We start from the raw sequence: 72089 nt of genomic DNA on the forward strand, positions 1-72089 counted from the left end.
GGAATTCATTTTTCATGCTTAGATTGAAATACTTTCTTGCTTCTGCCCAATATATCCAAAAGGTGGCAGCACTCAAGTCAAATTTCATCTCTGATGGGTAGACTTTAAAAACGCAGGCAAAAAATACTGTTTCAAATACAAGAAGAATATGTAGGATTTACTTAATTCTGCTTATCCAATAGTTAAGCCAGGAACCTTTGGGGAAAAAATGACTGCTTTACTTTGCAATCTCTGATCTTTAGAATCATTACTAATTACTCAGCCATTCGGTTGTGCTGGCAAAAACTTACTGACATACCTGAACATCTTACGAATATGGGATTAAAGGAATAGCTGTGCTAGATCTTGAACTAAAGCAAAATGAACTGGCTGGTCAAAATCTGGGCACAGATAGGGTGGTCATTTTACTTACTTGCTCTGCACATGGTTTGGATAGTTTAGATTATGTATGTGAAATAGCCCTGGAGGAGGTCAGTTAAAGTAATAAAGGCTCCCTTTGCCTCAGGAGCCACTCCCTCTGTGATATGACCTTTCTGTGACTTCCTAGCTCAGATTGTTATGAAGAGAGTTAAACGTTTATTTTAAATCTTTTTGAAGGGTTTTCAGGGCATTCGGTTTTATGGCAAGCTTTCTCTCTCCCAAACCAGTGTGCTGATTGCTTGGAGGAGGGGAAGAATGAAATGAAAGAGAGAAAGAAATGAAGAAAACCAACAACCTTTAACACTTTTTTAATATATATTTTTCAGTTTGGGGAAAGAAGTTGTATATCTGTGATTTTAAGATTGTGGTTATGTATTCCAGCAAAGTAATTTCTGTACAAGCACTGTAACACACATTCCTTATTTATGCCATTGTTACTTTGCCCTGGTAAGACTTAAAAATGAGTGCTGATTCTAAAGCACTACAGTCATGATTGTGCAAAGCACATGAGCACAGATTTTGCTTTAAGCATGTACTTAACTCCCAGCTTACTGGCTAAAGCGCAAAGTCTATGCTCAAATGTTTTGCTGAATCAGAGCCTTAAAGAGTAGCCTATACTAGTTTTAGAGAGATTGTAGGGTTTGGTGATGTTCCATATGCACAAAATAGAGAATACAATGAACAAGTAATATCTCCAGGACTGGAGTAACCTTTTAAAATACGCCCACTGTAGATTTGTGGGGAGTTGTGAAAGTTGTGCTTAGGCATGTTTGGTACAATCTGATACGTTTACTAATAAATCTGCAACGTTATCAGCTGGTAGAGACAACCAGTCACAAATGTTGAAATGAATAAGCGGCAGAAACTTTTATTTCTTGCTAGGTTTTTTTTAAATGAAAATTGGGTTTGGGCGCAATGAGCATGAATTCAGTTGGCTCACACTCCACTGATTGCAAGGTCAAAAGCAAAGTCAGAGGAGAAAAGATATCATTGTTTGTCATTGCTGTAAGGTTCTACAGTGTTTAAGCACATCGTTACCTAATGTAATTTCACCAACTTCTAACAGCATTGAGGGTAACAGAGCAAAGTCACAGGCAATATCTCATTAAGGCCCTGATTCTGTAGTCCATCCTCGTTCAGCAAAGCACTTAAGCACATGCCTAACTTTAAGTATATGTTAACAGGCTGGCTTAACAGCCCGTAACTGTGCCTATAATCTCTAGACCCCAAAGGCAGGGATTTCATTTCACTGCATCACCATTATATGCTTTAAACTACATATTTTGCCTTTTCAGTTTTTCATAACTTTGTCAGTCTGTTTGGCTCACTGAAGTCTTCCTTCCACCCCTTGGCTGGCCCTTGCTAGAGGGCAATACATCTAAGTGCTAAAATGTTATCTACAGTGAGAAAGATCTGTCTTAACCAAGGAAGCTGACTACAGTCACTGTGGGGGTACCAGCTCTCAATGTTGTTGTTGCTGGTATTTCATCAATCCAGTCTGAGTGGCAGGAGCATATTGTGTCGCTGGGATACTGGGCATCAATGGTGAAATTCACTAATGTGCAGATACCCACCACAAACCTCACTTAAGTCCTGATTTGAGGATTTAAGTAGGACTATAAACAGTGGTGAATTTCACCTGAGAGGAGCCTCACCAGAACAATAGCACAGAGGCAATGTTGAATGTTTTCAAGGGAGGGGAGTTATCTTATTAGAATTCCTGCTGAGCTAGCTGTGCTAAAGGTACTTCTATCTTCCCTTACTATGAACCCAGGGTACAAAAATGCATTTGGAGAAAAGGACTTTTTTCATTAAAATATACTCAGGGCTAGAGCTATACTTTACACCTGACTTGAATATAAATACTGTGGGCAAAATTAAAAATATTGGGAGAGAAATCTATTGGACCAACCTTCCTATCTGGAGGTTGCGGCTGTATCTAAAAATGCTGCTTGCTTTCTAGCCAGCAGGGGAGTTAACACCCTATCCTATGCCATCTCCCACAGGTGTACAGAGAGGTGTAACGAGACAGGGCTGGGGGTGGGGAATCATTCTCTCACAGGGTATGCAGGAAGTGCTATAATAGAGCTCTGGGGAAGCCTTTAAAAAGAAATGGAGCACCATTCACTTGTGGTGTATTACCAAGGTATGGGTTGGTCCCTGTGAAGCTGCTTTGGTTCAGTTTCTCCTGTTGTGAAGGATGCAATTTTAAAGCCTTGAGAAGGACAACTGTCTGACTTAAAGAATGGGGGATAATAGTACTGTCAACCTCCTTGATAGACTTTGCCAACTTACAGATACAAATAAGAATCAGCTAGGAAACCCAGCACAAAGCAGGTAGGCAGTTTTTACCCTGGCCCTATATATTCTTTTGGGTGAGATGATCCTTTGGAGCCACTGGCAAAGTATCTTGTCCTATTGTAGACCTAATATTGCCAACCCCAAGAGTTCAAAAATCATGAGATCCGTTTAAAAATTTAGATATATTGAGAGTTTTTTATTTGCCTTTTGGTGTTGAGCCTTTAAGGTTTGTATTTTAAAGCCTTTGTTTCTGCCACCACGAGAGCTGGAAAGTTACTTATTAAAAAGAAATAAAAGCTGAGATTCTTGCATACATCTTGGGGGAGCTGGCATTTTAAGCATCAGACTTGTGATAAAATTGCAAAAGTGGTTGATAACGCTGCAGCACACATCTCCTACCATTTTAGAGTACAAGGCAAAGTCATCTTACTTGATAACATTTAGGGATGCTAGCAGCCGAGGTATCAGGTGTCCAAGCAGAACTGACTAAATAATAAATAGTGAATAATTTATTTGACAAATATAGTCTCTTTTTGTGTCTGAGACTCTTCTCTGAACAGTTGCTTGGTTTTGTGAATTTATTTGTTATTCAGAATTATGTACCAGGTAATTTCTGTAAATATTCTTGGCCCACAGATGGTTCAGGACAGTTTGTTGTGAGTCATCAAAACTTAAGCTATATTGGCTAGTTTGGACATACAATATTCATGTGAATGTTTCTGTTCTGTGACTGGATGGGCATAACTCTTAGAACCAGGTTTTTAATGGTTGTATTGATTCTAAGGTTCACAGCTTTGAAATTTGCTCACAGGAACTATTCTTTAGTATTCACTGAAAATTCAGTGTTTGTAAAAAAAAATCACTCTTTCCAGCGCTCCTTTCCTGCATGTTTGTGGAAAGGAAACACAAAGCAGGTGCAAACACAAGTAAAGTGTAGCTTTTTTTTCCCCCTGTGAGCAAATATTCATGGATTTTTGTGTGTGTGAGGGCTTTGTCTGACCAGCATAATTTACCAGGGCACAGTTGGGGGTATTTTACCCACTCTTCTTAACATGAAGTGTAGAACTAAGTGTACCATTTCCATTTCAAAGGATCACTTAATATCTTTTCTGCCAATTTTCTAATTTGTTTAATTAAAACTTAGCACTCCATTCCACTTCATTAGATCTATTTAATTTTCATCTATCTAAGCACTTTTTCAAGTACATAATTAAAAGACTAGTTTTATAAAATCAGTTCTTATTTTACATTAACATGCTCAAGAACAGGAACTATATTTTTCCTGTTGATTAGCATTTGATGGTAAAGGGATTAGTGTAAAGTAGTTGGAAGGAAATAATCTAATGTAGTTTGAAAATCCCCACTGGAGCTGGACACCAAATGTATTTAAGAATGCATGAGAGGGCTGCTAGTGCAACTTTGTAGGAGACATGAGCCCAGCAGTAACCTTGGGGCTCCCATGCTGCAGACTGGTGGAGAACATTCCTTATAAATATAAATGATGTGTAGTGGTGTATTGTGCACTAATAACCACTATCTATATAGTGCTTTTCTTCTGTAGAGCTCAATGTTGTGCAAACATGGGTTTCACAAGGCCAGATTTTACAAAATGGGGAAACTGAGGCACGGGGAAATTGGCTTACATGTGGTCAAACAGTGAGTAGGTGGCCGAGGTGGAGTAGAACCCCGAGGTGGTTTCAATGCCATTTATGTGCAAAGAGAAGAGGGTTAGCAGTGTTGTTTCTATTCTTTATTGCCCTCAATCTATAAATGGCACTGACAAGGAAATGTGCGACAAATGGAAAAAATAAACTAGCTTACAAATAGTTACAATCATTCTTGGAAATCTGACATCATCCACCACTTTGTGAACCTAGAAAGAAATGGAAATCCCTAAAACGGTGGTTGCAGAGGTCAAGTGTCTATCTACAAATTGATCTCTTATGCGGAAAGCCTAGGATCAGGATTACTCCCTTCTGCATTCTTCTTCTGGGCCAATTATGGAGAGTCATGAGTGGAGTCCACAGTCTGTTCCACCTGCAGCTGTTGAAGAAAAGTGCTCTCTAGGCATAGGGAGAAGATGAAAAAGGAAACCGTGGCCCCTCCCACAAGGAACAATCTAGTAATAGATCAGTCCCAGATGCTTGCAGGGTTCATATGATGAAAATGACCCCCCATCCCCACCCCCAAGCTATAGACTAGTAAAGTATTGCAAGGCCTGGCCAAATGGCCAATTAGATTTTTGGGCTAGATTTTCTGTCATGTTGGGTTTCTATTCACACAGCAGAGTGGTCATGAGGACTATCAAGGAGACATTTCTGGCTCCCTAATTCTTTGTCTCAGCCTTGGGCTGGTTTAATTTATGCCAGCTGGCTGTGGTCCCCACGAGATAGAATTCAACATGCTTTAATGCTTCTAAGCCCCATGTTCTGGGGGAGGCTGTGAGGTTGGAGAATGAGGGGCACCACCTACTCCAGGTCTATTCCCATTGGGGTGTCTCCAGTATAACTTTTTCTCTGTTTCCTGGGGGGAGGTGGTATTTCTGTGTTGTTATTTTCCAGTTTTCATCAAAACAATTAGAATTATTTTTTCCCCCAAACGGTGTTTGAAACCTGAAAATATTTGGGTGGGCATGTGTGTTTGTCAAAAATTGAAGAATCTGGGAGGAAACTTTGAAGAAAAATGCACTTTTTAAAATATCCATGGAAAAAATATTTGACATTTTTTCCTGTAGCTCTAATCACAAGGTAGAGAATTACATACCCTGAGCAGAGCAAAGAGAATGGAGAGGGACAGAGAATCTCACCTTTTACCTTCAGAAACTACAGTAGAGGGGAGGGATAGCTCAGTGGTTTGAGCATTGGCCTGTTAAACCCAGAGTTGTGAGTTCAATCCTTGAGGGGACCATTTAGGGATCTGGCACAAAATCAGTACTCGGTCCTGCTAGTGAAGGCGGGGGGCTGGACTTGATGCCCCTTCCAGTTCTAGGAGGTAGGTATATTTCCATTTATTTATTTATAGATTTGTATCTAGAAGATGAGCAAACAGCTGATCAGGAAATTCCCAGGTTGTGTGGAAATATACATAACAGCTGATCATCTATCAACTGAAATTAGTTTAACAAAAATAAATAGAATTTGTACCATCATTATGATGCCACTTCTATTTCTTTGACACTTAGGGGTGATGTAGGCCTTGTCTACACTTAGGTTTTGTGTCTTTAACTATGCTGATGTTAAAGTGACAACCTTCCTCTCGTGTAGATGCAGTAATACCTTATTCTGTTTGGCAAAGCAAAAGCTACAGTGGTATAAAAGGCCTTATATCACTTAACCTGTAATTACATTATGGCTTTTATCAGCATAACTATGGCTGTAAAATTCACCCCCCCTTACTGATATTGCTATGCCAATAAATCTTTCTTACATACACCCCTTGTTCAGTTGTGGAGCCACTAGGGAACCAAGGTAGCCTTTAGGGGTTCATATGGCACTCCACAAATTTTCACATGGGGCTTCAGAATGAATCCGCCCTGGAGTCGCCCAACAGGTGCAGCTCCTGTCCCACAGGACTGGACCTACCTCCCCATTCCAGACATTATGACATGGTGCACAGGCTTGAGTGGTGCCTGTGCATCACGTTGCAACACCATTCACTCAAATTTGCCCCGGCTGCATCTTCAGACCTGAATGGTGCTGCAATCCCATGCACCACGTTGCAATGCCTGGAGTGGAGAGCCGAGCCCAGCCCTGCAGGACAGTAGACACCACTCTCTGGCCCACCCCCAATGACCCCATTTCCCTCCCACCCCATTGCAAAACCTGGCTGCACCATTTTCTTCATTGTATCCCTTTCTGTAGATATTTTGCACATTTATTGTACTTTTGTGCTTCCTACCAAAACTTATTACTTATGAGGGCAATTCTTTGGGCTTCAAGTCACATTAATCTGGGCTATGATCTTGCATGCTAACGTTAGTACAGCCTGGTTGTTACTTGGATGGGAGATTGGGGAACAGTGTTGGAAGAGATGCTAGTGTGGTACCTGTTTGAGACGGGATTGAATAATGCCCGATCTGATGCTAAGGAGCGCTTTGTCACTGAGGATGCTGGCTTCTGCTAGCCATTCATCATAGGATAATGTTTTAGATGTATTAAATGTGCCCTTCCATATAACTTATGTACTCCATAACTTAATTTAAAAAGAAAATGAAGAAAAAATTACAAAATAATGGAAGTCTGGGCCATTGTGACTTTAAAAATCCTACAGTGCCTCTTGGAAGAATATAGTCATTAGCCCTAGCATTCACTGGCCTAATTCTTTTCTGAGTAATTGCCTTTGCCCTGCCTAAGGTCTGCCTGCAGTTCTATCAGGGCAAATTGTTCCTGATCTCTTCCTGTCCTAAACTGAGGCCTAATCTAAAATCTGTTGAACTCCCATTGACTTCAGTAGCCTTTAGATCAGGCTTTGTATCGTTGCTGTCCTGTATTATCCATCTGGAATATTATATTTCAGAGGAGGTAGCTGTAACTTCTTGGGGGCTGGCATTATTCCTTTACAAATATGTAAAATGTAATGGTTGAGAAGTACTCTGGCATCCTTCAGGATGGAAGGTAATGCAAAAATCACTTGCATCCGACGAAGTGGGCATTCACCCACGAAAGCTCATGCTGCAAAACGTCTGTTAGTCTATAAGGTGCCACAGGATTCTTTGCTGCAAAAATCACTGGAATCCTTCGCAATTTTTGCAACAAAATGATAGCAATCTTCTATGCTGAAGAGTGGGATGCTTGAAGTAGCTTGGAAGTGTTAGGTGGTTCAGTGCTGGTGAACATTGTTAAGCAAAGGTTTATAGCAGATAACTAATTTTACTTGGTACTGTATTTTAAGGCCATACTAACAGCCTGAGCCTAAGCCAGTTGAAGTCAATGGTAGTCTTTGGACTTTGAATGAGGCACGATGTGACTTTTTTCTGAATGAGACAGGATTTGAGCATTATCATGACACCTAAATAAATTGAATGCTGGATCAAGTGCCTCCATGGACACTTATTAACAGAAGTTCACATTTCCCTAATACCAGCCCTAAGAAGACTGGCATCACCCCTGTTGCAGTTACAGGGCTTGCTGCACCTTTATTCCCTTTCTGGTCTCTCTGAGTGCACCCCATCAGATGTCAGGGCTCATGTCTTTACTTATCCTAAGGTGGAATTCTGCAATTTACCCCCTTGTAAACCTGAGGCCCTGTGCTGCAGTATATCTAACTGTGCTTTCCAAGTCAGTCCAGCTGTGTGTGGGAACCTCAGGTTCTTCTCTTCAGGAGCCTGTGACCAGTGGTATAAGTGATCAGATGCCTTCTGATGACAAAAATATTGTTTTGGGTTTTTTTATAGTAGGAACAAATCATAAAAGAAAAAATAGATTTTAAAACAACCGTCTACATGCAGGTGAATCTTGCCTAAAGGCTCATCATCCCCTGATGGTAACCTAGGCAGCCCTCACTACTGAGGTCACCCTAGTGGGTACCTGCCTCTCAGTCCCACTCACCTCCATACACACTTCACCTCACTTAAAAAAGTGTTCTATTTGAAACCTGATATAATTCTTTTGGTCTCTAGGGTACGTGTGCCTTTTCCTGTCCTGGTATGGCTCCTTCAGAACCCACAGGTAATTGTAGCGAAGTGGCTTATCTTGAACCATTCTTGTTCCTTCCTGCTTGTTTTTCTGAATAGCCCCTGCCTCTCAGTCCCACTCACCTCCATACACACTTCACCTCACTTAAAAAAGTGTTCTATTTGAAACCTGATATAATTATTTTGGTTTCTAAGGTACGTGTGCCTTTTCCTGTCCTGGTATGGCTCCTTCAGAACCCACAGGTGTTTGTAGCGAAGTGGCTTATCTTGAACCATTCTTGTTCCTTCCTGCTTGTTTTTCTGAATAGTCCCCTATTAAACTAAACCAATATCTTCATGCAGTAAACACCCCAATAACCAGGACAACATACAATATTCCTAAATTACTGCAGAGGAGCTCCAAATTCATCATAGTTCCATTTTAGAGGCCCACTTCCTAATTTCAGGCCCCTCCTTCCCCTTCCTGGCCCCCACCCACCTGAGATATAATGTGCTCCTTGAGCTACACACTGAAGAAGATCAGAGTGTTAAATATTTAAAACCTAAATAAGAGTTAGCAACACTGTTCTATTTAAAACTGATTCATCTTGAGAGCTCCACTGGAAGTCACTGTTCTAAGTCTTTGTATTTAATTTGCCATATTGCAGTCAGAATTTCCATTCTGTCTGAATGGCAGGTCATTCCAGAAACTCAGTGTAGGGGAATTATGAAAGAATTCAATTAGCCAGGTAGCCTCTGAAGATTTACTACTGTATGTGTAGAAGAGAAATCTGCTCTTCAAACTCTTTCCTCTTTTTGACACACGCATTCATTTCAAGTCTAAATAACATTTATGTAACAAGTTCATTTTCAATGGAGTTACCACATGGATCAGTTTGGCTCCTTTACTTGTTATATAGGAAGTACACTATTACTGGTCAGAGATTTGTTCCAACAAAATGTTTGGCATTATTCTTCACTGGAGGCTCTAAAAGAGGGGAAGTGAAATTGGGTATGTAAAGCGACATTTACATTTACAACCAATTTTTGGTGGCAGGTAAAGATCATATTTTGATTCTAAGGTGGGTAAGTGATGCCTATCCTGAGGACTTTCCTCTGTTGTTTTCTCTTGTTATGAGATTTAAATATATATATTGGCGGTTTTTCCATAGATACAGAGAAAAATATGCTTTCAGTCTGGATGACTTCCATTTTAGATTAAAAGAATTAACAATAATAAAAGAACAAAATTAAATCTCCAGGAGAGAGCACAGTGTGTGTGACTCCTTCAGCAGCAGTAGCCATCTTGAACCAACTCACAAGCAAGTTAAGATGGGGGGCCCATTTTATACTTAAAGTTGCAATACATAGAAAATAGTTTTCTAGTTACATAGCTACATATGCCACAGCTTCTGAGTTCTGTTATCATTTGTCTCCGCAAAGTCTCCATCAGACTACTACATCAGGGCAGTTTCACCAAATACAATTTTCTGTCCTTCACTAAATAGCATTTGTGTCCTGCCATGCAATTAAAGTTACATTACAGTTCATCTCTTCCTTGTCTACTGTGAACTGTCGAGAAAAGGTTAGCTGCAGAATCTAAATTTGTTGTGGCAGACCTTAGTTTCTGCCACTGAATGCTTTTGAGCTCAAACCTCATAACATTAGACCTATTGATGGAAAAATGTTGTGAAGTGCAACTTTAATTTGAAAAAGAAACAACTTATTTATAATTAATTCATACAACATATAACAAGCAAATTAGAACAAATCCCTCACCAGAGCTGACCTTAATGCATTGCCAAATGTGTAAAGCATTCTGAGCAAAGTTATAATATGATGTAAAAGTAGAAATGCCAGATGCTGTGCATCACATTTAATTATTGGTTTGCTGAGAAGTTTGAGAATCTACAGGAGTTGGTTGACTTGCTTCCAATGACCTTGTTGCTATGTAAGTACAGAAAGAGGGAATATTTCACAAGTAAATGTGAGGTAGTAGGATAGACATTGGCGAGTTCTGAAGACAGTAAACATGAAAGCAATTGTATGTGAAATATAAGAGATAAAACCCAAAGTAGACTATGGTCTTTTAACTATTTTTTTCAATTATATAAAGGGTAGTGGGCAACTCTGGATAAGCAGAATGAAACTTGTTGGGAATTTTCTTAGGTGTTTATTTTTAATATTTTTGTAGTGTCTTTTTACGGCCACTCCCTTCCTTGATTGGTGCTATTTAAATGAAGTCCCAGTGGTATCATTGTCTTTTTAAAATAATAGAGGCAGATACATAGACAAAACTCAGCAAAGTAACAGCTAGGAAGCCTGTGAGTAGTAATTTGCTAGGGCTGTGGGAGCCTTTCATTGCTTGATTCTCAATGGATTCTTGAACTGAATGGTGCACGTTCCTTTTGCAGGAGATGGAAGCCTATAATTTCACTTGGAGGTTCCAGTTTTGGGAAATTATCAAACTCCAGCTTCCTCACTTCCTTTCTCTGCGTTTCAAGGGATTTGTACAATGCCCATTGAAGCCATGGCAGGAAACTGACTCTGGCCACAGGTCAAGGACTTCCTACCTCCACTTGGGGTTGACTTCTGGTGCTGGTGCTTTGAGCTGAAACTGGTTCATCTACCTCCATGAGGACTAGTATCTTGTTGTATTACAGTCATCACACCTGGGAGATACATGAGAGCTGATACATTTCCTAGGGAGTTGAGGAAATTTCCCCAGTACTTGTGCTCAGCTCTATACCATGCAGTCCCCAAACCCTGTCTGAAAACTGAAAATCCAGCATTTCACAAAGCTCAATGTCATGAGGTTTGAGGAGCTTTCAGGTCTTCTCAACCTGAACCCAACCCCCCTCCCACTTTTTCAGGAATCCTTGTAGCAACAACTTAAAAATGAGTCTTGGCTCTTTATCTTATGATTGCTACTGAGGAGGAGAAATTTGGAATAACAAGGGAAACCTTGAAGGGTGCATTTCCCATTGTCCTTTCAGCAAGTACCTGTATGAAGAACTGATAGAAGCCTTTGGTGAATAAGAAAGAGAAGGAGAGAGTCCACTTGTCTCCAGTGTAAAGCCCGAGTGACAGCACTGAGTTTGTTACACCAGTGCTGAGAACAGAAGTTGACCAATTTTTTTTTCTTTTACAATCTTATTTAATCTCAACCAGGGGTTGGTTTGCTAGTGTGCAGTGTTTAAGGCAGTCAGTGTTTTAAAAATAGCCTTATTTAAGCTTTGAAGAAAACATACTTCACTTGGTGTTGAGTGTATAATGGGTGGGTGGGATAGCAGTCAATATCAGTAGGCACTGCATGTACATCTAGGGAGAAACATAGACCCCTCCAAATTATCCATGCTCCATCATGTAGTGGTCTTTTCAAGGAAACATGCAGAGAATGAGTTTTCTGTAGAAAGCAACCACGTAGGCTAAATTGTGCCTTAAAGTACATTAGCCACGCTTGGGGATGGTGAGCAATGTAGCAGTCGAGCGGAGGTGGCTTGAGGCATTCTGATTATGAGCGCAGATGGAGGCAGAATGCCTCTGGGTGGCTATGGGCTGTGTAATCTCCGGCACTTACTACACCTCCGATACAAAGGGGTTGCACATGTTCCTTGCAGACCTGCTGCCAGAATCTAGTCCTGGCTGCATCCCCAGTTTAGCTGAGCAGATCTCCTTTAGATACAGAACAGACTGGCTGAAGAGGCTCAAAGAACAACATTCTCTCTGGGCCCCAAGTTGGTGAGGGCAGATAGTGGAAAAGACCCTCTGGGCCCTCTTCAGATCTCCTCTCTCCCATCTTGCACCAGTGCAAGAACCACCAGCAGTTTGACCTCAAGCATGTAAGACAATCTTTGTTTTTAAGAAAAGAGATTTACAGTTCAGCATTTTTCTGGAGATTATAGTAATCAATCCAAATTATGCAGAAACCAGAAAAGAGTATCAATTTATGTTGGAAGGAATGTTTCTTTCCTAACAAGTAGTTTTGTTTAGTACTTTATGCCTTGGATATAACCACTTTAGCCACCTACAAACCACTTTTTTTTTTCTTGATTATTCCTTGGCAAAACTATCTAGGACAAATGTCAGAATCGGGGGCTACTGCAGAAGGAATTTCCCATCCTAGCTCAGAAATTCTGTGTTCCTGAAGATAGACCTCATGTGGATTTGAGAGATCCAGTGTCTACTTTAACATCGTAAGAAACTTTGTGCTTTATAAAAACGGAGACACCTCAAGTTTTAGGGTTGTGGGGGTGGGTCAGTTTTGATTTGCACTAAAAGGAGTAGATGCTTAGGTAAGTCTGTAAAGTTTGCCAGTAGGATTAAGATATGACATGCAGCCTGTAGGGGGAACTGCCATACCCAAGTACCATCTTCCAAAAGGCTCCTATTGCTTCTATCAATGGAATGGTCTTCCAGCAGGAACCAGGGAACCGGTTTATATCTGCTCCAGCATGTGGGGTCTTCTCTTCCAGCCTGCTCCCACTATCTGCATGGGAAGCATCATTTTGGTGTGATAGTCTTCTGTTCTAGTATATTGGGAGCTATTAATTCACCAGCTGGGCTCTACTAAAGGCATTCCTGGTATTGTGAAGTCTCTCCCTCCATTCCCTTCGGAATGGCTAACAGTAATCCCTTGATCCTTCCCTGCCTATGTTCCTCCATCATTAGCCATTCTCACTGGAAAGATCATTACCAGAAGTCTCTACGTTAATTTCCTCAAATCTCAAAAACTCTTCAGAATCAGTGTGGGGCGCTAGGGTTTGGAGAATGTGTATAATAATAACTCATTCACCCATGCATAAAGTCAATATGAATTGAAATCCTCCCATTGTAGTGATGTATGATGCTGTTCTTGAAAGTATATGAATTCAATTCTGCATACTTCATGGTGGAAGCTCAAAGCCAGATATTAAAAAAAGTGGTCTTTGACGTGAGAATTGTAAAATTGAATGGATGACCCCACCCACTTCAGTTTGCTGTACAGATCTGAAAGCTGTATATTTTCTTTTACATGTGAGCAACAGTGCTTTATTGTAGGCATAATTTCAGAGGCTGCTTTTAAGAATTTGGTCCTCGTTCCCCAAAGGTTCAATTCTGCTCACTTTACTTACAAAAAACCCTCCCGTTAAAATCTATAAAATAAAGAAAACGCTGTCCAAGTTCTTTTTCTTGCATCCCTCTGTGGAATGAGAATTGCTCATGTTTCCCACACTTGGAAGTTAAAAGTTCTGAGTTAATTCTTGTAAAATATCTACCTTTTAAGGTAGATGTTTGTAAAGCGCATTGAGATTCTCGAAAGAGAGGTTCTGTATAAGTACAAAGTAGTGTTCTGATTGCTAATTTGAGTGTAATGTCTGTTGCATTTAATGCTGGTCAAATTATGTTTTGCACACAATTTATATGGTGAATTGAGCTTTTTTTCCCCATGTTCATGAATCATTCATGAACCACTCCTCATTCCTACAATTATATTCATGATTGTGTAAGTATTTGCTGAATAATTTGAGTACAAATTTCAGCCTGTGGGTTATTAGTGAATGTCAGCAAATATCATTCCATGGATGGTTCACTTTAACTATTTGCTGTTCAGAGTATGTGGTTGGCCACCTAAATCACATGATGTTGTTTCTGCTCCCTGTTTAAATGAAAACATTTTTAACAGGAGACTAAAATAGTTATATTGAGCATTAAATAAACATTAATAATGAACATTTTCACAGATACCTGGCAGTCATCTGAATTCTCACGAACATGACTTCACAAAGGACACCTTACAAAATGTTTACTGGCAAAATGACTGTTAATTGGTGGTAGTATTTTTGACCAGCTTTGCTTGTATGACAGGCTTACTCTATAACTGGGGAATCTAGAAAGATAGAAAGACAGACTCAGGAAGGCCAGACACCCTATAAATAGAGCAGCTTATTTACTCATCAGTATTGCAAAGTGAAGGAATTCCTTCTAACATTTCTCAGAGCTGAATTTGTTGGTGTGCTTTTTAAGTCATTGTGGGATGTTGGCATGATGAGCCACTGTAGGATTGTAAAATTCCAATTATCTCAGCCTGTTTTTTGGCAATGTTATTTTGATTTATTTTGAAGATTTTAATGAACAGCAATGGGAAAGAGATTACATGATTTATGTAACATGTATTTGCTTATATTCTTTGTGATCTGCCTTGTTATACTTTACGAATTGTTTAAGTGCTTTTTTTGCTTTGAACTAGGAGCAGAGTGGCAGCAACTTGTTCGGTTGGTTTTTGTTTTTCCTAAATGAAATTAAAGCCCAGGGCAGGCATAGGATTAACAGACCTGAAGACTGAAGTTCTTCAGCCACAAATGGGGAATGAAATCAGTGCCACTTTTTTTCTAGACTGTAAAAGAGGGAAGAGAAATATGTCACTTTTTTTCTAATTAAAAGCTAGCAACTTTGTAGATATTGCTTAAGAGTGCCAAAAGATTATTTTGTGCCAGTTCAGAGAAGCCTGGACATATGGAGATGTGAAGCCTCATAGAAAAACTTTCTTTTCTTAAAAAACAAACAAACAAAACCACGCACACACACATTTTGGAAACTGTGGCTAATTTAACAAAATAAGTAAAGGTGCCATTGGAATATGGTTCCAAAGATTTAGTGATGTTCCAAGTCTGGAAAATATCTAGTGTTTTAGAGCAGCCTTTCAAAGTGGAGAAAATGCTTAGCATGGCATATTATCAAAGGCTTTTCAAGGAAACCTAGAGGAAATTCATTTTTACACTCACTTCTTTGTTTTTAAGTGTTTACTACTAAAGCTTTACAGTGGTTCCACCCATTAAAAAAAACCTCCTTTCATTTTTCACCATCCCATTGCAACAAATCCTGAATACATAAACAACTTCTCGATGTGACGGGCTGCGAACCTGCATGCTAGTCAGAATACTTGCCACCACGTCCCAGGAAAAATCAGATGAATGTGCCCAACCCAAGTGAGCCAAAGTGCAAGAGAGAGAACTAGGAAGAAAATCCTACGCCACTTGTATTTCATATTTAGTTTTAGTTGGCAAATAAAGAAGAAAAACTTCACAATGAAGCACTTAATACATCAGCTGACAGATTTAAATTGCCAAAAACAGGGAAGAAGCCAAACGAAAGAATAAGCAGATCTCAGGCATAGCCCTGTTCTGAAGGCAAATTTAGTCAATGAATTCTATATTCATGTACTGATATTTCACATAGACAAAACTATCTCTTTGCTGTGATACCAGGACGTGGATTTTCTGCTTGTTGACCTAGGGGGTTAGAAAGTAGAACACCCAGTAACCCTGAGCAGGAGTCACAAGAATCCAGGCAATAATACTTCTGTCCTATTCCCCCTAGGTGCCTTCTTTCTTTGGAGCCTCACAGCCCTAAGGTTTTTATTTGTTTCATCTGTATTAGGCTGGATCTTCTTCCATTGAAGTCAATGGCAAAACGTTTGTTGATTCCAATGGGAGCAGAAACAGAATCTTGGACTCTAATGTCATTGTGGCAGGGAATGTGTCTTATTCTTTACTCTGTAAAAGGCCTTGAAGATGCATGGTCTGTATACCATGTATGACTTAATAATAATAATATAGTCCCTTTCTCCCCTGCCACTCTGAGGACTGAATCTCAAAACGTTCTGCTGTGGAAACTCTGTTGCATGAATCATTAAAAACTAGACTAGACAAAGATTTTGCAGAATCATTAAAAACTATTATGTAAGCATGCTTTTGTCTCAAAGTGCTTTAAAAAGGTAGGTAAGTAGAATCACCCCCATTTTACAGACGGGGAAACAAAAGTATAGAAGGACAAATGGGTTCTGCACTTATAGCTCTTTCTGTTGACCAAACAGTGCTCTTAATGAGCATGCAGATAACACTGTATCATGCACTCAGTTCAACGTACTTATAACAGAAGCATTTTCAAATGTTTGTGACATTAGTCGTTTCAGTGGAAAGATGAAATCCTAACTTGCCATTTGGCAGATCATTTATTTTTGATGTATTTTATATTTTATTTCAGTGTTGTAAAACAAATATACATCAAAGGCGTATGTATGGGTAAAGTGTTAATTTATATTATTTTAGATATAGAATGTTCTATACCTGTAGGTGTAATTTATATTTATATTTGGGTACACATAAATTGTTAATTAACTTTAATATTTAAGTCCACAGAAACATTGTTACTAATTTAGCATTTGGTTAAGATTCCAGCTGTGCTGCCTTCTCCTTCCCAATTTCACAGAGAAAACACACGCACTCTATCTTCTGCTTATAGCTTGCGTTTGAACAAACTTTGAATTTAATTAAGCAGGAGAATGTGATTGTGTTTGGGTTTTCTTTCTCTCTCTCCAAAATCAAGAACAGGAGAGTGGTTCCAATTTTAATGGAGGGATTTGTTCACGTAAAGAGCAAATATGAGAGGATACTGCTTAAAAATAATGATTTTTCTTACCAAAACAATTCTGTGCAATTCACATTAAATGATGTGTTTTGGTACCTCAAAGAGTTCAGGAAGCCAAAATGTTTTTAGTACAACATTGAGACACCCTATTATAATACCAGCTGTTATACTTCTTTCAGAATGAGTTTGTAGTGTGCCCCTGTAAGTTCTTCCTTACTCCTTGTATTTCTTAGGGCTAATTATATAAGGCACTGAGCTCTTGCCTCCTACTGAGGTAAATCAAGAGCACCCCATGAGTGTTCAATGCCTTATAGGATCAAACTTCTAGTGCATACGTTTAAAATACATGCATGTGACAAAAAACTAGAAGTGCTAAGGAGGGCTATCAAAATTATTCCGATTGTTTAGTTTGTAACAATAACTGGTACTATTAATAATGCTTTGCATTTTGGCAGTCCTTGCCGAAGGCTGCTGTGCAAGTGCTTGGCAGCTAAGGCTTGCAAGATCCCTTTGAGGTGCTCCAGTGTCCACTTTCTAGAGGAGTCGAGAGGATATACCTGGAGACCCAGGGTTATGTTTTAAGCCAGAGCAGTGCTAGTGGAGTTTAGGGTGACTGTTGTTGGAGGTTGCTGACAAGGGTAGGAAGAATGCTTCACTGTGTACTGAGGATGTGTACTTTGAAGTAATGCTGTCTATAAAAGGGTGTAACCTCCTCTTGTACCGGTCTATGGCTGATAGTGGGCAGAGAAGGGAATAGAAGCACATCGCTGGCTCCTCCATGGCCAGGTCACCTCTGGTCTGGCTAGCACTGCTGGAGCAGCTAACAGTACTCTGTAGGCTGCAGAAATACCTTCCTAGTTTCCACTTTCCCTGACCTCTTCTGCAAAATCAGGCCCCAAACAATGTAATTTACCCAAGGTCTCAGTGTTATAGTGGCAGAGCTGGGAGTAGAATCCAGACATCCGAATGTGCAGTCCATTGTTCTGACCACTCGACTAAACTCCCTTAAACCACTAAAGCAAACGTGGTTGGCTGGAATAGCATGACTACCAAAAATCCTGCTGAGCTTCAGAGTATATAAAAAACACAAGTCTGATGATGAAATTTAATTGCAACTCAGCATAATACCCATTTTCAGATCAAGGGAAATAAAGTACCTTTCCTCAGACAGTCAGTTGCGTTTGAAAAGCTGATGCTTCACTTGTGTCAGGCCATCTCAAAAAATGTGGTACCATTTTGGGGGAAAAAACCTTGATCTAACCTTTATCTAATGTAACATATTGTGCTTCATCATAAATTTAGCATGATCCTGGATTTTTATTTTATTTCTGTTTTTGTTTACAGAGAGAACAACTCTGGTGCCAACTCTCTGTAATCTGTATCAGAAGGTAAGCACTGCTTTGCTCAGAGGTACCTGAATGATATTTGTCAGTTCAATGTAAGTCTGGTTGTAAAAAGGGTAACAATGATACATAAAAACAAACTGTAATGAAAAGAACTCACATCATGGGTGAATCTCATGAATCATGTAAAGGTATGCATAAAAAATGGAATATGTACACTTTAGATCTCAGATACGATAAATATTTCATTAGATTAAGAAATGCACTCTTGAAGCTTACCTGTGTAGAAGGACCATTATGGAGGTAACTAAGGTACTCTGTCAATTAACACACTTTGTGTATATGTGTGTGTGTCACTAACAAAATTTTTTGAAATTATTAGAGTTAAGGTGGCTATATCTGTACACTTTAAAAATTTAAGTCTTTGAAAGGGCTTTAATGTGTTATAGTTGGGTTCTTTTGAATGGAGAGGGCTTGATTCTGCCGCCATTAAAGTCAGTGGAGTTTTTCCATTACCTTTTATAGGAGTAGGCTGGTCCTTGAGATTGAGACTAGGCAGTGGGCTAGTTCTGCTTCCATTAAGTTGACGGTAAAACTTCTATTGAGTTAACCCAACATTGAAATACTTTTGAAAATTCCACCTTTATATATAATGGCTGGATAATGTCTTTAAGGCACAACCTTTCCCAAGGCGCTGGGGTGAAAAATTTGAGGAAGGCTTGTGTCTCGGGAATTAATTAATCATGCTTATAATGGTCTAAAGAGCAACCAATAATGGGGTCTTCATTGTGCTAAGCGCTGTGCAAACACAGAGTAGAAGTGCCTCGAAGAGCTTGCGGTCTAAACAGACAAGACGTACACGCAAGGTGGGAGAAGGGGAACAACACACCAAGTTCCTCTTGAGCTACCTAATGAATGCATGTGTAGACTCCACCCTGCGGTAAGGTGTCCCTTTACCGGTAACGGGGAATTCACACTCTGATGTTGGCTTTCATTTGAATGGGACTCTTGGGGTAAGATTTGGTCCACTTGTTTCCATTTAGTCTTACCCCTTTCATCCCAGTGCACAGAAGGATGCTTTGCTGGGAAGGATCAATAACATATTGGACTGTTTCTATGCCTTGATTTGAAAAGATGAACATAAGTTTTCATAGCTTCAGAGTTTGACAGTGGATTAGTTGATGGACTTTTCTCTTGTAATATCAAAGTGTGTGAAAATGTTGGAAATGCAACAATTGCGGGGCTAACTGACTTTTCACAAAAGGAAAAGAAAGCAAACCCTAGCAAACCGAGTCGCGTACCTCTGGAATTAAGAATTCTGTAATAACTAATTATTTAAAGGTGATGAGAAATATTAGAGAACTGAAATGTGACTCCACCGCCACCCCAGCAAAGGACAGTTCAGTTTATTTTAATTTGTCTTTTCTTCCATCACCATCACATGCTTCTAATCTGTCTGTATAGACCTTTAATGACATTTTCATCCCGTTGGTATCAGAGCACCCTTGTGACCCTAGGCAGTGCTACAAATGGAGGTTAAGTGGTGTGTCAAGAATCCTTTACAACTTTTGCAACCATGCATGCATGTAGACATGTACCTTTACTCCAGATTTGCACCCGTGTAACTGTGATCAGAATCTGGCCTGTCGATCCTGTGCAAACGTTGTGACCATTACACTGTACAGGAATGTTGATGGAGTTACTTTGGATTTTCATGGGTAATTGAGATTGGAATCTAACCCAACGGGTTTAAAACAAGTGTTGCACTCTGAAAGTAAGACTCAATACATTTAGCCAGCATCTTACACACTCCCTGTGTCAGGGCAAGCTTGTCCTGACTGTTTGCTTTCCACAAGAGTTTAAAATGCCCTTGCAGGTCATCATGTTGTTACAACTGCATACCATGAGCTGAGATAGAACCTGGGATCTTCAGCACAAGAGCATGGACCATTGACACTTGATCTGAAGGAGTGACTTAAGTGGTTTGCTTTAATGCTCTGTATGGATTAGAGGGAGCCAATGTGTTACATCAGTGGTTTTCAGCCTGTGTCCGCAGGCCCCTGGGGGGTGGTCCACAGACTATATGGAAGACTTCCAAAGGGGTCTGCATCTCCATTTGAATTTTTCTAGACGTCCACAAATGAAAAAATGTTGAAAATGACTGTTACATAAATCCTATGTTTTTCTTTTGCTACTGTACAATATTTTTCCCAGTTCCACCTCCCCCACCCCCAAAAAAATCCCATCACCACCACTACAATACTGAGCCAAATTGGCCATAGCTATATTAAGTATAAGAAAAGTTAAATCCATTTCCTTACACACATTAGATGTTACAATGTTGTGTGTTTTGAAGACTAAACAAATGGGCCATAAATGATGGGGTTGGGGGACACTATAAACAAATCACCTTTGCTATTATACTTGCCATTTTCTGATTATTAAACTGAATTCATGTTTAACATCCAGATAATTTTCCTGGCAACTTTTTCACTCTGCTACATTAAATGTTCAGATCAAAAATGGTCAATGCAGGCTCAGTTAAGTTGGATCATAAGATAGCAAACTTAAAATCAATAACATGTGGCAATATTTGATTCAACCAGGAATTTTCCCCCCTTCTTTTCTTGACTATGGTTTTAAAGTATAAAGATACACATGCTGCAATCCAATGCCAGACACGCTGACTGCTTTTGATTTCCTTCCTTAGATATTAATGTCTCCCCTACTCTTCAATCCCTTCTTGGCATCTTAAGGGTTTTCATGCCAATAAATAGGCAGAGAGCTGCAGGCTTCGCTTATGTTTCTTAAACTTGTTTCTGGAATGTTGAGTGATCTATGGACCATGAAGGTCAATTTTAATCCACCCTACTCCGTAGGCAGTGGTTAACATTTAGGGCCAAATTTTCAAAGGGGGCCTCCAGCTGGATTCTGGTTAGTGAGAGCATGCACAATCATGATGGCTTCTCAGATGATCACAGCTCACAAACACTGTACACAGTTGAACTCTTCAAAATGAAACCCTGAATGTCTACATGACTGATACATAAATACAAATCCCGACTTAGCAAATCAGACGGTTGCACATCTACTTGTACCACCATGGATCATGCCTGAATAATGGCACCTGTAACTTACTGTGGATGCAGGCACAAAACTGGAATCCATTTTTGGAAATGTGGTCCTATTAACTTGTAACTTTAATTTAGTTTTTCATCGACTCCGGCTTTGTCATTCCTGTAGTCTGATGTTCTGATAAAAACAACACATAATTTTTTTAAATTTAGGATACCCTAGTGTTAGGTGCAAACTGGCATTGTTGTCAATATTTTAACTAGACTTTTTTAGCTTTTGGGGAAGTTTACATCATACATCGGCTTACCTAGCAATTCAGAAGTGAATCAGTCTATTTACAGTATTCAGCAAAATTTGAGGACTATTTCTATAGGCAATATTTATTTTTAATGCTCAAAATTCTTCACAGTGTCTTCTTTAAAGAGCAGTAGTGATGATTTCTTACCATTCAAATGCCAACAGGAATGCCAAGCTCAAGTGAAGAAGTGTCTTTTGCCAGCCATGAACGTTGGACTAATGTGAAGAAGTGTGTCCAAAGTGGTAATCACTTGCATAACAGTTTCAGACTGGTAATACCCAATAATAGAATGATACCACGGATACATTTCTGGTCACTCAGATCATGTTGCAAACATTCATCACTAATTATTATGTATTTGCATATTTGTATCATGATAGTGGCTATATGCACCAATCAGGCTCAGGGCCCCATTGTGCTTGTATACAATTTTAGCATACAAGAAGACTTGGTCCCTGCCCCCAAGGAATTTCCAATCTAACAAATGGGCAAAGGGGAATATGTGGTCTGCATTGTACAAATATGAAGCCCAGAATTAAGGGTAGGATCCTCAAAAGAGCTCAGCATTGTCCTATCTCTGGTAAAACTCCCTCTGATTCCCACAAGAGCAAAGTTCATCTGACATGGAATTCTTGAGGTGATCCCACTCAGCCTCTAAGCAGAATATGCTTGTCTCTCTCACACAGAAGTTGGTGTAGTAAAAGATATTACTTCACCCACCTTGTGTCTCCAGTATACAGGGGCGGCTCTAGACACCAGCGCGCCAAGCAGGCGCTTGGGGCGGCCGTTTCCCGGGGGGGCGGCATTTGGCTCCGGTGGAGCTCCCGCCGGCATGCCTGCGGCAGGTCCACCGGAGCCCGGGAGGAGCGGACCTGCCGCAGGCATGACTGCGGCGGGTCCCGTCTTCCCGCGGCTCCGGTTGAGCTCCCGCAGGCATGACTGCGGCAGGTCCGCTCGTCCCGGGCTCCGGTGGACCTGCCGCAGGCATGCCGGCAGGAGCTCAACCGGAGCCGCGGGAAGAGGGGACCCGGGAAGGGCGGCGCAGCGCTCCGCGCTGCTTGGGGCAGCCCGATTTCTAGAGCCGCCCCTGCCAGTATACACAATGAATTTCCAAACAACCAAGCAAACAAATCAGTAAAAATGCCTGGAATCCCTGTTAGAATCTGAAAATATATTGGCAAGAACTCCAATGGGAACAAGCAAGATGGCCTCATTTGTGTAGCCTTCCACTCTGTACGTATTCAGTCAGCTCCCATAACCGTTGGTTGGAGTGGGAACAGAAACAGGCCCATGATTACTTTAAAAATTGGCATGTTGGAAGGAGCAATCCACTAATAAAAGTCCATAACCATGCAATTATGACTGCAAATACAGACTGTACAAGGTGAAATTCATTGGCCATTTGAGGCTTCCTGAGATGCATACCAGTCTCCTAACTTGTTTATATTTATTTTGAATTCATTTCACTCTCCCTGAAGGTTCAGCTATTGTGTCATGCCCAGCTGTAGCATGGAGCTCTGAAGTGCACAAAGCCTTGGTGACCAGGCTTCCTACAACTTGAACATGTTCCACGGGACTTCCTGTGAGTTTGTGCACATGCTCAGGTTCATCTCAAGACTCTTAGCACTGAAAAGCTTTTAGAGTTCATTCATGGCAAACAAATTAAAAAAAATATAGTGATTTGGCATGTGTGCATATGAGTACATGTTCCATGATGAGAAAAATTCGCATTGGCATGAATGCGCACACTGTAAATTGATCTTCTACTATGTATCCCAGAGTTATTCTGCAAATGTAACTGACTACTAGTTACTGAGAAGAAAGTCAATATGTGGCTGGGTTACTCATGTCAGGAAAGCATGTAAAAAGGATGCCAAGTCATAGTGTGCAGTAAAAGCACTGAATGAGGTTTTCATTCTGTCACAGTTGGAGATTTTGTTCCATGGGTTGCATTAAAAAAGCTAATAGGAAGTGTGGGTGGGGGGGGGGAGCGGGAGAGGGGAAATTAACCTGATGATCTCATAACTCAGATTAGCGCGTGTGGTGTTGATGTCCCATTGACCAAGATTGCTTAAAAAACCCTCACATTTTAGTCTGTTTCAGCATAGACTCATAACCACCACAGGGTGCATGAGATTTCTTTAAGCTTTTTGAAACTATCCAGGGATTCTGAATTTTCTTTTAGATGCTGGGATACCACTGAGATTTTGGCAGGCCATTTTTTTTAAGTTTAAAATATTGCATTTACCTTTATTGGGATAATAAATTATTGTTCTTTAACAGCGTTTATTCACTGTACCACAGTGCCTAGTGTTTTACAAGTAACAGGAGAAACAAAGGAAATAGCTAATAGGTGTTGGCTTGTGCCACTTGAGCTGGGCACCATGCTGTTCAAACTGCACCTGACTGACTTACTGCCACTATACGTGGAAGTAACTATCATCTAGATTTACAGTTCCATTCGCATTTGTAGCGCAAGACTAGAAAGGCTGAAACATTTCTGTCATGTTGTTGAAGTTCAGTTCCAAAGTACTGGAATTGGCCACATCAAAAGTATACTGGTTAGAAATAATACCTAGTGTACAACAGAAGGAAATTGTGCTCATTTTATAGGCCTTAAAGTTGTTCTTCTGACCTGCATGAAATGTGCCATAGTTGTCAGTACATTTTTTCAGTGCATTTGTGCTGACTCTTGAGTTCTGACTTTGGAAGTTAGGAAACCAGGCATCAGTCTTTCTCCCAGATGTTTAGAATACGTTCTGTAGGAAACAGTTCTTCTGATATTGATGGAACAAAAAGCCTAGCAATGCTGAAAACAAATACAAAAATATGCTACTAGAAACACCAATGTCTTGTCAGACTGAACGGGGCGGGGGTAAGTTTCACAAGGTTGGAAGAAAGAGTGCAAAGTGAATTGAGGGGGAAAAAAAAGATATTCATTGACTAGCTTGACTTTGGAAGAAATGTATGATTTTGGTTTTGCTGCTCCATATGACATCATATTAGGTTCAGATGACTATGGATTTTGTGGGATGCTGAAACAATATAAATTACCAACTGAAAGATGACTATAGTACAGTAAACACTCCGATGAGCAGGGTGTGAGTTTGGCAGAAAAACCAAGCTTCCAAGCCCTGCATAATCAAGGAAATATTTTGTCATTTGATTGTGAATATTGGCTTGGATAACATGGAGAGATTGATAGAAAATTCTAGCTTTCCATTGTTTTATCACCACCACAGGATCTGGTTCTGCATCCATTGGAATCAATGGATGTTTTGTAATTGAATTTTATGGGACCAGGACTGTTCCCATAAAGCCCTTTATACCTTGAATATAGAGACTGCTTTTTACAAAGAGGCCTCTTGTTAAGCAGGACAACTTCAAAACTGCTCTTTGTTCACAGACAGGGTAAACCTTAAGGATAAGCAAAGCAAGTATCTGCCTTAGGGACCCACAATCCTGTGTAAGTTCTGAAACTCATAGGCTTTCAAGCAGCATATGTCTGTAGGAATTAAAAATAACTCTCCATCAGAAACCATCCCTCTGCCTCCAGCAACTTGGGGCCCTTCTCTTGCTTGGGACCCCTCTTATCCTAAAAAGTGGGTCTACTAATGTGTAATCCTCTCTGGAAATGAAACATCAGGATGACCATTTGCTAAGATGACTGTTGATTTCTTAGAACAAATTGCAAGATTTAACATGGAAAACTTGTATTGCTGGTATTTTTTTTAAATATTCTTTTCTGGGAAAAAGAGAGAGATTCAGACAGAACAGTGAACATTATTATGAATATCGAATGCTTTCAGTTATTGTATTAATCTACATCTGTAGCCATTTGCACATTCTTATCTCAAGAATAGTGTTTCTCATTTTAGTCCCAAAATGGGATTGGGGAGTTATTTCTAAAAGTATATTTGGATTCCATGGAATTGAAATACTTCCTGTTCACACTATTGAACTTACTTTTCTGGGTGAATGTTCTTGAGGTACAGATCAAATGTGCTGTACATTCTTTGGTTCTCAATATTTGGCATTACCAAAGTGCAATCAGGTTTCTTACCTTTGTTCCAGTTTACAAAACATTGCCTCGGTGCTTTGTGCAACAGATCTAATTTGGAAAAAAATCGCATAATTTCCATGTTCTAACTAGTACATTGAATACTCAGGCTGATATGGCCCAGCAGTTTTTGCTCCTTAAACTACAAAGCCTTCCTGTCCTTTCCTATGATGAGCCTATAATGGTTGGAAAAGCATTTCTTCCCAATTTGCCAGAGGAAACTAATATTTCAAGCTGCCAAAATCCAGAATTATTGTATGTCTTTCCATAAACCCCAGATACCAGAGAAGGCTAATAATTAACACAGAGATGATTGCTCTGCAGGTTTTGAAATAACCAATCTTCTTGCTTCCTTTACGATATTTTGCTAGCCCAATCCTAAATAACCTTGTCCAGCCTACCTTTAGACTTGTGCAAAAAACAGTATGCAAAGTAAATACAGCCCATCTTCCCTTTTCTAACAATCTTCTTGTTAAATTGAAATGTCTTGTTTTCTCTCCAAAAAGTATCTATTGTTTTGCCAGATTAATATCTTAACATTAGGACTGGACTCATTATAATTAACGAGGAATGGGAAAAGATTTCATGGCACTAGTTTCTAATCTTGAAATTTTTACTCCCGGCCTAACCCTATCCTGTACCCTCAAGCCAAATATGAGTTCTGCAACAAGTGGTCCGTTAATCCCAAATGTATGGCAAATTTGGACGTCTTGCAAGCCGAGCTCATGAGCTGTCATCGCACACAAACCAGTTGTTCTGTAAGTCACATTCTGTAATGTATAGTTCATTGAATGACATGTTAATGTTCTGCTTTCTAAATGTTGTTTTGACATTTAAATGTTCAAAACCATCTTGAGTTAATTAAATATAGAGACTTCTAAGTGAACTGGGTGTGGTACAACTCATCATCCAATTACCCATAATTAAGAATTTAAAAAAATCAATGAATAGTAATAATAAATAATGTTTATGATAGGAAGAAAATTCAAATGTGCTGTCCAGCCGCATGGTAATGTTTCTCTCAAGCTGAGTTCATACATGAAAGCCTTTGACGTTGTTTTATTTAGTGATATATTGTATATTTATTGGCATTCATTCACCGTAGGTTTCAGGTTAATAAGCACTGGCTAAAGAACAGAAAATTCTGCACGATGTTATATGTTGACTAATGCCAAATAATCGTGGGATTGTGGGATCAAAACAGTAAAACCAAAAATAAATAAATAAGTGTGAGAGAGAAACAGAGGGTAAGAGAGACAAAGAACAAGCTATTTTCTGTAACTTGTTATTAAGCTTGTCAACAACGCTAAAGGAGAAATAAATCAAATGAACTGAGAGAAGTCAGCTTGGTTTGATGTTAATTGATGTTCCATGCCAGTTGCCAGAGATGACTGTGTTTTAAACATGCAGAAATCAAGGATGGGCAAGCTGGATAATTCACTTATCTCTAACACAGTTAAGGAAACATTGTTTTAAACTATTTTGCCTGAATGTTTATCACCCACGGCAGTTTTATTTACTCCTGGAAATATTAAATGAAAAACGTCTGCTCCTTGATGGTTAAGTAAACGATGCTTTCTTTGCAGTCTGAATGCAGTTTTTGTGTGTGCCAAACTAAAAAGAATGGCAAGATTTACATTTTCTCTTCAAACCTGTAGTTAGGAAAAGTTGTGTTGTAGCTTGTGAAAGTAAAGACTCAGTACAGGAAAGGAGTAACGTTAAATTCACCACTGCCATTGTTGGTACTTAATACTGATCTCTTTGTGCAGAGTTTCAGGGTTTTTTTTAGCAACCAAGTTATCCACCCTGTTGTGAAAAACTTCTGTGTGTGTATATATATAAAATAATCAAACATTATAGTAGTCAGGTATTGTAAAAATAAAATATCTGCCAATGTACCTTAGGTATTTTTCAATTAGAAATAGACTAAATGATGGGTTTTCAAACAAGTAAAGCACAAAAAAGTTGTGTGCAGAAAATCTGTTCATACCTAATGTGCATCCAGTTACCACGAGCTGGGTAATTATGCATGCAAATACACTTGGCAAGCAATTATTTGAATTGTGGTTGCATGCCTAGTTTGTTTGAAAATAGAAATAGGGACATGTACAGGTGAAATAATTAAGGTTTGGTGGGGATAGTTTTCTAATCAGAGAAGAGGCAGAAGGTTAGGAGTACTGATGTGACGGATGGGGAACTCGTAATATATGGTTAATATCATTCATGTGAATTTGAGGATGGTGGTATTTGGGACTGCAAGATGGGTTTTGGTACCATATAGCTTATCCATAATCTGGAGGTGCACTGATAAGTAGATGATTACCTTTAGGTAAGGAAACTAGAGGCCCAACTCCATATCTGTCTATTCAGTAGCAGGGGCTGTGTAACCCTGCCATAGATCCACTATGCTCAGATTCCAGAAACAATTGTCTGTCATGGAGGAAAGCCGAGTCCATGTTCATATCAGGGCTATTCACCCTCTCATGCATCCCTTCTACATTATATATAACTGACTTACACAAATGTGGGCAGGCCAGAGGGGTCTTGGGTAGGTTGAGCCTATACTTTATATATCGTATCTAAAAGTTGCTGTGTATGTTGTCTGGGGCAACAAATTAATGCGTCAAGTTCTACAAAACTTATTAATAATAATAATAATAATAAAACCACACACTCCTGAATTCATGGAACCTGGAATGTATGATCAAATCTCAGGGGGTGGTGTGCATGACACATGTTAAATGTCTGAGAAAAAATCATTATTTATAGTGTTCACATTTTTCTAGCTGCTTGACAAACACAAGTCCCTGCCCTGAAGGGTTTTCTCTCTCTTCCCCAACCACTACCACCTTTTCCTTGCATGCTATGCAGAATTATTCACCCACCATCCTCCATTTTTCTCTCCCACCATCATCCTTCATCCTGCACTTCTCATTGCAGCAACTACATTTGATTTTAAAACTCGTTCAAAAATGACAAGTTTTTACTGATGAGTTTTTGATGGAAAACTGGAAAATTTCATTTGAAGTGGAGCATTTTCTGTGAACATTTTGACTGAAAAGCAATTTTGGGGGTCAAATATTTTGATAACAAACACTTCGATCATTTCTAACAAATACTATTTATGCCCTGATTCAGTGCTATGACTAATGGGACTTACCACGTACCTAAAGTTAGGCACATGGTTAAATACCTTACTGAATTGGGACACAGAAAGACCATGATTGTCTGGAACCCAAGGATAGATTGCAGTTAAGGAGACAAAAAGGAAAGCAAGGAAACCATTTTTAAGACTAGGAATTAGTCTACATTTGGAGAACATCCTCTTGTTTTCAAAATCATTTCAATATTATCTTAAAAACTGTCAGTAATGGTATATAAAATATTCCAGTTCAAGGAACAGAAGAGAATCTTTCATAATTAAGTTTCTTTCTTTTACAATTTCTCATTTTTCCAAGATCAATACTTCAAAAAGCGATCCACAGATATTACCATGAATATTTACATGTAGTGAATGAAGGGAGAGCATTTGTAAATCCTTAGCTTTTTTTAATTAATGCCAGTCTTCAAGGTTTTATTTCCTAGTGATTGATAATAAAAAGGTTTCTGTGTGACATGGTGTCCTTTGCAGCATGAATCGTACATGACCATAAAATTGTAAGCTACATCATTATGGCTGAGTGTATTGTACTAAATGAGCAGGTACCAGAAAACAAAATGAATGTTTTATGTGTTCACTCAGCTAGATTCAGATAGCACACAAAATCTGCCTCTCAGAAACAATCATACACTCGAATGTGTTTTTTAAAAGTTGTACAGTTAACCTGACTCCATTCTCTATTAGTAGCAGAATGATGAACACAAAAGAATGAACTTAATGTGAATGTAGTTATGTAATAGACCTATGGTCCTGATTCCGCAATCGGATCCATACAAGCAGAAACTTGCACCTGTGGAGCCCCATTGATTTCGGTGGGGTTCTGTGCAGCCATAAGGATCTACTGGCTGAAAATTTTCCATCACAACTGTTTGTTTTGAGGTTTTTTTTAACAGTTTTTGACTAATTGAAAGATTTTTTTTTTAAAGTGCCGGCATTCCACAGAAATCAAGAATGCAGAGGCAAATTAGAAAATATGTTGTGTTATTACAAGTTAACCTCACATGCACAAATTAGATGGAGAAAAGTTCTGGCTTAGTCTAGAACTCAGAGCTGGATTTGCTGACAGTACAGTGGCCAGACAGCTGCACTCCTGGGTCTGTCCTCCTCCTTCCAGCTCCCATTCGTCATGATCTCCTCTATGTTCATTTATCTAGTTCACCCTTTCCCCTGCCTTGATCCCATGCTCTCATATATAAAATGAAGGTATTTCTGATCAACAACACAGACTAATCTATATTTTCTGTTTTTTGTGTTATTGAAAGAAAAATATGTTTAAAAATTCTCTATCCTTTTGCATCTCTGTATTTAGGAACATTGCCACACTTTGCAAGTAAATGGAGTAAAAGCTGCAAAATTCTGAATGGGGAGTCACGTTTACAGCAAAACAGAAAACCACAGGCTCCCTAATCTATCCTGTATGGCATGTAGTCAATCTGGGTGCTATGTAGAATATAGCTATTAATATTCCCTCTGAGTGCATAGAAACAGATGCAACAATAATCCCTCAGATTACTTGCTTGACCTGTTAATTAAGTTTCACTGTTTACCTCTGGAAAATGCTGGGGTTTGCTCAGGATCAGGAGTACCCACAGTTTTTTTTCAAATTACCATGACTTAAAACCTCCCTAATCCTGAAAGGATTGATGAATGAATAATTGAAGAATTATATTGAAGAGATTTTATTTTTGCTGTGTAATCCCATCCGCTACAGCAGAATCCTCCAGATAGGAATTGTTAACTTTTCAGTTAATGTAAGTGGGTTTTAATAACGTCATGTGTATCATCGCTCCTTATTGTCATTTGGTAGTTGGCACTTCATAATTAGTACATTCGCAACAAATTGTACAATATTAACGCCTTTGTACTTTGCCTTGAATTTTGTAGAGTAGACCAGCACAGAAAACCTCCTTAGCCCTTTAAAACAGAGAGGGGGAACAGAATTAGCATATTGTCTGTCGCCCCAAGTCGACATAATTAGCATATTTTTGTCTGTCTCCCTGAGTCTTGCTTTGCTAGGTAGGGGAGCTGAGAGGGGCTGGGATCTGTAAAGAAAAGCAGCCTGCAGATTAATATACATTGTGGTACGTATTGAAGCAGAGGTATTAGCGAGAGCAGGCTATGCCAGGGTGTTGTGAACTCCAGGCCTGGAACAATGGTAGAGGAAGTGAGATAGTTTGGCATGTCACTTGTCCTGCATAACTTAAAAAGAAAAGAGGGCAGAGAAATGCCATCTTCTGCACCTCTATGTATTTCCATAAGGCCAAATCCCAGTACCAGTACATAGCTGAAATAAATACAGGGCTCACCCAGGGAAATGAAAGGTAGGGAGTCCTTTTCCCTTCTGTAGCTTGTGGGGGTTAGCTGGTGGATCTGTGTAACTGCAGCTCCACTGGGCATGCCCCCTGTTCTGCCTCCAAAGCTGCCCTGCACAGTCTCCCTCCAAAGAGGAAATGGGAGGGAGTGATACTGTTTAGAGGGGCCACAGCCTGGAAATGTATCTGGGCAGAGGTCTGGGCAGTGTTTTGGTAGAGCTCTGGGTTGCATGAGGATAGCTGTTGGCCAGGTGATCAAGCAGAGGTCAAAGCTTTTTAGCTCAAGTCCCATTACAGAGAAGAAGGTTGTTAGCTGGAGGGCAGGACTACCCTTTGCACATACTCTCCCCAATGACCCCTCTGTATCCCAGAGCTGCTCCTTTTTGGAGAAAAATGTTCAAGATTCAGATAGGTTTTGTGGAGCAGAAGCTTAGCAGCCGTTGCAGACCGTGAGGAGGTGGAACGAAAGATGCTGCAGGGGGAAACATGGGGGAAAATAGGGACTATCAGAGCACTAGAGATGGATGCTTTTGCATCTGGCTGCCCAGTAGCACACTTGTTCTTGCCCTGGGCAAGTTAAGGTATGTATGTATACTGTAGGCATGGTGTGTGATTGCAGCTCAAGCCAACATACCGGAGCTAGCTTTGATCTTGCTATCTCAGATCCTGGAACAGTGGCAATGTGAGCTTCAGTGCAGGTTAGCCCTGTGCGTAATAACCCAGGGTTCTGAGTACATTTGCAAAGCCTGCACTGCTGCAGCTTCTCTGTTCTGGGACCAGAGCTAGCAAGATTAAAGCTAGCTCAGGTATTTCAGCTCCAGCTGCAACCACACCCAGCAATTGCAGTGTACACATACCTTTAGAGAGGAATGATGGCCCTTACAGAAGGAAACAACGGGTCTCCCTCAGGAATAGAGAAACATTCTCTTTAGGTGACTTCAAGCAGTGATTCCCTATACCCTTTTGGATAGAAATGCAGCCCAGTAAAGATGTGTGGTAGTATTGTCAATCCCAGGTGTGCAAAACACAACCTGTGTGATTGCCTGTGTGATAAAAATCATATGTTGTTTTTTTTTGAATAATAAATGTGGAGGTTCGATTTGCCTTCAGGTTTTTGAGCCTTTAGGAGTCACATTTTCAAGCTGTTCTGTCAAACAGGAGGGCTAGACACCGTTCTTTAAAGTGGAAGTTGAGATTCTACTGTAGTCCCTTGCTTCAGGGGTGGGGGCTTTAAGAAAAACACCCATAATCATGAGAGTTACTCAGATCATGAGAGTTGGCTCCCCTACGTGTCCCTCTCAGACCTGCAGTATTGCCAAGCCTGTGGGTGGTAAAGGATGAAAGTGAGAAGTGACGAGAAAAGGAAATCAAGGTATGAGCCCGCCTAAGGAGTCCACTTGTCCCAACTCCATCCCTGCCAACTCAGGCAGCTGAGACTATATTTGTGTGTTCATGTAATTCACTGATGTGGATGTGTTACAGGTGACTATAGTTTATAGACTATACGAGTTGTTACAGCCACAGGTAGGGAGCTTTAGCTCAAGATGTGGCAACCCCTACTTTTTGCTCTGGACATCCCTGGTTCAACCCCCTGGCATGCCAGTCAAGATGACAGCCATCACATTTATCATCTAAACACATTCCACTTAGTATCATGTATATTTATAGCCAAGAACATAAATTGATGCTGATTTTTTAAAATTCTCCACCACTTTCCTGAAAAGTTTATCAGATGACTTTGGCCTGATTTTTAATGAACTATGAAACCCAATGAGTTCTGACTGCTAGGAAAGTTTCTCCCAGCACTCACACTTCTGAACAGACTCTTGTCTATCTGAAGGACTGTGCTATGTGGAATGATACTACGTGAGTAAAGTAAATGTGGCATAAAAAAGATACAGAATAAATAAGTATTGTTAGCAGAGCTATGCAAGGATTTGTTTACCAAACAATCCGATTTTGATTTTCATCCTTTATTCATGTTTTCATGAAACTCACTTTTCTTTCTTCTGATGTAGTTTTGTCAATTTCACTAGGAATCAAGATCAGTTTTGGCCAAAGAAAAATTCTCTTTTGGCTGCAAGTGAAACTTGAAGATCTGATAATTTGATCAACATCTATACTACTTTTTCATACCATGTTTCTTGGATGCTTTTTTGTTTTTGTTTTACCACAAACTTTATTTTGATCCTTAAAAAGAAGAGAAGCTTTCCTCCGGCTGTCATACAGAGGTGCCTTTTACAAAGTGACTCATGTCCTGTGAGGGACACTCTCAGGAAGGCAAATTGAATTAGGAGGAAAAGAGATTCAAATTTACAGCAGATAGGATTGTAATTTGAAAATTAAGGGGTTTGTTCTCTGGTGAATACATGCACAGAACTCCCATCAACAGTAATGGAAGTTGTGTGCATGTAGATGGAAGATTAGATCTTATTATACCTTATTATAACAATTTTATTATGTATTATGTATATGTGAGTGTTTTATATACATGTTATACACGTAGTGTATATAATATATATCTATACAAAACCCCTCAGGGGTGCTTGACTTTAGATTGTTCTGGGCATTAGCTATTACAGTAGTTTGACACAAAGGTTGCACAGGCGCTGAATGTGTGAGTAAATCTAAGGGGTAGTATAATATTTGAGATGATTTATCTTGCTGTAATACTACTTTGTCTTTTCAACTTCCCTATTTCTCAAATGTATAACTGTGCAGCAACTTATTTTCTGGCTCTCTAAGTCAATGATAACCTGTACTTCATACACTAGGAACGCCCTAGTATGTATCTTACTACCTAGTTTCATGTATTTTCAGTACCGTTGCTTATTACTTTTCCAGTTATGTAAGTTTCAGAAATGCCTGCGGTTTAAATAACCTATATTATTTGTATGACAGTAGTGCCTAGAGATCAGGACCCCATTGTGCTAGGCGCTGTACAATCATATAACAAAGAGACAGTCCCTGCTGGGAAGAGCTTACAGAAAGGGCTTATTCCCTTCTGGTTCAATTGAGCTTTCTATTTGGCCCTGTAGTGAAGTTATAATGCTTGATTTCTGACATAACATAAACATTATTTTCTGATCAATTCCATGACACTAGACTGACATTAAAAACAGGATGATGATATTGCGACAGCATGAAATAGGACAGTAACACTGCAGAGGTAACGTGGGAGATGAGGGTTGTAGGCACAATCGGCAAATAGAGGAAAGGCAAAATGTAACCAGGAGCCCATGGTTGGCATTAAAAACAGGACCTGTAAAGGTTCTAAATGTAAATTGATGGGATTTTAAAAGTGAATTGCTAATAGAGTCACCACATCTTATTGAGATCCAATATCAACGTGTGAGAGCATCTTCTAGAACTTGACCTGAGGTATCACCAACACTGAGTCCTAACCTGGACTGAGCTTTGTGTGCTTGAAGACAATTGTTATAGTCCCTTGACCCCTCTTCCTTTTGGCTGAAGCTAATTAGCCGCTCCACATTTCTATGCTGTTGGTTTAGTTTGTGGCTATGCCTTGTTTTAACCATTAAAACAATTTCCACCAGCTGCTTCTGGCAAGGAGGGGGGGAAAAAGCTAGAGCAAAACCAGATTGGAGCACACAAAGGCCCTAATCCTGGAGTAAGTGCAGGGATCCAGGCATGTGGAATCCCACTGAGCTCCGGGTGGTACTGTGTGGGTGCAGGGGTCTGGACTCTAAAGGGTTGTCTGTTTCCATCTCCTCCATGATACGCTGCAGTGCTGCATTCAGAACACCAGATGGTGCTGTGTGAAGTGTGGTGTTGCCAATTTTCACAATTTTTGTGTGAGTCTTGCAATATTCAGTGATATTTCCTAACACCCAGGGTCCTGCAGTGGCATGAATATGTGAGAATATCAACGTACTTTTTTTAAAAAAATGAAAGTTTCTAGCCCTCGTGGTTGTGGAGATAAGCCTGACAATGTGACGGGAGTGCACCCAAACGGTTCCAAAGCCAGAGGTTAAAAACAAGTCTTATAGCTAAAGCCATTTGCATGATTTTGAGGGCACTTGACTCATGATTTTTGTGAGGTTTACAGTTGGCAATACGTAGAAGGACTCTTAGTCCCTCTCACTGGACTCAAAATGGATTTTCACCAGCATGTTTGCTCCTAATTCCAGAGAAAATTTAGCCCAGGGCGAAAAAAAGCAATACTCTCCGAGAGAGCTAGACCATCTTCACCATGGGTGCCCTGCAATTGAATTTTTCTTCTCTATCTTTTCTCATAGGGCAATGAAGCGTTTTCATTAGGTTACATATCTCTTTGTACTAGCCCTCCACCTCAAATTTCCCAGGTTTTGCACTTTGACCTTTGTGGAAGTAACAATGACCATATTTTGTCCTAATTATTTTCTGCCATTCTGCTCTGTTACCAGCTGCGTGAATGCTGTTTCTGTACTTTCTTAACAAGAGTGCTTTGTGCCAAAGGTTTTAAAGTGTTTTATTTTAATGTCACAGATGAATAAAGGCTTCAGTGTGACTGACAAGCTTTAGTAAATTCATACAAATTAGATATAGTAGCTCTCAGTAAAATAGATTTTCTAAACCTGTTTTGTATGAGAGGAGAACAAGTGGCTAATGGTGGTAAAATGCATTAACGTTCTGGCAAAGAAAGTAAAACACTTAGGGCTAAACAGAGGTTTTGAGCCAAAGCCCTTTGCGGGGAGGGGGTGAGTTTGGTGACACACCACCCCAGCTGGAACTCCTAGAAAATGTGCTACAGATAGGGACAAAATCGCCTTCATCACAGGGCAAGCCTAGTAGCTGTGCTTCCTGTTTACCAGGTTCAGGAGGTGCTCCATGTGCATGCCCAGCTCTGCTGGCTGTGTCAATGTGGTCAGAGGCACAGCTCTCTCCTGGACCTGCTCTTTTAGGGAGGATGGTACTGCTGGAGGCATTCACTCCCTACTGTCCTTGCATTCAGATTAATGTAAAGCCCGTGACTGTTCCACAGAACAGCCACTCCCTCATCACGCCGCCTGGTGTATTAGCACAGGTAAAAGCATATATTAGCCTATTAAAGAAAAGGGAGGGACTGCTACAGATACAGATCAAAAAATGTCCTTATTCTAAATAAGACAAATGGAATGTATGGTATAAATGTTTAGATACCTTGGTATTGGGCACCTTGGAATTACCTACATTAAACAGATGGGTCCTACCTGAAAGCACATGAAGTGTGGATGGATAGCTTTAAGTTCTCTCCCAACTCAGACTTGGTGAAAGCCTTATGAAGGTTTGCAAACCTTTCAAGAGAGCCAAAGCTATCTAACCAGCCTCTCCCCAGTGTGATATTGGCTTTGTTTGATGCAGGTGTCTTTTATGTGGGAAACACTCAGCAGGGCCTAGAACCTCTTCACAACCACATCCTTCTCCCATGGCAGCAAAACTTCTTCAGCAGCTTTGTTCCCATGGTGTCCCTGTAAACCGCTGCCTTCAAACCTCTCAGGGATGTCAGTGAGTGGAGGAGGCAGCCAGTTCAAGATCCTGCAGGGTTGAGAGGGACCCACTGGCACACTAGCAGAAGGGCTTCCATAAGATGGAAACAAAACAGAACCTGCCATGGAGTCTGTTTCCATGCTTCTTCTCACGCCTAGTAGAAAAGAGGGGATGATCTAGCTCAGTCATAAAAATCAAAATGACATTAACAATGCACCTGGGACTTAATATAAGAGAAGTCCATATCCCCTCTCCCAGGAGAGGATGCAGGGAAACTGGAAAAGGAGCCATGATATCAGTGTCTGGGTCTAGAGAAGTTGTACTATACACAGCTGCCCCAGCAGCAATGAGTGTCCTCTTTTTCAATGCTGAAATACTGACGCCAATGAGTGCGCGCGAGAGAGAGAAGAAAATTATCCAAATTAATAAAAGGTTAGTGTCAAGGACAGAAAGGCAGCATGGTTTAGGAGCTAAAGGGAATCAAGACACCTGGGTTCTTTCCAGGCTCTGTTCCTCCTCTGTGAACTTGGGCAAGTCACTTAATCTCTTTGTACCTCAGTTTCCCCTACCGTTACTTTTCTGTCTTGGAAACTGGAAGCTCTTCAGGGCAGGGTTTGTTTCTTGCCATCTGTTGGTCCTGTGTCTAGGTACCTGTAATACCAACAATAATATACTGCTGAAATATTTAAGGGTTGAGCATTACTAAAGACACAGATTTTCATGAAATTAATTTGTCATTCACATTTGCTTCTAAGATGAGCATTTTTCTTAAAAATAACACACATTTTTAAACAGCTATTTTTAAAGTTAAGAAAATCTCTTAATATTCTGCGAGGATGCAAGTAGGGGAATAAGTTTTATTAAAATATGACCTAATCAGAAAAAATATAGGCTCCTTAAGGGAAAAAGTGATATTAACAACACAATCTTTTAGCTCTCTATTAAGATATGTGTCCTCTAGTGGAAGCGTTACCCTACTGTTCTTCTTTTATAAACCTTTGTTCCCTTCTGATGCATATTAAGCACCAGATGAAAAATTCTGTTTGTCTGTGGTCTAACAATGAAATACCTTGTAGGAAATGAAAAGGTCAAGGTTTCCCTGTCAGTGATTTATTATAAACAGTGCCTCCTTCTTTTATTTCCTGATACTTTGCATTTGGATTAGTGATGATACATCACCAGCTGCTAGATAAAATATGAAGTTGGGAAACTATGGTCAAATATTTCTGTTAAGGAATGACCCTGTAATCAGCTCACGGCACACACAGGTCTCACTTGATTTATCAACCCAAACCTGTGGTTCTAAAAGGGGATGAATTAGTTTAAAGATATCTAAGGGATAATAGCTAAAGCCAAAAGCGCTGTAGGAAAACCGTTTGTCACCAGCCTGCCCTGCCCTCCTTAATTGCAGAAAAATTGAGAGTGGATACCTTAGGCACCTTACATATAAATCATTGGTCAAACAACCAGCTATGTATCAAGTGGTGAGTTGCAGGCCTTTTTCTTTTGCTCTTTGTGGGCAGAACACACATTGTTTTGACACTAGGCACCAATGCAATCTAATATATGTTTAGTTTCCTCACTGATTTAACTTTGGCCTTCACCATGACTTCATTTTCTTGGGGTTTGTTTGTTTGTTCGTTGTTTTTTTCATTTCCAGATTCCATTGCATTTTAAATGTCACCTGATGCAAATTTGCGTTTGGGGAGTACTATTCCTAGTTTTATAGTCAACAGTTCAGTAAAGGGAGTCGGCAGTTGTCCTGCATCTGTCACCATATATTTGTGCATTGTAATGCATGTTAGAAAGAATTGTGCTTATGAAAACAATGATATCAAACCAAAGTAAAGATCTGCACACTGCATTCAAATTCCTAGGATCTAATTCTCCAGTCATTTATGCCAGGTCACTACATTTACTGTCCCAGTCCTGCATAGGCCTATGCATCTGTTTCACTTTGCACAGTGTGAATAGTCCCATTGGCTTCACACCAGAGAGAGATCACAAAGATGCACTATTTTTAACATCATTGTGACTTCACACAGTGGGTGTAAGAATTTGCAGGATCAGGGCCTCACCCAATTTTAGTTCAGGGTATCTCTACGCAGCAGCTGGGAGTGAGTAGGCACCTGTGCTAGCTTCACTCGTGAACAGTGCAAGATGAGTGGCAGCATGGGCTCGTCACCCAAGTCCAAGCTTGCCTGAGCCCATGGGCCACTACCCATGCCGCAATGTCCACACTTCTATTTTTAGCGCTCTCTCACACGAAGCTAGCTCTATCTGTCTAACTGGGTTGGAAGGCATGCTGGGCTGCCATGTAGACATACTGATTGACATCAGAATCTTGCCCTCTAGTCTATATCAGGGGACAGTTAGACGCTAGTTCCATCAGTGAAATCCATACATTCAAAAACAGCTGCAGTAGTGAATAAAAAAGCATTGTAATCTCTCTCCCTTACACACACAAGCAACCATGAGGCTTCATAGAAATATGAGCCAAAGAAGAGTAATACATACTTGTATGTCTCTCTAACTTTTTCTTCACCTGTCCCTCTACTTCCAGTCTCCTTTTACCCCTCCCCCCCATAGAGTGTTGTTCTAATACTACACAGAGTTGTGAAATTGTCATGCAAATTTACAAAACCTATTCAGACCTCTCTCCTCCATTTACCACTCAGATAGCATGGTGGTTAGCTTGATATAACATCCCTCTGCCCTGGTCTTGCAAACACTTAAATGCATAAATTCACTCACATGAGTACATCCACTGTGGCACTAACTCAGGAAAGCATAGGCTTAGCATGAGCTTGAAGTGCCTTCTTCTGGGTTGTTCAAAAATAGCCTCCAGGAGTCAGGCACCCAAATCTCATTGACTTTCCGCAGCATAAGTCCCTTAAACAGTCTGAAAAGTGGACTTATGCAAGTGCTTCAGTGCTTTCTGGAATATGGGTCCAAGTATATGTAGGATCAGGGCCATAGATAATAAATAGTTCATTAGAAATATTACTTGCCCAAAGTAAGTAGAACTTCACATGGCTGTATTATATTATCATTATATTTATTATTGTGATAACTTGAAAGCAATATATGTCCAAACAAAATTTAATTCAGTTAAGAAAATAATTGGGTGGGCCCCTTAAAAATGTTTTTACATCTAGCAGGCCCAAAAGGAAGAATGAGAAGTCAACTAGCCCAGAGTACATTAATTCACACAAGATTACACACAAGACTTGACAAACAGGGAAGATTTGTGCACGTTTTGTGACTTCCACCCATTATTGCTGCTCATGTGTGCTTAGTGATTTTTAGCATATCCACTCCTCTCAGTGCATGGAGATGAAGGCATGTAGCTCAGATTGCTGCATTAAGATGAGAATCCTTGTAAATGAATCACAGGTGCACTATGCAATTTTGGTTGAGAATGTGTCCAGGTTCTGTAAGTGATAAAGGAATCTGACTTCATAGCATTTCTCAAACTCAGGGTATCCCAAACCACTGTACAGATGAACCAGTTAAATGCTGGTGGAGCAGCAGCTGTGGAGGTAAATGTGGTGCCTATTATGTACTCAGCAATCGCTTACATGTAGCTATGGAAAACGGAAATAGTTTTTTCTTTTATTATGAAGGGTCACCTGGGTGATCCCGTTCTTTTTGAAAAGCACACTGGGATTTCTAATTCCACCTGGATCATCACCAGAGACAGGCAGAAAGGGCCACAGTTTAATGCTTCATTGGAAGGATGAATGAATGATTGTTGGATGATTAATGGCTGGTCTGTGCTGAAAGATGACAGCCTGTTACAATGGAGATAGCTAACGTCAATTTCTCCATACTGCAGGTTCCCAACTGCAATACTCACACAGATTGGGTGTTTTATATGGTAAAAGATACAATGCAGGCATTGTCAGTGCTTGTCCCCACCTCGCCAAAGAGGTTGGGTGTGGTAAAATACACTATTCTCTTCTGGTTTTGTGATGAGCTGCTGTTTAGAGGAATTCAGCAGAGACTGCCAAATTAGTTGGCCTAAAAGCAAACACAGTGTCTAGAAGAAGGACTTAGGAGTGGGCAAAAAGATTTCTTATCACATATTCAAATATTTGATTTCCATACCTGGTAGCATTTAAACCCTTTTAGAGTGTCCAGAGCTTTGAGACCTGTAGACATGGGGTGCTGGGAACTAGGTACTGCACCCCCAGTCCTGAAGTAGTTATAACAACCAAATACATGGCTTCCACTTTCAGCACCCCCACTATAAAAATTATTTCAGCACTCCTGCTGCACACTGACAGTCTGAACACCAGCTCCACAGCAGGTCAGTCTGCTGTCCAAGCCCCGAAGCATCCTTAGAAAACCCTACATGATAGGGACGTGGGAAAGGAAAGCTTATATAAACTGAGCTCCAGCTCCAATGGTCTATTCTTCCCTCTACGTCACCTTGCCCCTTGCCTGAGCCACACATCCTGCAAATTTTCCTGAAGTCCTGGAGCTGTCATTAGATCATTTGTATAATAAACTTATTCCAGATCTTGAATTTAAAGCTAGAACTGAATGAATACTGCAAATAAATTCACAAATATTTGCTTGATTATTTTTTTTTAAATGAATCTACTTTGGCACTGTTTTTGCCCCTTGTTGGTTTACTTTCCTGGAACATTTGTTTGGTCACGTTTTACTGATACAAGTCATTACAGAAACAATGTCAGTAGTATACATTACTGTTACCAAGAAACAAAATCGTAAATTCCAATACATGGTTGCTGTTGCCAGAAATGCTTGTACGTTCAAAAAAACAATACCACACGGCTTCTCTCACCAGTCAAAACTAAGAAACATAGCTAGACTTTAGAATAATGCTGTTCAAAAGTCTTCTGTTGAAACTTTTCTTTGACAGAAAATTGAGTTTTTGACTAAATGTTTTTACAGAAAATGTGTACTCTCCTAAAATCATCAGTTTGGGGAGTAGCGTACAGAATTTTCCAGCTACTGAAAATAATTTTTTTTTAAAGTTCAGGTTTTGTTTTTTTCTGTAAAGTGGGAACTTTCTATGAAAAATAGACTAGGTGATTTTTTTTCATTTGTCATTGTCCATGGGGAAAAAAATATCAATTTTCCATCAATTTTAGATTTGAATGTCAAGAGTTGAACATTTAGCTGACAATCAACCTATAGATTAGAGTTTTAAAATGTGCCGAATAAATTTGATTAGCCAAATAATGCAAAAAAAATAAAATAATGGTAACTGTTCCTGGATATTCTCTGAGCAGAAAGACAGTAAGTTTATCCAATAATTTTCTTACCAATTATTCCTTAGACTATTTAAACTGTAATTATAGTGCTTATAATTATATAATATAGCTCAATGGGCCAGATCTTCTGCAGGTATAATGAAGTTAGTAGAGCTATTCTGATTTATACCAGCTGATGTTTTGGCTCAACACTGTCAAGGAATTTTGGTAGATAAACTTCAGTGTTAAAAATAGTTCTACAAGCAAACATAGAATCATAGGACTGGAAGGGACCTCAAGAAGTCTTCTAGTCCAGTCCCCTGCACTCAAGGCAGGACTAAGTGTTATCTAGGTCATCCCTGACAGGTATTTGTGTAACTTGCTCTTAAAAATCTCCAATGATGGAGATTCCAAAACTTCCCTAGGCAATTTATTCCAGTGCTTAACCACCCTGACAGGAAGATTTTCCTTATGTCCAACCTAAACTGCCCTTGCTGCAATTTAAACCCATTGCTTCTTGTCCTATCCTCAGAGGTTAAGAACAACAATTCTTCTCCCTCCTCCTTGTAACAACCTTTTATGTACTTAAAAACTGTTATGTCCCCTCTCGGTCTTCTCTTCTCCAGATTAAACAAACCCAATTTTTTCAGTCTTCCTTCATAGGACATGTTTTCTAGACCTTTAATCATTCTCTTGCTCTTCTCTGGGATTTCTCCAATTTGTCCACATCTTTCCTGAAATGTGGCAACCAGAACTGGATAGAATACTTCAGCTGAGCCTAATCAGCGCACAGCAGAGTCTTGTGTCTTACTTTTCACACTCCTGCTAAGGTGTTTGCTTTTTTGCAACTGTGTTACACTGTTGACTCATATTAGCTTGTAATCCACTATGACCACCAGATCCTTTTTCACAGCATGCCATCCTAGGCAGTCGTTTCCCATTTTGTATGTGTGCTACTGATTGTGCCTTCCTAAGTGGAGTTTTCCAACCAGTTATGCACCCACCTTATAGTTGCTCCATCTAGGTTAGAATTTTCTAATTTGTTTATGAGACGGTCATGTGAGACCGTATCAGACACCTTACTGAAGTTCAGATATATCACATCTACTGCTTCAACCCTATCCACAAAGCTCATTCCACCCTATCCACAAAGCTCATTACGCTGTCAAAGAGAACTACTACTTGTTAAAATACGTTGGTAAAAATGACTTTTCAACCAAAAGAAAATTTGGTCATTTTTGACAAAAGTTTTTCTTTTTATTGCAGAAAAAGAAAACACACAAATACAGCAATAAAAAAGGGGGGGTTGGTTTTTGAAAGTCAAAAAAAATTGGTTTGTTTTGATGAAAAACTGAAATTTTCCTGGGAAATGCTAAACATTTTTTTCAACATATCTCTTGAAAAATTATTGGTATGTTTTAATATGCTCTAAATAAATTCCTTTTTATAATTACATATGTATGCAAATACTTGTATTTGTTCTTTGTGTTTAAACCATGGGAATATGATTGCATCATTTGCATATTAATGTTTACAAAAGAGTTCCTCTGGACAATATCAATGTGTCAGTGTGCATGTTGCAAGCCAGATTATTCTATATGGGAATCTTAATAAAACATCCAGATCCCATGTTTGGATACTAAACTTGGCATTTTAGGTGACTAAAACAGCTATTTGCATGTCTAATTTGAGCATCCCAATGCAAGATTTAAATGTCCTACTCATGTGACCAAGTTTGTAGATTGAGTTCACCTTAGCCTGATTCATCCAAGGAAGAGTAATCCATCTAGTTTAGGAGATCAGTCCTGCATTCTTTACACACTGGAGGCAAGAGTGTGCAGGGACTTGAGGTAATCTCAGACTGACTCATATAACTCTCTCTTACAGCCCCAAAATATACCCTCTCTGCTCTCCCCTACACTCCTACATGCTCTTTCAATACTCCCAGTTGATCTTTAGTCATTGGATGTGGCGTCATTCAGTTATTCCCATCCAGACCAAAAAAAAAAAAAACCAAAAAACCACGAGGAGTCCTTGCGGCACCTTAGAGACTAACAAATTTATTTGGGCATAAGCTTTCATGGGCTAGAACCCACTTCATCAGATGTATGAAGTAAAAAATACAGGAGCACATATAAACACATGAAAGGATGGGGGTGCTTTATGCCAGACAGTTCACATGCCATTTGCCTAAAGAAGAAATGTTTGTGATAATGGTGTCTTGCTTAGCAAGAGATTGTTCTGTCAGTATGTTTGTGTGCATATATGCCACCACAGTGGGCCTTGCAAATAAATAAGTTATTCCAACACTGAAGTCAAATGAAATTCTTCCTCCTTATTCCAATAAATAAAGCCCCACAATTCTGCAAATATTTGATCACATGCATAACTTTCCATTAATTAAGTTCCACATATTCTTAAGTGACTGCAGAATTGTGACTTCAGAGCCAAACCTTGATCCTTGTTCACATAAGTAGTCCAATTAACATCAATGGGACTAGTTGGAGTTTCTAAAGAAAGGAATGGAAGAGTTTGAATACCTCCCCAAAGTTGTTCATTGAATAAATTCTTTGACTGATGTTACTGTTATTTCTCAAATACTTTGTTCCAACAGATACCAAACACCAAAGAATTGTTCATTAACAGTTGTTGAAAAATGCTAATGTTAAACGTGATATGTTTGATTATTCAACTATTTCCAGTAAGAAGAATTTCTTCTTTAATAGTAAAAGCAGCAAAGAGTCTTGTGGCACCTTATAGACTAACAGACGTTTTGCAGCATGAGCTTTCGTGGGTGAATACCCACTTCGTCGGATGCATGTAGTGGAAATCCAGGGGCAGGTGTGTGTGTATATATATATATATATAAATAAAAGCAAGAAGCAGGCTAGAGATAACGAGGTTAGTTCAGTCAGGGAGGATGAGGCCCTCTTTAATAGTAACTATCATGCACGTACAGCTGCTGAATATGCACTTGCTAAAATACGTAGTAACTTTGATGTTCTTTGTTTACACTTATTTTAGTTCTACTTATTAGAGAGGAGGGACTTCATCTAGAGGCAAGAGATTAGTTCAATCTCCTTGTCCCATTCATACCTTGGACTCTCTGCTGAGATTACCAATAAGACTGGAGTATGATTGTACTCAGCATGAGAGAGATGTCAGAATCTGGGCCACAATATTCAAATATCTGTTGTCTATGGTCAAAAAGATAAAAGAACAATGGCCTGAGAGAAGGGTGAAGAATAGTTTGGAATTTCAGGGATTGTAATTGTTCAGTATATGGAATTGCCTTTTCTATGTCATCAGTTTGATTCTACCTGCCTCCATGGCCTAGATGAATGAGTCAGTGGTATCAATCTAGTTCACAATAATCTGGCCATTTATTTTCTGATTTAAATATTCTCTGCAATTACTACAAAACTTTACTGCACTAATTATCCTTGCTTTATTTTATACCCATAATTATAGGATTATGCTACATTGTTTCCTTATTAAATTGTTTATACTGCATAAAAACTCCTGCTTATTACATATATATTTATTTAGTACTCTGCATCTTAAGTACACTGTCCTGCATTCCCCTTTTAGATCTCTGAAGGCAACATGGATTCATTTCATCTCCAGCTCTGAAATCTCTCTCCCATTTCTTCAGTTGATTCTCCATACAGTTCAGTGAACACCAAAACTTATAAAACAAATGCAGTTCTAATGAGTTCAAAAAGGGGTTCATACATTCAGCAGCAATAAGTTTACACTCTACTTGAGTACCATTTTCTCTCCTCTGGTGATAATGCACTTCAAACTCATTGTTATAAATGTAAATATTTCATGTAAATGCTTTAAATGTTTTCATCTGATTATTAATGATTTACAAGCTCATTATTTAAAAAAACTACAAACGGAAGACTCATTATAAATTGACTTAGCATCACCTTGACTTTTATGTTTAACGGTGAGACCCTGCACTTTATGGAATTTCAAGCAACTTTTCTAAGGAAACTCATGTTCCTTTCAAGTGTGCTTTCTTAAAGTCAAAGATTATGTGGCTTCCTCAACTATAAACCACCTTGAGAATTTCAAATCTAGCCATCAAGGGGTTCAGCTACTACAAATGGCTGAAGTAGGTTAAAGAACAGACCGTCACCATATCTCCATTTGAACTGTACTAGAAACCATTTTTAGTTCAAAATATATATTCTCCATTCCTGGCCCTACAATAGTCTCCTGACCAAGCTAACCTGTGTGTTGTCTTCAGACAGCTGGAGACTAGAGCATCCTTCTAATAAGTGCAAGGAGTGGGTGATATAGTCTTTAGCAATTGGGATCCAGCTATGGCACATGCTTTATATGATGTTTGACTGTAGAGCAGCCTGTAAGAGCACATCAGAAAGAATACAAATCTTGACGCCCTTCTTCAATTTAGCATCACAAAACTAAAGGACCTCCTTAGAACTGGGAAGAGGCAGTTTGGGGATTGAAGGCAGCCATTTCGAGTCAGAGGAGGAGGAGTTATGCAGATCAGGAAAAGTAAAGAATGGGCCTAGAGAGAGAGCAGGACAAGGTTGGTTTGGAAAGAATGGGATGTAGAGAATGGGCACCAAAGGAAAAAAGTCAAAAGGTTTGTATAAGTACCCAAACTTCATGGTGAAGCTGGAGAAAGAGTTTTCCAAACCAAAGCAAACCATCTCATCTTATGCAGTTTGCATATCGCTAATCAATGCTTCTGAGATGCTCCCCAAGATCAACTTCATTTATCACATTTGGCTCATTTCCTAGGACTGCATTAAGGATTGTCTGTGACTGGTTGTTCAACAAAATTAACGAGATAGCAGTTCTGTATTCTGGAGCATGTTCTCCCACCCGCCCCCCGCTTTAACTGAACTGCTATTGCATTGAACAGCTGAGTAATTAGAATATCCCATAATCAATGTTCCTTCCTTTCTGAAATCCCTTCTTATCAGTTAAAATATTTTGTCAGTGAATATCCCAACCAAAGACCAATAACATCTACAGCAGGTCAAATTAGTTGTAGCAACCATTCATCCGTTTCTCTGCTACCTCCAAAGACAAATAGCTACGTACCTGGTTTCTTTGGAAGTAACTTGACATGGAGACTTTTCAAGCATTTTCTAAATTTAAGCACTGAATTGGTTAAGTTTAGGAGATGGATGAATGAAAAAGCAAATAAAAAGTCAGGGTTTGATTTGAGCTTTCAAATCCACAATGTTAAAATGGGATGCTATTATTTAATACATTGTTACGGCAATGCTTGTGATTTGGTAGGCTCTTTCTAAACATTAAAGAAAAGATGATCACTACCTGAAGATCTCCCAATCTAGGGAGAAACAATAGGCAGAGATTAGGGGCAGGAGAAAGTTAACAGAATCCTTTCTTCAAATGTGCAATTATAATTTTTTAAAAGAGCAATATTGAACTAAACATGTATGTGCGTGTGTGTGTGTGTGAGAGAGAGAGAGCGACATTCTTTGTCTCTATCTTATAATTTATGTTTTGTCCCAATGATTAAAGATTCCTGTTCTTTGTAAAGTTTCATAGGATGTCTCTTCAACTACCCAGATGCGTTGCAAGGCTTGCAGTAGAAAATTCCACGTGTGAGAATGGGTTATGTGTGGTAATCCTAGTTCTTGGAACATATCCAGTGGAGTCAGCTTGGTAGACATTGAATGGCAGAGTACTTCAGTGCCACCTTGTGGAACCAAGTTCAAGTCCTTATCTTGTACCAAGCTCTCTGGAATACCATGGAGTGAATCTGCCCACTCCTGGAGACAAGAGAGCTTTTAGTTTTGCTTTGCACTTTGTTACGGGCAATGTTGTTGGGATCAGGAGAAATCCAAGTCTAGCCTGCCTTGGTCAGAGAGAGGGTCACAACGTGTGTGGAGAGGTTACTGTGGATGAAAGGGACTAAAGAGGAGAAAATTGGGGTGGAGGGATGCTGGAGGGACATTTCCCATATAAAAATTAACTCTTTTCTAATCTATTGTCCTATGTAACATTGTTAAATACACACATTGTGCTGAGGAGGAAATGTATTCAGCAGCTCAAGGTATAAATACTGTAATAATTAGATTTAGTCATATTAATTGTATAATTGGAAATATAATGGGATGTTGTATGGTCAATCTTCCCCAGTGACGAGGCATAAATAAATATTTGAGTTCTGTTTTAGATACTGAAAATAGAATTGCTCATTATGGTTCAACATATAAAAGTTAGCCTCGCCCTCATATTTCCCTCAAAATACATGAGCAAACAAAGCTGGAGACACGGGTGGTGATGAACTGTCTTGTAAGTTTCTTCTGGGAAGTGGTGGTTGCTGGTGCACCTCTATGAATAAAGCAGCTCTATTTTTTTAGTCATATACAGCAACATTCTCAGAGGATCATCTTACTGAAGTGCAAAGGTTAGAAACCCAGGGAAATAGCTTGACTTTCTCCAAAGGTATATTACAAAGCCTCCTAAGCTATAATAATAGGAATCCAAAAACATGGGTGGGTGACCAATTATATTTAAATCTGGTCAAAGTTTTATTTTATGTGGTTGTACTCTGGCTATTTTTTGACTTGTTTGTATCATACTGGCTAAATGTTCCTCTCCAATAATACTTATTTTACCCCAACTAGCTATTTAAACCAAGTAAGTTGCTGTTTTTGCTGTTGAATAGAGGGACAAACTCTTCCATTATGGTTAGTTTTGTGGATTTTATTACCCACCCATTTATTTTGGTTTGTCCTAATCTATATTTATCTACGGATGACAAGACGAACTTGAAAAAAGAACATGTTTAAAGTTGCATACTAATTCCCAGGATATAAATCATACTGGGCTTTCAGCTCTTTCAAGCTTTCATAAACACTAGTCGCTGAAAGACTGAATCATATTTTTCTATGACTTTAGTTCATGTCAAACATTTAACTTTTAACTAAGGTGGTCAGTTTCCTGATGTGAGCACGTGATGCTCCCCCAGGGATTTCAGCTCTCTTTAGCCATCATTATAACAATTTTTCTTTTTAAAGACATGCACATAGTAAATTAGAATTGTGTTAGAGGCTTGGAAAGTAATTCAGACAACGGTGGACTTAGGGTAATGGTTAGCTTGCCAACAGAGTGGAAACTGTGGACTAAGAGTGGTTCTTCTTGCATCTTTTTAATCAATTTATTAGTCAAGGGGTGCATCAGCCATTGAAGCCTATAACCAAGTCTTGATCTCCATTATACCAGTCAGTGGCTGGATCTCATCCTTGTACACAGTAAAACCTAGAGGAGGGGGTCTAAGGGTGCTCAGAGTGATAACCATGACCTAAGAACCTATATAGAAGGGTGATGAAAACCAAGAAAGAATCCCCTTGTGGTAATCACTTCTCTCCCCCCCCCCCAATTGTTCCCACCCTCTTTAGGAACTTCCTCTAAAAAGAGGCAGGGGCTTCAAAAAACAGATAACATAGTCCATTACTTTTCCCAATAAATCTGTGCAGGGGTGTTGAGAGAGAGAGTTTTCCCCCTTAGTTCTAACTCCACTCAATACAGGCCTATTCTCAGCCCATGCAGATAACTTCCTGGGAAGGGGGGACAGGTCCATGGAGGTGAACCCCTCAACATTCCTTTCCCCCCCCCCACACACACACAAACACATACTTTTGTGCAAGGGAAGGGTAATTTCTGGGCAAGAAGGATCTCTGTGTGCTGATAATGGAGCATGATCAGGCCCTAAGCTGGTAGGAGGTTCATCAAAGCTACATTACAAAATTGCAGGAACTAGGTAAAGAAAATGGTACGACGTCTTCAGTGGTGAAAGTAGATTGAACCAGCAGGGGGAGCTCTCACCACTGCAGCCAACTGGAGCATACACGTGCACTAATTCAAACCAGAGTGTACAGAAGCTCCCCTCTGCTTAAAGCAGAGGACGGGCAGCTGCTCACCACCATACCCTCCTCCTTATTTTAACTGCTGCCTTTCTCCCTCTGTAGTCAACCAAGCTGAAAATTAGACCTGAGAGGTGTTTCTAGTTATTCCTGATTACCGTAGTTGCCAGCACAGGAAGACCCACTGATTGCCCCTAGGATGGGCAAAGCACCCTTTTTGGAGCTCTTCTGTAGAACTACAGATTGAGAAATATAACTATATGAAATAACATGTTTGGATAAAAAATTGTGAGACCACCAATTTACTATTGGACACATATGCTATAAGTGTCCCTTTCCTGGAAAATGAGCAAACATCTGAGACCTGAGGTCTATTCTGTTCAGTTTTACTAGTATCTAGATGAGCTACAGAATATGAGATTGTGTTCATGCAGCTGATCTGAAAACTGTATGAACTCCTTCACAAAATACACCCCATGGTTTATTTATCCCTATCAATAAGATTCCGGGGAAATTCTTTTCAAGATCTGCATATGTTCATATTTTTCAGATGTTTATGAACAGATGATGCTTCATCTTTATTACCTTATATTGTGCAAAGGTCACTCATGAGGACTGAATCACATGAACACAGCCCACCAAAGTACTTTTTCAACTGACAGTAAATTCAACATTCTATTTTATTTAAACAGCATCAGCACATTCTTTTTGGCCAGAAACATAGTAAGTAATAGAATTTGTTTAAGGGCTTGATACAAAATCCATTGGAGTCAATCCAAAGAATCCTGTCAATTTAAGTGGACCCTAAATTAGGCCCTACGTAACTGCAAAACAGGAGCACATAATTTACCTTAAAAGACAGACCAAGCTATGAGATGTCAATATGAGTTGATCCCTGTAGATTCAGACATTCACATTTCTCTATCTGTAATTCTACTGAAGGGCTCTATTAAGTTGATTTTTTTCCCCACTTTTCAGTAGATCCAACAAATTCTAAGTTGTTACCATAACCATTCTGGATATGTCCTTTTGGGGAAGGAGAGAAATCTTGTAGACAAATTCAAGAAGAAAAGGGTCTACTTCTGTCTTGAGCCTTGATAGAATAATTTCATTGTCTTTTCCTGGGTGGGGAGGGACTCAAGAATAGCTATGTCTTAATATGTATGGCTGGCAATGCGCCTGCAAGCTGCTGAAATGAAGTCCTTCACACACAATTCAAGATACGTCATTCTAAAATTTGGACTGTTAACATTCCATATTTTGTCAGCAGTGAAAACATTAATTTAAAAGATATGGAGCCAGATTCTGATGCCATTTATGTTCATGCAATTCAAGAGTGACTTCAGTAAGTCACTGGCACTTGTATGTAATTGGGAACAGAATCTTGCTTTTAATATACAGTTTTTATTTTTGGAGTTATCACTGTAATGGTTGCTAACATACCTCACCCAGAAAGGCGGATTTATTTTGAGTAGCTGAAAGGACATCAGTACAGAAAACTACTCATTGTTGGTGTATAAATAGATTTAGTTGAGAGCACAAAAATAGCTTCACTTTGCTATTGCAAGCCAGAGCCAATAAGCAGAAAGTAGACTGGGATTCTCCAAAACACTCATATTTTAATAATCAGACAAATTTATAAGGTGTGAGATCATTTCAGTATATTTTGAAATCAAGTCTTCACACCAGTTATTTCTCTCTTCTCCTGATCTCATCTCCTAACAAGTTTTTCCTCAATATCTTTTTTCCTGCAGTCTTTTCTACTAGTGTGAGGATTCCCCCAAATGCTGTCAGACTGAAATGTTCATATGGTCACTTTACCATCATTATATTAGCAGATTTCACTCTCAAAACAAGTACTTGGTGACAGAAACACACTTGAAACCTTTTTGTTGCTGAGTAAGTTTGATCTTTACTTCTATACTATATTTGGGATTTAAGCTTATTTTTTTCCTGTTTCTAAAAGTGCACCAAGAGTTTGATTGTGGTATTTAGAATTTTGAAAAGTTATTTTTCAGCATGGTAAATACATAGTAATAATTTCCAGCTTAGAGTTTTAGACTTTTTTGCCTTTTTACTCTTTATTTTTAGAAAAAGGACTTGGAAAATCGTCCTAGCAATTTTTTTTGGCAAGCAGTGGAATAACATGAACTGTGAGCAACTGACCAACATCAATCTTGTTTTTCCTTCTGAATATTTGATGAGGCAAAGCTTTCTAAAAACAATAACCCCCGCCCTTTGGCATACCTCTTCTTAAAGGGCAAGGCAGAGGTGACATTTTTAGTTGCTCTGCTTCTCTACCCCCACTGTGCTGTGCAGAGGGAAAGAAAACTATGGAAATAGCCATGGTGAGTAATGTGGCTGAATGGAATATTCCCACATTCAGCAAAAACCCTGTGTAACTGATAGCCATCCTGGCAATCAGGAGGCGTGCGTAAGAGAGGAAGGTTGGCCCAATGGTTAGGGTGCTAGCTTGTGATTCATGAGTGACCTGGGTTCAATTTTCTCCTCCCTACACGGCTTCACACTTTCACCTGTGACTTCAGGTTACTTAGCCTCTCCGTGCCCTGGGGTCCCAGCTATAAAAATGGGGATAATTTCCCTACCTCACAGGAATGTTCTGATAGTTCTAATGTTCTAAAATGATTGTGAGATTCTATGGTAATGGGGGCCTTATAAGTACCTAAGATATCAGTAGAATAAGATTAAAATCAGGCCACATATTTAGGTGCCTACCCAAGGACTTCTGGGGCCTAGGCTAGGCATTCAGCCTGTGACCCCTATCAGAATAACAGAGCGCACGTACTGATTGATTGCCAAGGCAACACGACAGAACCTCCTAACTGTGGCTCAAGACTTTTCCCTCTGCACAGCTGACTAGCTCATTCTCCCTTGGTTTGGTGACTCTGCGGAGCTAATAGGAGTATATAAAGCCCTCTTGATAAGCAGTGTGCCATGAGCACATTTGACTTGTGATTCAGGATCTGCACTTACTATCTGTACCAAGGGGTGTTTAGAGGTCGCATAACCAACACCCTAAAGCCCTCAGACCTGCCTACCCAGTAGAGCAACTCTGAGCATATGACAAGCTTCCACATGGGAGATCAGTAGGAGCACTTGACAAAGACCCCCCTCAGTATAAGGCTGCTGGCAAAGCACTACCCAGGTAAGTCCCTTTTCCTTTGAAATTCTATCTCCTCTCTCTGTCCCCCAACCCGCAGACACAGTAGTGCAAAGTCACCTAAATCTGTTTGTTTTCCAGGCACATTGCACAGCCCGTCTGCTTAAGTCAATGTTGATGGAGGTTTGAGGGTGAAATTGTTCTACTGGTAATGTGTGTTCATGGTGGTGGTAGGGAGAGATTTTAACCATGTTGGTCTGGTGCCTGGTGGGTGGGACGTATGCTGATGCTTAAGTAATATAAGTGCTTCCTCCCCCAACCTCCAAAAAATGTAATTGCATATGAACTCTGAATACCCACAGCAGGTGTACTCTTGAAAGCCCAATATGCACAGAACATCCATTGACTTCAATAAGGATTGCACATGAGGATCAGTCCAGGGAGGCAGATCTGTTGAGTATATGTATGTCACATTTCCATACTCAGCTTTCTTACCACAACAGTAAATAAGTGGAGATACCACTACTTTTCTTTGCAGTGATCTCATCATGTACATGAGAAATGCTTACCCTACATTCTCAGCCAGCCAGTTTCCTGTTTTTTAATACCTCTTGATCTTCCTCCATTTACTCTTAATGTGGAATAATGATTCTTCTACCAAGATAGCCAGCCATCATCATGCTATAGATTAACCAGCATTGCTGGACATTTTGAGAAAGGTTCATCCACCACTGAAATGCAGCCATCTCTGGGGTGGGACTGAGCAATTATTCGGTATCAATAACCCTACAGAAATTATTTTTGGCCTGGCACCAGTAAGAAGGATTGCTGGGATTTGATCCAAAATATGATTATGACACTGAGATTTTGTGAAAAATGCCATGGGATCATTAAATGACCATTTAGACTGCACCATAGCTGGAGTGAGATGCCTATGATAGGTTGAGGGAATGCATTTAAGTAGCAACAGCAGAGCAATACTTTGCAGCGTGGGGCACGGGTCACTTGCTGGAGGATTCTCTGCACCTTGAGGTCTTCAAACCACGATTTGAGGATGTCAATAACTCAGATATAGGTTAGGGGTTTGTTACAGGAGTGGGTGGGTGAGATTCTGTGGCCTGTGTTGTGCAGGTGGTCAGACTAGATGATCATAATGATCCCTTCTGACCTTAAAGTCTGAGTCTATGGGCTAGTCTACACTTACCGCGCAGGTCGACGCGGTGAGTTCGGATTTCTCGAACCGAACTGCTGTATCGCTGCTAGATAGTTGAGTTCGAGTTCGAACTCGGAAATCGAACTCCGGTCACTCCCTCGGCAGCTGGAGTTAGCAGAGGAGTCGACGAGAGGAGTTTTCGTTCGGTTCCGGCGCGCGGGGCAATGTAGTGTTCGAACTAGGGTTCGTTCTATTCAGCTACGCTATTCACGTAGCTGAATTTGCGTACCCTAGTTCGACCCCCATTCTTAGTGTAGACCTGCCCTATGAGTCTATAATACTCTGTACATACTGGAACGCTAATGGCTTACATTAAATAGTGCTTCGTATTTCAAAGACAATTATAGGAAATATATGTGGCTTGCTACAGTATGGTGCATGTGATTCAAATACCAGTACAAGAACTGTTGTTGATCATAGTATTTGGGAGAAGGATTTGTTAAAATCAGGGCCGAACAGACATTTACAAACTTTTAGCTCTGTGGTACCCAAAGCACATTGCCTTCCAGAGCAAGTGTGATGATTACTGCTCATGCTTCAGTATCACAACTTAGAGCATCCAAAGGTCTCTGTGGCGATAACCAGAGCATCTCAGGGAGTCAGGTTATGTCTTGTCCCTTACAGGGAGACATCATGGACTCCCCCGTGTGTCCTCCTGTTAGACATGAAAGTTTGATTTCCTAACTCCTTAAACACAAACACATACTCACGCTCCCTATTCCACACCAACCCCTAGTCCCCATTGAAATGAACTCTAGCCCCAACACTGTCTGATGTTCGACAGGAGCTCCTTTGTAAGATTGACTAAGGTGAGGGCTTTGGCTAGATTGGCCCACAATTGAATGAGGGCCTCATTTCTTGAATCGGTCCTGGCTAAATGGCCATTTATAAATACGAAGGGAACATCAGCTTGTGAGGGAGGCTTACTGGCTCTTGTCTGGGGGAAACATGTATTTCAGATTGTAATGCAATCATATTGTTTTATATTTTGATGAGCTCTGTGTGTGTGTGTGTGTGTGAGAGAGAGAGAGAGAGAGTAAAATTAGGCCATGTTTTAACTCATATAATCCTAGCAGTTAGCTAGGGGAAAGACCTAATAGGCTGGCTTGTCCCTCTTTTTGCCAATGAAAAGTTATTCTCTATTAAGATTGTTTATTGGTTTGTATGGACCAGTTAAGCAATGGAGCTTCTGCCATTTCACTTGAGAAGATTTTTTTCCTTATATACAGTCTAACTTTCCATTTGCTTAATTCCATCTCATTACTGCTACTTATGTCCTTTTGTACAATTTTATATTTATATGTGTATGTATAGATTGATATAGCAATATATCCATCTATCTTTATCACAGGCAGGATGATGCTGTCACCTTATACAATGACTTTCCCAGTGAAACTAAGAGCGAGAACAGGAATGGTGTAAACTGCAGTAAGTGCTTTCTCACCGTAAATCAGACGAACAAAGTGAGTTGTTGGCTTGAAAAGCCTAAAGAACTCAAATGTTTCACTTTCCTAAAAGGGATTACAGGAGGGCTCTAACAAAAGCAGATTCTTGCTGTCTTAAAAGACAGGTGGCAAAAGAAATTGAGTTGCCCATTAGGAGAGAGAGAAATAGCAAGTGTCCCACAGATTTTATACACTAGATGCCACTGAAGGTGTTTCAGATGATGGAATTATACGAGTCAGGGGAACCATGGGAGAATCTCTGCAGCAAAATAAGAATAGAGACATACTGATAACTACAGCCACTTCTACCAAAGCAATAGAGCTATGAGCACTGAGTCAGAGCAAAAGGATTGAGGATGTGACAGAAATTGCCAATCAATTAGTTCAGGGAAATAGTGGTGTGCTTCTTGCAGCTGTGGATGCTTTAGTTAGATATAGAGTATGTGGAGGCGGTGAGAAGTACAGTGCTCAGGAGGTTTCAGCTATTATAGGCACAGTTTAGAAACTAGGACACAGGTCATCATGACTCTTAAGAGAGCTATGACCACTCTCCCATTCTTTATGGCTTGATGGGCGAGGTTCTGACTACCCAAGTGTGAGAAATCACTTCCTTCTGCTTACGTTAGCACCCAAATAGAGTTTTGATCTCTGTGTTGATAGGAGCATGCCAATATTTGAATGGTGCTTTAATTTAGTCTCATGATTATTAAAAATGGGGTTCCAACCTTATTCTGAAAAGGAGAAGAGGTAAATATAAAGCTGTGTTTTCTCCCATGCCTCCATTCAATAGAAGAAAGTCCCAGGCAAATGTATTTGGTTAGTCAAAGTTCCAGTTTTTTATAAAACTGGAATAAAAGAGATGGAATGCCTCCGCTGGCTTGGAGCTGATATTGATTGCTAACACAAAGCACTACCTGTCTAAACGAGTGAACTAGTGATGGGGTAGAGCGTGGGGAGAATTTAAGGAGGGCTGTCCAAATATTGGGGTCCTAAATATGCCCTCACACTTACTGTGTCTTGCTGCCTATCTGGAAATTTGCTGATGCTTTAACAGAAAGTTCAAATTATCTCTTGCTTCATAACAAAGGATCCCAAAACACTTTATAAACTGTTATAAAGAACACGTGGTGAATATGATATAAATATTTTAACACCTGTCTATTTATACATATATAATAATTGTGCTATAAATACTCATGCAGCTACACCAATTACTTGTGAACCTATCAGTGTAACAATATTGCCCCATCTATCTATTATCTTACGTATAATTCACTAGGTGCATTTGTTCTTTCCTGTATGAAACCTATGGCCAACATTTTCAAAAATGGGTGCCTGATCTTAGGCTCTTAAGTCCTTGAAATCAATGAGAGGTGCTGAGTGCTCAACCTTTGAAAATGAAGCCCCTTATTCACATGCCTAAAGAAGGACTTGTAGGCAGGGCCTCCCAGGGGGGGCAAGTGGGGCAATTTGTTTTTCAGGGCCCTTGGAGCGGGGTCCTTCACTCACTCCGGGGGCCCCGGAAAACTCTTGCGGAGCCTGGGCCCCCGGAGCTTCTTCCACTCTGGGTCTTCGGAGGCAATTTGGCGGCGAGGGGTCCTTCCGCTCCAGAACCTGCCGCCGAAGTGCCCCAAAGACCTGCGGCAGGGGGTCCTTCCGCCCCGGGACCTGCCGCCGAAGTGCCGGGTCTTTGGCGGCAGGCCCCCTGAATTCTCTGGGCGGTTCTGCTTGTAGGCTTAAGGTTAGCAGCTCCATTGTCAAAAATCTTTGAACACTTTGTAGGTATATCTATAATTATGCCTATAAAACCCAGTTTTAAATAAAACGAAGAAAAAAATGAAGCCTTTTATTAGAAGGTTATTATGAACAACATACCTTTCTGTTATCTAATAGGCACATAATATGTAGGGCTGGCTGGAAAATGACAATTGCGTTTCACAAAAAAAGTTGCATTTTCAAACTTTGTTTTCATTCCAGCTCTTCTTCTTCTTTCATATGGCAACTTGAAAAGCAACATTAAAGGTTGGTGTCCAATTTGACATCCACTCTATAGCTCCCAGTGACATGAAATGAATCAAGACTGTCCCTCCAGAGAAAAATCTTAGAGGGCAGCCGTTCACTGGATGTTCCATGGTTTGGATGCTCAGACCAATGCAGAACAAAAAAAAAAAGATCTTTCAAATGTTTGTGCGAAGAGGGAAAGAGCGAGAGCATGCAGTATATCTCAGTCTCTCTTGTTGGAGCTGTTCTGCTTGGTATAAATAAATATTAATTGGGCGAGAGAGAGAGAGAGATTCTCTAGCATGGTGGTTAGGGTGTTTACTTGTGGGAGACCCAGGCTCAATTCCAGTTGCAGTTTATCAGCCTGGGCAAATAACCAAAGAATTCAGAAACTCATTCCCAAATGCTACATTTTTGGCATAGACACAGATTTTTAAGGACAGTTGAGCATGTACATATTAAATACATAAGAAAAATCGGCAAGAGTGATTTGATTTAAATGTGTCACGTTAATCTCTCTCTCTCTCTCTCCGTCTCCGCAGTGAAACTCAATGCTAGAAAATGTAGTGCTGCAGGTGAGGCTCCAGTCATGGTATAGGTAATAGTGACTCAGGAAACTGCCTTGTTACTTTGGCAACTTACCATGCTCAGGAGTCACTTTATGAGGGTGTTGCTGTGGTAACCATACAATCCTGCCATGGCCTCAGGCAAACCATGAGGCCATGACAAGACTGATGCAGTTAAGGCCAGTTCTGGTAGCAGGGCTCCAGGAGGCGTCCTCCCAGCACTGACACAGCAGGACTGGAGGGGGCTTCCTGAAGTGCCGAGGGTCCCAAAACACCAGGGGACAAGGTGCAAGGGAATCTATAGTCATCCTGGCCCAGCAAAGCAGAGACTGCCAGCCAGGAATTCAAGGATGGGGGGACAAGCCGCCAGCTACAGGGGAGGCCTTCTCACTGGTGAACAGTTCCTGCCTGGGGACAGTTCCCACACTCCTGGAGGGTGAGTGAGGGAGCAGGGCCATGACAGCAGAGCTGCACTGGTACACTGAGGAGGCTGCAGTCCTGGCAGAGCAGAGACCCCTGGCCAGGACTGCAAGCAGTTGGCTGTATATCAGAAGTTGTGAGACTTTGCAATATGTCAACACAGTCACCAGCCACCGCTGCACAAGACCGTGCTATGAATTAGGCCGGGCAGGAATTTGGACCTGGGGATATTTCCACAAAATGGCATTTTTCAGCAGAAAAAAAGTTGCATTGAAAATGTTTTGATGGGTTCTAATAATATACAGCATTTATAACACAACTTTGTCATGTCTCATGCTGTACATAAGTGTTAGTCAAGAGGAAGGCTTAAGAAAGATACAATGAAATGTCTTATTTTATAGGCAGTAAAATGTGAGAATTTAATTTGCAAGGATAGAATATAACATGCTCCATTTCCTTCTGCTGCTTAGTTTCTAAATTTGATATCTTAGAACTCTTGGAGTTGCTATAATTTCAGATAAAATGTCTTCCCACAGGCAAAAGATAATTTTTCATAAGCTTTTTAAAAAACTAATAAAGTAGTAATCTACACTATTTTATTATTTAGAACCCCAGCCTTGGGGATACGATTTCCAAGGATTTTTTTATATCTCAATTCAGAACACACTTGTGAGGTGTGTGTGTGTGTGTGTGTGTGTGTGTGTGTGTGTGTGTAAAAAAATCAGTCTTTTCTATAGGCTTTTTTTTCCCTTCACCAAATGCTGTCTACATTCAGTCCATAGAAACACTACCACCTCTTTAAGTGGTAATGCTCCCTGCAGAGTTTTTAGCCTGTAGGAGATATGATTAGGGGGTGATAGTGTTAAGCACTTTTCCTGTATCTGCTGGCCCACTATGATAACCTTAGGGTTACAATGCATGTCTGACAAATACAATTCCATTGTGACTAGAGCCTTATGGCAATTTAGGAGGCTTATTCATCATTTTACAACAGACTTCTGTCAGGGATTTTACTTATTTGCCCTTCGCTGGTATACAGTAGTTGTAGGTTTATCTCTAGGAGTCCAGCCCTAATAACCAATAACAAAGTGCTTAAGCTCTAAGCTTGTGAGAAATGGACTTGCATTATACTCCAATTGCATCTTAGCTGAGCTCCCTACTGATAAGACAATGTGTCTTTGAGAGAAGGAAGGGTTTGTATGAACTGATCCTGTACAGTACAGTATATGCACTAGTATAAGATATAAGAGACTGTGCTGTGTTTTAATCATTCAGATAGTTTAAAATACTTTCTCACCATCATCATTAGATTTTTTTTAATATGAAAGTGTAGAGAGAGATCTTGCCTTAGAAATTGCACTACAGAGTTGTTTTTGTCGGTGAAATGGGATTTGGAAGAACCCAGTTACTTTTGATGAAATCCCCATGATTATGCTTTAAATTACGCAGATTTATTCAAGGAACAACAAAAGTTTTTTTTTTCCCTTCATATTCCTGCTGGGTTCTGGTGATTAATTAGATAGTGGTTCCAGGAGAGAGAAAAAACTCTACTCACATTTTAATAACCCAGAGAATTTTAAGTGGCTAACCATACTGTTTACTATATATCAGTGTGAAGTATAAAGAAGGAAAATGCATGAATAGAGACACACACAGCATGGAGGAATAGCACCATGCACCCCAAATAAAGTGCATTATATATTCAAGGATTAGATCTTCAACCTAGCAGATTTAGAGCATAAGGAGGCAACATTCGAGAAGTGCGTCCTGAACAAACACAAACATGAGGATTGCCTCTTTTCAGTTTTAAGTGTGAAAACATTAGCTCACCCCTTAAGCCTTTGAAGTCTTCTCTTTTTGGCAAAGCTCAGGCAGGAGGGAGGCCTTTCAATTAGTTTCTCACCAATAATGATTTCTTTGAAAAAATTTAATCAGGTTTTCGATCACAGAGCATTTTCTGGGGTACTTGATCTCTTGGCCAGATGAAGCTCCGGTGTCCTTTTGCCTCTTGAGCTGTTGCATCTTTTATACACTTTCTAGAGTATTTATTCATCATGGAACTTCTTTCTACCTTTCATAGCAAGGTATAAAGATGTGTAAGGAATAAAATTCCAGTGTATTGACATCAGCTAATTATCTATAGTGTTATCAGGATAAGAGGTAACATGTTAGCAGCAATATATGCAACAGTGTAATTACCGTTTTGTTTCAATATTTTGTGGAAGCCATGTAATTAGCTCACTGTACCAGAAAGGGGCTGTTCTTTATGGCAACCTGTCCTGCTCTTCACCAGAAAAAATTCAGATTAAATGTACTATAGGCTTTACGCTCATGCAGAGCCCTACTGAGGTTAACGGAGTTCTATGCAAGCAGGGAGGCTCGAGAGCAGAGACTGCCAAACTTGCAGGAGCCTGATGGCTTGGCTGAGATCCTCATTGCAGGGTGAGAGACGGCAGAGAGAGAGAGAGAGAGGTCAAGCCTGGGTAACAGGAAGAGTGTGAAGAAAGGCACTAACAACTTGAACTGTTGCTAACTCTGATTAGTAATCTATCATCTAATACTGGTCTATCAAATCCAAGACCTTATCTACATTAGAGAATTTTGTAGGGCTGAGTGATGTTTGTTCCCTCTGTCAATCCAGTTCATCTGACCCTGTAGGAGGAGAAAGTGGGCACCTTCCCTGCAGTCAGGGGGTGCCAGAACTAGTGTAACTGTGTGTAAGGAAGTTCCTCAAATCTCCTGTGTCAAGCTTCCACTAATGTCATTACTTTTCCCCTCTCTAAGGCCTGGTCTACACTAGGAGTTTATGTCGAATTTAGCAGCGTTAATTCGATTTAACCGTGCAACCGTCCACACCAGGAAGCTAATTAGTTCGACCTAGAGGGCTCTTTAGTTCGAATTCGGTATTCCACCCCGACGAGGGGAGTAGCGCTAAATTCGAAATGGCTATGTCGAGTTAGCCTATGTGTGGACGGAAATCGACCTTAGTAGCTCCGGGAGCTATCCCACACTGCACCACTGTGTTGACGCTCTGGACAGCAGTCCGAGCTCAGATGTTCTGATCAGCCATACAGGAAAAGCCCCGGGAAAATTTGAATTCCTTTTCCTGTCTGGCCATTTTGAATCTCAATTCCTGGTTGGACATCGGGGCGAGCTCAGCAGCACTGGCAGCGATGCAGAGCTCTCCAGCAGAGGAGTCCATGCAATCTCAGAGTAGAAAGAGGGCCCCAGCATGGACTGACCGGGAAGTCTTGGATCTGATCGCTGTGTGGGGCGATGAGTCTGTGCTTTCGGAGCTGCGCTCCAAAAAACGGAATGCAAAGACCTACGAGAAGGTCTCCAAAGCCATGGCACTCAGAGGATACAGCCGGGATGCAACGCAGTGCCGCGTGAAAATCAAGGACCTGAGACAAGGCTACCAAAAAATCAAAGCGGCAAACGGACGCTCCGGAGCCCAGCCCCAGACATGCCGCTTCTACGAGGCACTGCATGCCATTCTCGGTGGATCTGCCACCACTGCCCCACCAGTGACCGTCGACTCTGAGGATGGGATAGTGTCGACGGGCAGTTTCTCGGCGATGTTCGCGGATGGGGAAGATGAGGAAGGGTTTCTGGAGGATGAGGCAGGTGACAGCGCTTACAATACTGCTTTCCCCGACAGCCAGGATCTCTTCATCAGCCTCACAGAGATCCCCTACCAACCCTCCCCGGCCGTTAACCCGTACTCTGAATCAGGGGAAGGATCAGTCGGTAAGTGCTATAAACATGTAAACATTTATTTTTTTAAAAACAGGAATAAAAACTATATGAAAAGAAGGTCAATACATATAGGGATAGAACAGAAATGCTCTTGGGAGAGTTCCACGAAGCTCTCGTAGAGGTACTCGAAAAGCCTCCGCAGGAGGTTCCTGGGGAGAGGTGCCTTATTGGGTGCTCCGTGGAAGCACACTCTTCCACGCCAGGCCATCCTGAGGTACAGTGGGAGCATTGCCTCGACAAGCATGGCAGCATAGGGCCCTGGTCTGTGCAGGGATTCACGCAGCATGCGCTCTCTGTCTCTCCTAGTGACCCGCCTCAGGGTGATCTCGCTCGGCGACTGCTGCATCTAATTAGGGGAATTACTGTAATGTTACTATTGTGAATGCTTGACTTTTCCTTTGCATAACAATGACCGTCGTTTAACAGCCACGTGGTGGAGGCTGCAGAGGGAAAGCATACAGGGATCTTTCCCGGGGACAGCCGCGAGGGGCTGGAACAGGGTCAGACTTTATGCTTTCCAGATTGCCTGCAGCAGGAGGGCACTGCTATCCATTAACTGTTAAGCAGCCTAAAGTTTACGGCTTACCAGGCCAGGCTGCTACACGGATTCTGCTGTCCTGCCCCGCTTGTCCGATCTCCAGTGCAAGACCCCAAGCAATGAAAGCGAATGCCGAAAATTCGAACTTGTCCTGAGAGCACATGAGATAGGTGCCCTATATGGTCTTGTTCACAGAAACAGACTAGACTGTGTTCAGTGTTCGCAAACACGTATCTTTGCAAGGAAATCACTTCCTTTTTCCCATCACACAGCTGCGGCTCTTTCCTGAACTGCCCCGGCATCCCCCTCACAGAGGCTGGCACAGATTAGGCGGCGAAAGAAAAAGACTCGGGACGAGATGTTCGCTGAACTGATGGCCTGCTCCAGAGCCGAGGCGGCCCAGCAGAGCCAGTGGAGGGAGACCCTCTCTCAGCAGCAGCGCTCACACAGCGAACGGGAGGACAGGTGGCGGCAGGAAGACCAGCAGGCGACTCAAACGCTGCTTGGACTAATGAGGGAGCAAACGGACACGCTCCGGCGCCTTGTGGATGTTCTGCAGGACCGCAGGCAGGAGCACAGAGCCCCCCTGAACTGTATCTGCAACCGCCCTCCCCCGCCACAAAGTCCTGTCCCCCCCTCACCCAAAATCACAAGAAGGAGGGGCGCTAGGGGCCGTGAAAACTGTCACTCCACCCCAGCAGAGCGCTCATGTACCAAACAGCTCTCATTCCCTAAAGTATGAGAATTGCTTCCCTTCCTGGCTCACCCAATCCAAAATCCCAGTTTCATCCCCCAACTGTGTAGTTGAGTATTAAAAATAGTTTGCTGTTCATTACTGTTTCCGTCATGTTTCTTTGCAGAAGATTTTTTGTGAAGGGGAGATAGGGGTTTGTTAATTGCATAGGACAGCCACCATTACCAGGGTACAGACATGGGGGCAGGATCAACAGCAGGTCACAAACAGAGTGCAGTCACTAGGCACCCGGGTCACTCTGGGAGGTGTCTGCTGCCCCAGGTCAGTCTGGGAGGTGTATGCTGCCCCAGGGTCCGAGCGCCTGGCATCCACAAATGGCAAGGCAGGCTGCCCTTACCATGCCCTTCCACCCTAGCCATGAACCTCTCCGATGCCCTGAGCCCCAGCCAGAGCCATCATCCCCCTACACCTACTCACCCTTCCCACACACCCCTCACCCCTTCCTGCAAACCCACCCCTTCCTGCACACCCTCCTGTAACCGTCCTCCCCCCAGAGAGCGCTGTAGGAGCAGGAGCCTGTCAGTCCTCGAGTGTAGAAGTGGTCTGTACATCACTGCACACCGTACCCACCACAGTCTGCGTCCCTGTTTGGACCCTTTAACGCGAATTCGTTAGTAAAGAAAACTTTGTTAATTAAAAATGTTCCAATAACTTTATTTTTAAACGTCTGTTGGAAGGGGGGAAACCTGGTGAACGGGGTATGTAACCGCTGAAAAAAGACAATAGTAACTGAAACAGGGGCAGGTTCAGCTTGTCTGTAAAGAGACTGGACAGTCATAGGTTACCCTGCTCTCTGAGGAGCCTAGCTTTCAAAGCCTCCCGGATGCATAGCGCTTCCCGCTGGGCTCTTCTAATCGCACGGGTGTCTGGCTGAGCGTAATCAGCAGCCAGGCGATTTGCCTCAACCTCCCATCCCGCCATAAATGTCTCCCCCTTGCTCTCACAGAGATTGTGGAGCACACAGCAAGCTGCAATAACAATGGGGATATTGGTTTCGCTGAGATCCGAGCGAGTAAGCTCCTCCATCTCCTCTTGAGACGTCCGAAAGCACACTCCACCACCATTCTGCACTTGCTCAGCCGGTAGTTGAAGAGCTCCTTGTCACTGTCCAGGGCGCCTGTATAGGGCTTCATGAGCCAGGGCATTAGCGGGTAGGCTGGGTCCCCGAGGATCACTGTAGGCATCTCCACATCCCCAACAGTTATTTTGTGGTCCGGGAAGAAACTACCTTCCTGCAGGCATCTAAACAGACCAGAGTTCCTGAACACACGCGCGTCATGAACCTTGCCCGGCCACCCGACGTAGATGTTGGTAAAACGTCCCCTATGATCCACCAGTGCTTGCAGCACCATTGAAAAGTAGCCCTTTTGGTTAATATACTGGCTGGCCTGGTGGGCCGGTCCCAGGATAGGGATGTGAGTTCCATCTATAGCCCCACCGCAGTTTGGGAATCCCATCGTGGCGAAGCCATCTATGACGACCTGGACGTTTCCCAGGGTCACTACCTTTGAGAGCAGTAGGTCAACGATTGCGTGGGCTACTTGCATCACAGCAACCCCCACGGTAGATTTGCCCATGCCAAAGTGGTTCGCTACTGACCGGTAGCTGTCTGGCGTGGCAAGTTTCCAGAGGGCTATGGCCACTCGCTTCTGCACAGTCAGGGCTGCTCGCATCCAGGTGTCCTGGCGCTTCAGGGCAGGGGCCAGCAAGTCACACAGTTCAAGGAAAGTGCCCTTACGCATCCTGAAGTTTCGCAGCCACTGTGATTCATCCCAGACCTGCAGCACTATGCGGTCCCACCAGTCCGTGCTTGTTTCCCGGGCCCAGAATCGCCATCCCATAGCATGAACGTGACCCATTGCCACCATGATCTCCGCGGCGCGGGGTCCCGTGCTTTCTGAGAGGTCTGTGCCACTCTGACACTTCATATCCTCACCGCGCTGCCGGAGCCTCCTTGCCCGATTTCTCAGCAGCTGACTGTGGAAGAGGTGGACGATAAGGTGCGAGGAGTTGACAACGGCCATAAGTGCAGCGATGATCGCAGCGGGCTCCATGGTCGCAGTGCTGTGGCGTCTGCGCTGTCACTGACCAGAAAAGTGCGGTAACAGATTTCCCGCCGGCGCTTTCAGGGAGAGAGGGTGGGAGTGATGGTTGAATGACGACAGTTACCCAAAACCACCCTCGACACATTTTTCCCCCAGCAGGCATTGGGGGCTCTACCCAGCATTCCAATGGGAAGCGGGGACTGCGGGAACTGTGGGATAGCTGCCCAGAATGCACCGCTTCCAATGTCGACGCTTGCCCCGTTAGTGTGGACTCACAAAGTCGAATTAGTGTCCTTAGTGTGGATACACAAATTCGAATTCATAAGGTCGAATCCACAAATTCGACTTAAGTTAAATCGAACTACTCTTGTAGTGTAGACATACCCTAACATTCACAGCCAAAATAGTTAAGTCACCAGTTGTAGGTTTCAGAGTAGCAGCCGTGTTAGTCTGTATCCGCAAAAAGAACAGGAGTACTTGTGGCACCTTAAAGACTAACAAATTTATTTTAGCATGAGCTTTCACCGAAGAAGTGAGCTGTAGCTCACGAAAGCTCATGCTAAAATAAATTTGTTAGTCTTTAAGGTGCCACAAGTACAGTTGTAGGTTTCTGTCTAATGAACCCTAAATGATTAGTCAGACCAGGAGCTGAAGCTACAAAACGAGCTGTGGTTCACTGGGTGAAGAAGTCAGACAGAGCACGAGGCAGGGGAAGATGATGTGAGAGAGGTCCTGGTGAGCAAAGCCAAAAAGTTATCAGAGTAATGGGATAGGTCCCTAGAGAACTGTGAGGTATGTACCCAGAGGTCATTGGAACAGAGCAATGCCACTGTGGACAAGGGCCAAAACTTAAACCATGACTAGTGGGGACACACTGAATCATTTGTGCTTCAGCTGATCCAGTAGGACTGGCTCAAGCGGAAATGACTGAAAAGCCCCCTTGTATGAACAGTACTTCAGACTAGTCGAGAGAAATGAGTGAATGGTGTTTGTATCTTTTTTTTGTTCCATGCTGTAGTTTTTGGGAATGGGGGCTATGAGTCTCTTTCAACTAACAACTCAGTGCAAATCCATTAAATTCTATGGATGAAAAGCATACTTACAACCGCTCCTCCCCACATGCCAATTCTCTCGTTAGTAAACTATAGATGCTACTTTTCCAGATAATACTGCATAATTCAAAAGAAAACAAAAGCTCTGTCAAAATGTGGTTATTAAATTCAGTTTTAGACACTTGATATTGCTTCCAAATACATCTTTATTTATTTGGGGATGGGTGTGTGTGGGAGAGGAATCCTCTTCAAAAGCATTCTTTCTTCTTCCCCTCTGAGCACTGCTTGTACATTAATTATTATGGTAAGTAGGGAAGATCAGCTGACAGCATGAGTACTTTTAAAGCACACCACCAAGAGTTTAAGGTAGACAGAGGAATTACATGATTAGCTACATGGTTCCCGATCTATGTATTGTTAAAATCCCTGGGTAAAACCAACGTGTTCTTTAGCTCAAAATCCGATTTCCTTGTTTTCCCCCAGTTGCTGCTGAAACCTCTACCTCCCTCAACATAGCCATCATTATTTCTTTGTGTTCCATATTGTATGCAAGAGATAAGAATATGACCTCATAGCAAGCTCCACATCACTAGACTCATGGGGCCAAATCCATCCCAGATTTAACTCCATTGTAAAGGTACCCTAGGGATGACTTTGGGGCCCATGAAAGCCTATATTACTGGCTGGTTTGTAAAGACTCTAGTCGCCATTTTCAGGCTCCCAGAACTCCCATTAATTTCAGTGGGAGTTCTATGTGCACAAGGAACACAACGGTTCCTAGCATGTATTAGTCATTCTTTTTCTCTCCTGCTGAGGTCTGTACAGTTGGACTGATAGTAGTAATGAAGTCAATTTGATGGCTAAACACGGTGCCATTAAATTGCAAAACTGAAACACTTCTAGGTGAAGCTCCCATTTGCATGTAAAGACTAAAGAATTTGGCCCTTAAATACAAGCTGATTAATCTATACCTTTTAGGATGTGTTAAAATTGGACCATTTGGTGCTATACACAGGATACATCTATTCACTGACAACACTAAGAGGATTTAATTATACATTAAGAATTTGTATAATGCAGGCCACAGGAAATTTATTTTCAGCACAGTCATTTCCTTATCGGGTATTGATTAGAATAGAGTCCTTTCTACTAAAAGCATCAGACTCTAGATTTTCAATGGTTCAGAAACATTCTAACTGCCATAATTCAGCTTCATTGACTAGGGACCTGTACTGGCTCCTACTGAAGTCAATGGCAAAATTCTCATTAACTTCAGCAGGAGGAAGAGTGGTCCCTAAATGAGTAAAAAATACCATCATCCATAGCCTATCCTCCAGTTCCCCTATATCTCAGCACAAAGGCAAAGACTGTTGCCAGATTCTCTTCTTATATCCATGAATTCTCTCTGACTTTGTGGAGTTGTGTAGGGGTAAATAAGGGCACAGTTTGGCCCAGTGTGCTCAGGCAATGTCGGACTTGCCAACTTTCATGTATCTCATGCAACATTCATGCATTTGGCTGCCCAGTCGTGCCTGCAAGCAGCCTAGATAAAATCTCACGTGAGAGGACACAGAAGAAAAGGGAAAACTCCACGGAATACAGAAAAGGATTCTGGGCCAAAGAGATTATTTTTGTCACTCCTAAAGTCTACCCATGATGTGGGCTGAGGTAGGCTGGCATGTTGATGTTTGTGAGAAGCTTTATCCTCCTGCTGCCCTGTAGATAAACATATCTACTTCATATACCATATAGCTTCATATACCAGAGCTGTCCAATCAACATCTTTCACCAGCAATAAATCCAGACTTTTTTAAAGTGGAAGTTTTTGATTATATGAAAAGTATATGTATGCAAATTAGCTGTTTGAATAATTTGCATAAATCAGATAGAGCTTCACAGAACACAGCAGCTAGGTACAGTAATATGCTTTAACAATTTAGTTTGTTGCTTTTTCTATATCTGACAGCTTTACTTTGTATATGCTGGATTGGGCCCTAAATGATCATCCCTTCGCATCTCTTCCTATTGTACTCTGGTTGTTCAGCACTCAGTAGCCATCCTAACTAGGTCTGCTAGGCCCTACTGTAATGGAAATAAATTACACTTTGTAGCTCTTTACTGATACTCAGATATTACTGTTTTGATTGCAAGCTGGGTAGGTATCTCATGAATTCCCACCTATTCTAATATCAGTCATATGCATCGCTTTATGGAAACTTTGCTGGTTAGCAGTGGGAGAGGGGTTAGTTGTTGGGACTTCTTTTAAAATGTTGGACTTTAATGTCTGCTGCATTTCTGATAGAAACAAAAAATGATGCACTTTTAATCACTATTGCAAGAAGAGAGACTTTCTTCAGGTGACCAAAAGTGCCACTGAAAAGAAAAGGCAGCCACAATCTAGTCTCCTATCAACATGAAATAGCAGAAAGTTAAGCTGGTCTCCCAGTGATAGAAATTAGATCTGTGGTGTCTTGTATGATTTTTAAAATTACAATCTCCCTGGATGATAAATAACGTAAGTGCGTTGTTGTTAATAACATTGTCCATTGATGACTTATACAATTATAAACTATTAGTATTTAGGATATGAAAGTTGTTATCATTACTCTCTTAAAAGCTTATATGTCTCTTCATTAGGCTAACCTTTCCTTAAGCAAGAAAAAATAGAAAGGTGCTCTGTGTGTGTGTGTGTGTGTGTTTCTCTCTCTCTCTCTGAAAAAACAATCAATCTCCTAGGGAGAAAGGAAAAAAAATATTGTCCTCTTCTCAGACCTCATTTTGGCATTGTTCTTTCTTGGGAGGAATTCAGATATTAGAGTAATGGGTACCTGATACACATCTATCCAGATTGCAGTGGCAGCTCCAGGCCCCAGCACGCCAAGCGCATGCTTGGGGTGGCATGCTGCGGGGGGCGCTCTGCCAGCTCCGCGAGGGCGGCAGGCAGGCTGCCTCCGGCGGTTTGCCTGCGGAGGGTCCGCTGGTCCCGTGGCTTTGGCAGCACGCCTGCGGGAGGTCTACCGAAGCCGCGGGACCAGCGGACCCTCTGCAGGCAAACCGCTGGAGGCAGCCTGCCTGGCGTGCTTGGGGCGGCAAAATCCCTAGAGCCGCCCCTGCCAGATTCTTAAGTATTAACATGTTTGACTTACAAGCTAACTGCTGCATCTATGGGTTTTAGGCTAGTACTTGGTTGCGGTAGCAATGAGAGATGTATATTTTTAGAGGATAATAAAACTGAAGAGGACCCTTTTATTACAAGGGAGATCTGAAAAACAAGGTACTTATTGGTAGTCTGTGCTGGCAGTTCTTCTGTAACAGCAATTATTGTATACTACATCACAGATACACTAGGCTAATCTCCGTGTTTAATTCCTGTTTTTAAAAAGTACACCTTTTGTTCCGGGACATTTGTCAGCATGACGCTAAACGATGGGTTGGCAGAAAGCATCAGGCCCCATGACCGTGCTCTCTAATTACTCAGCTCAGTATGAGACAAAGGCTACAACAGCTACTGTGACCTTAACGCTCACTCCCCGTCTCTTAAGCAATTCAAGTGCCACTAGCCACCTTGGACGAGGAGGCCAGCAGTCAACAGAAGTTATAGCCCTGAACACTAGAGGGAAATATGTACCTTTTAAAGGACACTAACAACCCCCTTCCCTGCCCCAGTTTCATTTATAATCCACCCTTAGCCTCAGAAGGCTTGATCTGGATTTTTTTGACGTCTGTTTACTGAATACTTGTGGAAAAATATGAACTGCTACACGTGTAGATACCAAGAATGCTTTGGATCAATGGAGCTGCAGCTGCACAGATTTGCATTAGCTGAGGATCTGGCCTGTTGTTTGTAATCCTAATAATGATTCTGGTATCAGCACTTAGGAAAACTCAGTATGCTTTTGTTTCTCGTATTCCAATAGGAGAGACATGACATCGAAATATTTTTAAAGGGCATTATTATCCGACTGTTTTAGTTCTGTTACTTTTGTGGATGGATGATTATTTTTTTTATTTATTTTTCATAAAGAAACAGACAATGAAAAATACAAAAGGTAGAAGATGTAAAAAAAAGTCTATTTTTCCAAATTCCACACGCTTCAGGGGATTTCCAGTAGAATTAGGGTATTACGTAATTTTACAACTTGCCAAAGCAGACAATACAAAACCATACAATACTACATAGACATAACATGTAGGGGTGGAGGTAACAGTACTAAAATAAGAGAAGATATTTATGAATAGGGACGGGCAAAAGAGAAAACCCAGGGGGAGGAGGAAAGAGGAGGGGTTAGGCAGAATGGAGGATTGGCATTATATAAAGTTAGATCTTTGCATACACAATAGTAGGAATACTCACAGGTACTGGAATAGCCTAAGTACACAGTGTAAGTTTAGAAGTGACCTTCAGCTCAAGTGGCTGAATGAAGATGATGGCAGCATCTAGTATATCTGGAGGTTAGTGTTTCAGCAGTTCTGCTGGGGAGAGCATGCAGGAAAAGGAGAGGTTTGGGGGTAAGTTAGCAATTTGCAAACTGTGGCCCATGGGCTCTCGGTGGTCTGTATATCACTTCCTGGGGTTCGGCGATTGGATATATTTATAGAAATCAGTAGAGCAGTAATGGGGGATCATGCATGTCAGGTGAGTCAGAGGCGCGCTCTCTCTCTCTCTTAGGCCTTTTCTACACTAGGGTGGGGGGGTCGAACTAAGGTACGCGACTTCAGCTATGCGAATAGCGTAGCTGAAGTCGAACTACCTTAGTTCGAACTTCTTACCTGTCCAGACGCCGTGGGATCGAAGTCCGCGGCTCCCCCGTCGACTCCGCCACCGCCGTTGGCGGTGGTGGAGTTCCGGAGTCGATGGGAGCACGTTCGGAGTTCGAACTATCGCGTCTAGATTAGACACGATAGTTTGAACTCCGAGAAGTCGAACGCTACCCGTCGACCCGGCCGTAAGTATGGACGAACCCTTAGAGTCATAGACTTTAAGGTTAGAAGGGAGCATTGTGATCATCTAGTCTGACCTCCTGCACACTGAACCTCACCCACCCACTCCTGTAATAGACCCCTAACCTCTGGCTGAGTTACTGACGTCTTCACATCATGGTTTAAAGACTTCAAATTGCAGAGAATTCACTATTCACACTAGTTTAAACCTGCAAGTGACCTGTGCCCCATTCTGCAGAGGAAGGCAAAAACCCCTCAGGGTCTCTGCCAATCTGACCAGGGGGGAAATTCCTTCCTGACCCCAAATATGGTGATCAGTTAGACCAGGGGTCCCGCATGCAGCCCGCGGGGCTCTAGCGTGTGGCCTGCCAAGCTCCCCGCGCCTCCCCCCCGCCCCTCTGCCTGCCCGTGGGATTGCCCCTTTTGGTGTTGTGAGCCCCGCGCCGCTGTCTGAAGCAGCTGGCAGCACGACCCTTCGGGCCAGGGGGGCGGGGAGGCAGAGGGCTCCTGCATTGCCTCCTTCCAGGCACCGCCCCCCACAGCTCCCATTGGCCGGGAACAGGGAACCGCGACCAATGGGAGCTTCGTGGGAGGTACCTAGAGGAGTGGCAAGAGCAGCGCATGCACAGAACCCTGAGGACCCCCCTCTTCCCCAGGGGCTGCAGGGA

At 41.2% G+C, this 72089-nt stretch overlaps 1 long non-coding RNA gene across 2 annotated transcripts; it reads right to left on the reverse strand.

Annotated features, from left to right (window-relative positions):
• Nucleotides 1–20060: 20060 nt before the first annotated feature.
• Nucleotides 20061–50213, reverse strand: LOC120384792. Of its 2 annotated transcripts, none has more exons than XR_005589112.1 (5): nucleotides 50152–50213; nucleotides 37028–37109; nucleotides 24093–24266; nucleotides 21223–21336; nucleotides 20061–20210 (listed from the first exon to the last, which is right to left on the reverse strand). It is a non-coding gene; the product is annotated as an uncharacterized LOC120384792 (long non-coding RNA). The 2 variants fall into 2 exon arrangements; XR_005589111.1 differs by having other exon boundaries at nucleotides 37013–37109.
• Between the last annotated feature and the right edge of the window lie 21876 nt (nucleotides 50214–72089).

This window comes from Mauremys reevesii, linkage group 16, assembly GCF_016161935.1.
Source record: "Mauremys reevesii isolate NIE-2019 linkage group 16, ASM1616193v1, whole genome shotgun sequence".
Lineage (NCBI taxonomy): Eukaryota > Metazoa > Chordata > Testudines > Geoemydidae > Mauremys > Mauremys reevesii.